Source organism: Hemiscyllium ocellatum, chromosome 5, assembly GCF_020745735.1.
Source record: "Hemiscyllium ocellatum isolate sHemOce1 chromosome 5, sHemOce1.pat.X.cur, whole genome shotgun sequence".
Taxonomy (NCBI): Eukaryota; Metazoa; Chordata; class Chondrichthyes; order Orectolobiformes; family Hemiscylliidae; genus Hemiscyllium; species Hemiscyllium ocellatum.
The window spans coordinates 134,066,646-134,138,734 of NC_083405.1; the positions used below are offsets into that span (position 1 = coordinate 134,066,646).

Here is a 72,089-nt window from a genome sequence, read left to right on the forward strand (position 1 = left end):
CAGATATATGGGAACACCACGTTCCACAAGCTACACCTCCCCCACCCCCCTCCTTACCAGGTACTATATCGCTGTTCCTTCAATGTCTCTGGATCAAAATCTTGGAATTCCCTCCCTCAGGGCATTGTCTGTCAACCCACAGCACATGGATTGCAGCGGCTCAAGAAGGCAGCTCACCTCCACCTTCTCAAGGGCAGGTAAGGGACAGAGAAGCCCCAGTCAACAACCCCTAAGGCATGGGATGGAATAACACACCCTCCCCTTGGTAATGCCAATCACCAGCTTGTTTTTCCCTTCTATTCATTCACAGGATATGGGCATCACTAGCCAGGTCTGCAAGTAAGTGACAACCACATTGCTGTGGGTCTGGAGTCACATATAGGCCAGACAGGGTCAGCACAGCAGACTTCCTTCACTGAAGCCATTAGTGAACCAGATGGGTTTTTCCAACAGCTGGCAATGGATCATAGTCATCACTTGACTTTCAATTCAGGATTTTTGTTGAATTTAAATTCCACCATCTGCTGTGGTGGGATTCGAACCAGAGATTTCAGAACATTGCATTGGTCTCCGGTTTAACAGTCTAGTGATTATACCAGTAAGCCATTGTCTCCCCAGGCCATATTCCCTCAGGGCATCACCTAACCATGTAATGTACTCTGGATTTTGACACCCAATTGTTCTAGCCTCGAGCACCTCTTACAACTGCTCACTGTCTGGCCCCCATGTTCCCCACACACCTCTGGCTCTCTTTCGCCTTAAGGCCACCATTTTAACTCTGCTTTTGATCACCTGACCCAATGTCAGTTGAGGTTAGTCAGCACCAGACTTCGCTTTCTGACACCGTTGTGTGTGTTTTGGTGTTTGAAGAGCTCAGTGTTGCTATCAAAGGCTGGTGAGAACTCCTGAAGACCAGGAGAAGTGACATGGGGGGGCCAAATGGGAACAAGAGATTGGGAGATGGAGAGAGGTGGTTCCCCTGGAGGGTTGTCACCAGAGACGGTGACCCCAGAGTCTGCAGCGGTATAACGGCCTGCCGCATTGTTAGTGTTGGACGAGAGTCCGTAATTTCTAATAAAGTGTTCACCTTAGCCTCCAGGCACCCTTTTGATGTGCACACAGTATAGAATGGGAAAGACACATTTCTAACAAAAGGGATAGCTATCTTCAAATTCAGAATGGGCCGTTTGGGAGGGAAGTATTTCAGAGCTGAAAATGTGTTGCTGGAAAAGCGCAGCAGGTCAGGCAGCATCCAAGGAACAGGAGATTCGACGTTTCGGGCATAAGAAGGGCTTATGCCCGAAACGTCGAATCTCCTGTTTCTTGGATGCTGCCTGACCTGCTGCGCTTTTCCAGCAACACATTTTCAGCTCTGATCTCCAGCATCTGCAGTCCTCACTTTCTTCTCCAGGGAAGTATTTCACACAATTTGAGGCTGGTGGGGGAGGAAGATGCTTTGGCAGAAGGCAGGGTGTAGAGAAATTGAAGCTTTCAAACTGACGTTGAAAGGCATTGGGGATCAGGGATTGTAAAAGGAGAGGTGAAGTCGAGAGTGTGGTGCGGGAAAAGCAGAGCAGGTCAGGCAGCATCCGAGGAGCAGGAGAGTCGATGTTTTGGGTAAAAGCCCTTCATCAGGAAGGTCTGGGTAAAGTTTGGTGGAAGCAAGTGGAAGGGCTGAACGCTGTGATTATCCAGTCCAGGTGCTTACAACGAATCTGACGATTGTGGAAAAGTAGCCCAGAACACATTATCACAAAAGCAGCATCGGGATGGCAGAATGATGCAGCTTTTTGGTTGCAATATGAATCATATATAATCTGATCTCCAGCATCTGCGGTCCTGACTTTTTCCCTAGTTGGTTACAATATGAAGGCTTGTTTCAACTTCAGCTCAACTGCAATCTTACCCGCTCTCTTCAAACTCAAAAAGGCCACCTCAGAGACGGAAAGACAAACAAGATGGCGGTCTGGGGAACACACCATTTGTTTAGCTTTGAGGTGCTGTACAAAACAGCCTAAACACTGACAATAGTACGAGACTGAATGCAGTGGAGTGTAAGCTACTGCACATAAGAGGGTAACGGGTAGGGCGATGGCCAGGAATGGGGTCAAAGCTACTGAGTGCACAACAGAAAGAAACCTCGGAATATTAAATCTCGGTGTCCATCATGTGAGAAGCGAACTTAGCATTGCCTTAGCACCTCAGTGAACACACGCTATGCAAGTCACAAGGTGGAACGTTAACACTGCCCGGTCAGTGCTGACACTGAGGGGCACAAATCGATGTGTGAAGCCAGTGACTGGGGCAGGGGACAGGGGACTGACCACTCACATCAGGAGAAGCTAAGAGGAAGGAGAGTGGACTGTTCAATTTCCACAGAAGCACATAAAACATGTGGAGCTCCACAGACACAGACTTCCAGCTATAAATGTACCCTCAACCCAGCTCTCCCACTTCCAAAGCGGCTCAGTCAACGCTGGACCCAACTAAAACCATATTACAAAGGTACATAAAACGTGAAATACTAACAACCAATTTAGATCGCTGTCAATCAATACACAACATTAAACCGCATTTAGAAACACTGGCTCAGGCATGCCAAAGATGGACGTTTAATTAAATCAGAATGTATCTATCATGAGGCACACAATGCAGCAACAGGTTGAATTGTGTGTTTATTTAAACATTTTTAAAATCAATTCTCAGAACTTCAACCCTGAGATAAGGTGAATGCTGTTCTCTGAGGTGGGGGGAGTTCAAAACTGGGGCATAGGTTTAAGGTGAGAGGAGAAAAATTAAAAAGGGACCTGAGGGACAACTCTTTCACACAGAGGGTGGTTTGTGTGTGGAATGAACTGCCAGAGGAAGTGGTAGATGCAGGTTCAGTTCCAACATTTAAAAGACATTTGGATAGATACATGAATAAGTTTAGAGGAATATGGATAAAACACAGGGAAAATGGGACTGGTTTCGCTTGGGAACATATTTGGAGTGGACTGGTTGGACCCAAGGGTCTGGTTCTGTCCTGCAGGACTCAGAGTCACAGCTGAGAGTAATGGCAGGCCATTCAGCCTTTACACCTGAATCTGCCTGCTATCCTCCCAGCTTTCTTACACACATTTCATCTTGACTGATGGTCAGAGGTGGGAGGTCGATGGGTGGAGGAGGCAGAAGGAACCCCATTCATTTATTACCACACCCCTACCCCTCCCCCCCTCATCAACTCCCCATCACCCAAACCTAAGGCACTGAGGTCAATAGCAGCACTGACCGGCCTAGGCTCAGCCAATCCAGCACCTGGGAGTATTCTGGTGCAGGAGCCTGAAGTAGGCCTCACTAATTAATTTCACTGTGTTTCTCCCTATCTCACCAATGGCTGACCCCTCCCCACACTCCTCTCCCTCACCTTGGGCAGCTGATTCCACCCCCCACCCCACCCCGAGGGCCAGGCTCCTGAGAAATAAAGCCCCTCAAATCAGCTTTGGCATTCAACTCGATAGTGGCTGCTCACGCTCCCCCTCCCACAAGCCCCAGCATCCAGCAAAGAAAGGACTTTACACTCAAAACAAAAGGTTGAATCTTGTGTGCTCACTTCCCACAAACAAGAGTCAAATATCTCACAGAATGCTTTAAATGTTATATTTTAAAAGGAATAAAAGCAAGACTTTATGTGCTTCGAACGAAAGAAGAGCAAGCCATTTCGAGGGCCCCCTGCCTCTGCACAGGAACACTCCAGCACCCTATGGAGCGAATACCGCAATCTCGGATTTAGGAAGGGAGGATTCCGAGACTCTGTTGGAAGCATTCACTGTTTCGACGTTGTGCAGCTTCCACATTCAAACATTACACAGGGAGACAAAACTGGAGCGGTTCAGGGACTGCAGTCACCGAAGACCTGTCCTAACTAATTGTTGGGATGTGGGAGGGGCTCCTGGCAGGACCAGTCTCTGTGGGCCATCCCTAATTGCCCCTCAAGCTGTAAACTACACAGCTGCTTCCTTGAGCCGGCTACAGTGCAGACGTTGCGTGGGGGCAGGATCGTGCCCTCTTCCCACTCCAGTAATCAATTAACCAAGCTCCTCCCAACCTCCCACCCAAACCTCAGATGGTAAGGAGGAGGTCATCTTTGCCAATCGAAAAGTCCGTTTGAGGAACAGATGGCTCCCCCAAATATTGAATCTGAAAACCTGCTCGTGGGTCTGAGGACCGAGATTCCAATCCTGCAATTGAAGAGGTGTGGAATTGAGAGCTACTCTCTGTAACGGCCACTGTTGTAAACCTGCCTCAATTATGTCCATTAGTGAAGGAAATCCACCATCCTTACCCAGTCTGGCCTCCAAGTGACTCGAGGCCCACAGCAATGTGGGTGACTCTTAACTGCCTTCTAAAATGACACAGTAAACCATGCAAGGGCAATTGGATATGGAGCACTGGATATGTGGGCCACGCACACACACACACAGAGGCACCCGCATCCCATGAGCGAATAAAGATATCCACAACCCCCCCCCCCCCTACATGGAGAGGGATGTCATAAAACTGGGAACAAGGCAGTCTGCTCAAAACAGTCACCAGCAGAAAGTAGACCTAAATAACCAGGTTGGCAGCAAAGACCTCTCAGAGGGAAAAAAGGTTTCTCTTTCCTGGATGGCCAGGGTGGAGCGAGGAACTTCAATGACTTCAAAAAGCTAGCTAGAATGGCAGTGGGCGGGGAGGGGGGGGGTGTTAAAGACAGAGAAAGGACTTGTTACTATCCACTCCCTGACTCAGGCAAGGCTCAGTGTGCAGGTTCAAACCTGTCCAGGATAGTTTACCCATCAGCCACAGGGAGACAGGTATGGTTCAACCAGTACAGAGGGCAGGGGATTGTTCTGGAACATGGCAGAAAGCTACAGTACAGTAATATCCGTGAGGAACTGTTGTCCAAAGGATCAGTTGTTCTGGCAGGTGATCAGGTACTGAGGATACGCTTGGGTGTCATTGAAGATGACAAATATTTTCGGTTTCTCAGAGTTGTCGACAAGCGAGTCATATCTGACTGGCATGTCACTGTTCTCTTTCAGAGGAGGGGTCTTCATCTCGGCCTTGCCGTTGGTGTAGGTTCCAGTCAGGACTTTAGCCACAAACACAAACTTATGTCCTTTGTCATTCGGTGGTGAGTACTGGTCCTGTGCTGAGACAACAGCATTAACCGCAAAGTAAACACCTTGCCCATAGACCGTCGCTGGAAGAGAAGCAAACCACACCAGTTAGTGTTTCCCTGATATCTCCCTCACCCTCCCAAATCTCCAAAGGCACCCACCGGAAATGGTCCAGTCCAATGCAACAACTAATCGCACTTACGATGCACCATGTGTGTGGCCAAATCCCATTGTCATGTGATGAGACTGAATGGGTGAGTGCTGGGAGTGATGTGAAGAATGCAGTAGGTGGTCACCAAGACTAGTGCCTGGCTTTGGCTGGCAGGAGGTGGGCATGGACAGAGGGAAATGGAACCAGGCACTGGGAGCCACACAATCCTAGACCCTTCAGAGGTAGCCAGGAGACGCAGACTGAAGCTGCAGGAACTTCTGAGGGGTGGAGGCAAGGATACAAAGGGGAGGAGCACTGAAGAATCAGGATTTGGTGTGAGATTATTTAAAATCAGAGAGTCAGAGATGTACAGCATGGAAACATACCCTTTGATCCAATTCGTACATGCCGACCAGATATCCTAAATTAATCTAGTCCCATTTGTCAGCATTTGGCCCATATCCGTCTCAACCCTTCCTATTCATATACCCATCCAGATGTCTTTTAAATGCTGTATTTGTACCAGCCTCCGCCACTTCCTCTGGCAGCTCATTCCATACACGTGATATGAAAAAGTTGCCCCTTCGGTCCCTTTTAAATCTTTCCCCTCTCACCTTAAACCTATACCATCTGGTTCTCGTCTCTACTAACTTGGATAAAAGACCTTGCCTATTCACCCTATCCATGCCCCTCATGATTTTATAAACCTCTATAAGGTCACCCCCTCAGCCTCCGAACGCTCCAGGGAAAACAGCCCCAGCCGGTTCAGCATGTCTCTATAGCTCAAATTCTCCAACCCTGGTAACATCCTTGTAAATCTTTTCTGAACCCTCTCACATTTCACAACATCCTTCCGATAGGAAAGAGACCAGAACTGCACGCAATATTCCAACAGTAGCCTAACCAATGTCCTATACAGCCGCAACATGACCTCCCAACTCCTGTACTCAATACTCTGACCAATAAAGGAAAGCATACCAAACACCTTCTTCACTATCCTGTCTACCTGCGACTCCACTTTCAAGGAGCTATGAACCTGCACTCCAAGGTCTCTTTGTTCAGCAACACTGCCTAGGACCTTACCATTAAGTGTATAAGTCCTGCTAAGATTTGTTTTCCCAAAATGCAGCGCCTCTCATTTATCTGAATTAAACTCCATCTGCCACTCCTCAGCCCATTGGCCCATCTGGTCCAGATCCTGTTGTACTCTGAGGTAATCTTCTTCACTATTCATTACACCTCCAATTTTGGTGTCATCTGCAAACTTACTAACTACACCTCCTCTGCTCACATTAAAATCATTTATACAAATGATGAAAAGCACTGATCCTTGTGGCACTCCACTGGTCACAGGCCTCCAATCTGAAAAACAACCTTCCACCACCACCCTCTGTTTTCTTCCTTTGAGCCAGTTCTGTATCCAAATGACTAGTTCTCCCTGTATTCCATGAGATCTAACATTGCTAACCAATTTATTGTGAGGAACCTTGTTGAATGCCTTACTGAAGTCCATATAGATCACATCCACCACTCTGCCCTCATCAATCCTCTTTGTTACTTCAAAAAACTCAACTAATTTCGTGAGACATGATTTCCCATTGACAAAGCCATGTTGACTATTCCTAATCAGTCCTTGCCTCTCCAAATATCTGTAGATCCTGTCCCTCAGGATTCCCTCCTACAACATGCCCACCACCAACGTCAGGCTCACTCATCTATAATTCCCTGGCTTTTCTTTACCGCCCTTCTTAAACAGTGGCACCACGTTAGCCAACCTCCAGTCTTCCGTCACCTCACCTGTGGCTGTTATTGGTGATTAGACTTCCACCCAGGGGGAGTTCCATCAGAATTCCCTTTGGATAGGTCCCTGGGAATCCCTAGTTGATAAAATGATTCTGTAAAGTAGACATTTCCCCTGGAAAGCTCCTCAAACAGGTTAATAGGATCTTTAAATTTGAAAATCGCCATTAAGCGGAAGTGGCGAAAAAACAGGAACTCGCCTTCCCAAAGACAGTGGATTTTGGTGGAATTGAAATATTCAAGATAAAAACTTAATAAATGTTCACAGGGTGACAGCATCAATCGACGTGGAGTTAAGGCAGATCATGGAATTGCTTCATGTCAGGAGGCCATTCAGCCCATTACAACTGTACCAGTTGTCCAAATGAGCAGCTCCCTGCCTTTACTCCCATTCCCTTTCGAGAGTGTGAAGGAAGTGTAGAGATGAAGAGTAAGGATAGAACCATCTGCCACAGTGTGAACTGGGACAGGCTGAGGGGATCTGCTCTCGCCCTTACGACATGTTAAAGAGATGTTGGAAATATGGGAAAGATCTCACACACACCCTGCCCAACACTTACTACCCTGACACCACAGAACAGGGTGGGGCCTGGAGTTACGTACAGACTAGTCCCAGAGAGTACAGCAGGCTCACCCTGGGGTGAGGGGAAGTCGGGGTGGGGACGGGCAGGGAGATGGTAGAATTTGCGGGGGGTTTGGCACTGGGCTGAATGTACCTGCCCCTTCTCCTGTCTCTCACACACTCACATGAAACAAAACAGGTGGAAGGGTCCAGCCAACAGGATCGCACACCCCCTGGGAGGGGAATGGAAGCTCATGGCAGAGACTGCCCCTTCTCTCTCGTGATAGTATCAGACCAGGTATTCAGCAGTTCCCCGAGTGATGATGAGGGCCAAGCTGGCTACATAGGCATGTTACTGAGCCCCTGGTTTATTCACTGACAGGAGCTAGCCAGCACCTCTCACACAGACAATGGTTATTACCCTCCCTACTTGCCCTGAAGAAGGGGGAGCTGAACTGCCCTCCATGTTGTACTCTCACACCCATCGTGTGATCTCCAGCATGGAGACTGTGAGCACAGAATAACCAAATAAGCTGGGTCACTTGGTGTTTACATCCTCAAACTTCACTGCCTCTGGGTCTCAGTTAGTTCCTGCCCTCAGGTCACCATGACCTCTGACCCCCCCATGTCCTAAGTTCACCGTAACCCCTGACACCCCCATCCTTAGGATGGTGTGACACCCTGACCATTCCTGATGAAGGGCTTTTGCCCAAAAGGTCAATTTTCCTGCTCCTCGGATGCTGCCTGACCTGCTGTGCTTCTCCAGACCACACTCTGACTCCAAAGCCTCAGGATAGTGTGACCCCTGACCTTTATCCTCAGGTCATCATGAACCCAGACGCCTCCATCCTCAGCATGGTGTGACCCCAACACCCTGCCCATTGGTATACCGTGACCCCTGACCCCAAACCCCCCTTGTCATCAGGACATCGTGACCCCAACCCCCCCATCCTCAGGTCACTATGCCCCCTGACCCCGTGTCCTCAGGTCACCATGACCCTGAAACCTGCCCCACTGGGACACCATGATCCCTGATCCCCTGGGTCCTTGGGACACTGTGACCCCGGACCCCCATGTCCTTGGGATACCATGACCCCTGACTGCCAGCCTTGGTCAGGGCACGGAGATATTGACTAACCCTTACCATTTTTCCCACAAAAGCTCCTGTTGAAGCCATGCATGGAGATCTCTCTGGTGCTCCCCTCAGAGGTCCCATGGAATAGGATCCTCTCGACGTCTGTCTGTGTGGCTGCCATACTGGTCTTCTTCAACGTGTACTGCTGGTACAACAGCGGGTTATTCACCTTCTCAACCTGCAGCAGGGAGACGGTTACAGGTTAACCTCCAGGAGAGATGTGGGCAGGGCGATGGGAGGAGGGAAACGGGTTGTGGAGAAGAGAGAGGGAGAGAGAGAGAGGGAGAGAGAGAGAGAGAGGGAGAGAGAGAGAGCGAGAGAGAGAGAGCGAGAGAGAGAGAGCGAGCGAGAGAGAGAGAGAAAGACACAGTAAGGGAGAGAAGGAGACAGATAGACAGAGAGAGACACAAATGGAGAGAGAGAGAGATATAGCAAGTGGGGATGAGAGAAAGAAAAGAAGGAAAGGCAGCAGAAAAGGAGGGAGAGAGACAGAGAGAAAGGGGGAGGGAAAGAGAAAGAGAGAGAGTTACAGTTAAAGAAAGGCAGGAAGGGGAGGGGAAGAGAGACAGTAAGAGTGATGCAGTTTAACCAAAATATTTTAATGGCTGTATACATTTGCAGAGTATCGATCAATCACCTGGATTTACACATTCCCCTTTCACATAATCCACAATGTGGGTGGGGGAGTGATGGCATTGTGGTATTATCACTGCACCGTTAATGTTCTGTGAACTCAGGTTCAAATCCAGCCACTGCAGGTGGAACTCAATAAATACCTGGAATTAAGAAGCTAACGATGACCATGAAACCATTGCCGAATGTCAGAGATAAGGGCGGCACAGTGGTTAGCACTGCTGCCTCACAGCGCCTGAGACCTGGGTTCAATTCCTGACTCAGGTGACTGACTGTGTGGAGTTTGCACGTTCTCCCCGTGTCTGCGTGGGTTTCCTCCCACAGTCCAAAGATGTGTGGGTCAGGTGAATTTGGCCGTGCTAAATCGCCCGTAGTATTAGGTAAGGGGTAAATGTAGGGGTATGGGTGGGTTGCGCTTCGGCGGGTTGGTGTGGAATTGTTGGGCCTGTTTCCACACTGTAAGTAATCTAATCTAAACAAAAACCCGAATGTCCTTTTGGGAAGGAAATCTGCCGTCCTTACCTCGTCTGGATTACATGTGACTCCAATTAGGAATGGTCAATAAACAGTGGCCCTCATCCCAGGAATGAAAAACAGAGGAACAGCTAATCTTTCCTGTCTATCAAATGTCAATCCTGTGACGGCGTGGCAGATTCACCTTTACAAGTGCAAAGACAATCTTAAAAACATGCAGCAAAACAACTCATTGCTCGGGGGCAGAAGTTAACAAGCAAATGATGTCAACAGCTTTTCCCCATTTGTGATGACAATCTGAAGCACCGGGGGTAATAAAAACCCCAAGGACCCATCAGCTGCTTGTTAATGTCTAGACCAATGACTCTCAACCTTCTCAGTGGCATGACAAACTTCGATGAGACAAACAATTCCCACAGTACTCTTCTATTCTTGTGTTTCTATATCATGGGATTATTATCGATAAGAGTCAAGAGTGTGGCACTGGAAAAGCACCTAATTCCTGATGAAGGGCTTATGCCCGAAACGTCAATTCTCCTCCTCCTCGAATGCTGCCTGACCTGCTGTGCTTTTCCAGCACCACACTCTCGACTCTGATCTCCAGCATCATTATTCCCATTATTATTGGTAAGAATGTTATATCTGTAGAAAGTATTCCCACGTTGATAAAGGGTGAGCCTAACTCGATGTTGTGGGTGCGATGGTTTTTTCAGGGGAGTTTGACACAGAATCCCTGCTCTCTGGTATAGAATCTCACAGACATCAAAGGCTGTGAATTTTCAGCTCAAAGGTGGGAGCCCACACCGGGAGAGGGATCGCTTCCCCCACCCAACCCCATTCACAACGCAATGACTTTTAAACAGTGAGTGAACAAGTCTGGCAAACCAGCAGGAGGTATGAACGGAAACTGCTGTGTCCTCACCTTTATGATGCGGATTTTATTATGCATATCTTTCAGGGTGTCGTAAAAATGTCGCACCATTTTACAATATTCCTCACTTGCTTCGTCCAAGTGGACCAGCTCGATTCGTCCAGAGGCTAAACATGACACGTCAGTATCTGTGGGAAAAGACAGCAGCTAGACATACAGCAGACTCACCCTGGGTTAGCATTTAAATTCTCGATCCCCCGCAACAGCCAAACTACCTGAGAGCACCCCCTCCCCACCCTCTCAGTTACCAACACACTCCACTTTCTATTCTCGTTGCAAATGTTAATGCTGGCAAAGCCAGACCACAGCAGTGGCTGGAGGAGGAGCAAGTGGAAGGCGGTGGTATTATCACTGGACTGTTAATCCAGAGAGGCGTAAGGGGGCAGGTGCTGGAAAAGCACAGCAGGTCAGGCAGCACCCGAGGAGCAGGAGAATCGACGTTTCGGGCATAAGCCCTTCAACACTCATTTATGCCTGACAGGTGGATTCTTCAGCTCCTCGGATGCTGCCTAGCCTGCTGTGCTTTTCCAGCGCCCACCCTCGACTGCTAATCCAGAGACCCAGGTAATGTTCTGGGGACCCCCAGGTTGGAAGCCTACCATGACAGATGGTGGATGAATTCAGCAAATATCTGGAATGATGACCATGAATCCATCGCCGATTGTCGGAAAAACCTCATCGGGATCACTCATGTCCTTCAAGGAAGGAAACTGCCTGGTCTGGCCTACACGTGACTCCAAACCCACAGCAATATGGTTGACTCTTAACTGCCCTCTGGACATTTGAGTTGGGCAATAAATGCTGGGACTAGCCAGCAATGCCCTCATGCCATGAATGAATAAAGAAAATAAAGGGGATGTTTACTATTAATATTCATTCCTCAACCAGTATCACTGAATTGGACTGAGCTATAAATTCTGCTTTCCATGGGGCGCTGTGACATTTACATATACAGTCATACACAAACCACTTGATTGACACAGTGATCTATAAGGAGCTGAGCAGAAGGCAGCAGGCAATATCCATCACATAGAAGAGAGAACCAGATAAGTATCTGAGGCTAAAACTGTTTGAGGAATATGGGAAAGAGTTGGATGCCTGGGCTCCCAATTGGCTTGGTTTAGCTTAACCGTGGGAGGTGTCGCTGTGATGATCTGCTTATGCAATGGTTTCCACATCGAAGGTCATGTGTCTCTGGTCAGAGTCCCACTAACCCCCCCCCCTCACCGCCCCAAGCTGGATGGATGTATCGGGTTAAAATTGAGAGTCACAACCTCCCCAGAGGCAGCAGCACAAGTTACACCCGGTCCCTGTAGCTGGACAGGAGAGGGTTAAACTCCCAAGCAGGGGGTTTTCAGCACCTTACTGACACTCGCAGAGAGGAGGCGCTATACCATCACAGGGGCCCAGCTTCCCCATGAGACAGTCCATGTTCTCAGGGGTTTGGAATGTACCCCCTGGGAGGGGTGGGTGAGTTCCAGAAAGAAAGGAATGCCCCCTCACCCCCAGTGCCTCAAACAATATTTACCCCATAATGTCACTCAATGTGTGTGTGTGTGTGTGTGGCGGGGGGGGAGGTGTTTAAAACTAGTGTGGTGGGTACTGGGACGTTGGGGGTGGGGGTGTGTGGGAACCAAAGGTGGTGGTCAGCAAGTGGAAGGATTGCAGAGAAGAGAGAAATTAAGGCAATTAAGTCTAACAGGAAGAACAGCTTCGGACCAGGTTAATGAACACAGCAGGACTGGTGGTCTAAAGTGTTTTTATTTCAATGCAAGGAGTATAGTAGGTTAGGCAGATGAGCATCGAGCGTGGATTAGTACAGGAAACTACAATGCTTGAGAAAAGGGCAGGACTAGCAGCTCAATGTTCCAGGGTTTACATGTTTCAGATGTGATAGAGAGGGATGTAAAAGGGGTGGAGGAGTTGCATTACTAGTAAAGGACATGGCAGAGTTGCATTACGAGTTACGGAAATGTCGCTGTTGCACTAAGATTACATCTTGGAAGGATCATCCAGTGAGGCAATATGGACTAAGAAAGATAAGTCACTATGATGGTGTTATACTATAAACCTCCCAATTATCAGTGGGAGATAGAGGAAGAGATATAAAAACAGATCGTGGAAAGGTGTAAAACCAACAGAGCTATTGTAGATGGTGATTTTACCTTCCCCCAATATCTTAAAGCTTAATGGAATTATCATCACTGTTCCCAAAATGCTCTAAGCCAGGGGCTTAGATGGGGCAGAATTTGTTAGGTGTATCCAGGAGGGTTTCTTGAAACAACCTGTAGATAATCCAACTAGGGGAGGGCAGAATTAGACCTCGTATTGGGAAAAAGAGCCTGGCCAAGTGATCAAAGTCTTAGTGATGAGCATTTTGGGAACAGTGATCATAATTCCATTAAGTTTTAAGATATTTATGGTTCAGGATAAGACTGGTCCTCAGATGAAAATGTTAAATTGGGGGAAGGCTAATCACAACAGCGTTAGGCAGGAACTTGAGAAATTAGACTGGGGTCAGCAGTTTGAGGGTAAACCCACATCTGACATGTGGGAGTCTTTTAAAGAAAAGTTGACCAGAGTTTGGGACGAGAATGAGAATGGAAGATAAGGATGCAAGAATCAGAAAACCCGATGACAAGAGATATTGACGGGTTAATCAAAAAGGAAAATGAAGCATATGTAAGGTTTAGGAAAGTGAAATCAGACAAGGCAGTTGAGGAACATAAAGGAAGCAGGAGAGAAATTAAACAAGGAATTAGGAGAGCTCAAAAGGAGCAGGAAACGTCCTTAGCGAGTAGGATTAAGTAGCATTTTATGTATGTATCAGGAGCAACTGGGGAATCAGCTAGGAAGGATTTAAAGAGAGAGTTAAGAAGAGCAAACAGAAGACACGAGCAGTCTTTAGCAAATAGAATAAAGGAGAACCCTAAAGCTTTCTATAGGTATGTGAGGAATAAAAGGATGACTAGGGTAGGAATAGGGCCAAAGACAGAAGTGGGAAGTTGAGTGTGGACTGTGTAGAGAACGGAGAGGTGCTAAACGAACATTTCTCATCGGTTTTCACTCAGGAAAAGGAGAATATTGTAGAGGAGAAGAATGAGGTACGAGATATTAGATTAGAAAGAATCAAGGCTAATTACAAACATGTGTTATCAATTCTAGAAGGTGCGAAGGTAGACAAGTCCCCTGGGCCGGATGGGATTTATCCGAGGATTCTCTGGGAAGCTAGGGAGGAGATGGCTGAGCGTTTGGCTTTGACATTTGAGTTGTCATTGTACCAGAGGACTGGAGGATTGCAAATGCTGTGCCCTTGTTCAAGGAGGGCAGCAGAGATGATCCAAGGAATTATAGACCAGGGAGCCTTACTTCTGTTGTAGGAAAGGTTTTGGAAAGGATTATAAGAGATAAGATTTATCATCATCTAGCAAGCAACAGTTTGATTTCAGATAGTCAACATGGTTTCATCAAGGGCAGGTTGTGTCTCACACGCCTCATTGAGTTTTTTGAGAAGGTGACCAAGCATGTAGTGAGGGTAGGGCAGTTGACGTGGTATACATGGACTTCAGTAAAGCCTTTGATAAGGTTCCACATGGTAGGCTGTTGGAGAAAATGCAGAGGCATGGAATTGAGGGTGATTTAACAGTTTGGATTAGAACCTGGCTTTCTGAAGGAAGGCAGCGAGTGGTGGTTGATGGAAAATATTCAGCTTGGAGTCCGGTTACTAGTGGTGTGCCACAAGGATCTGTTTTGGGACCACTGCTATTTGTCATTTTTATAAATGCCTTAGATGCAGGCAGAAGTGGATGGAGTAGTAAATTTGTAGACAACACCAAAGTCGGTGGAGTAGTGGACAGTGTGGAAGAATGTTACAAGTTGCAGGGGGACTTGGATAAACTGCAGAATTGGGCTGAGAGGTGGCAAATGGAGTTCAATGCAGCTAAATGTGAGGTGATGCACTTTGGGAAGAATAACAGGAAGGCAGATTACTGGGTCAATGGAAAGGTTCTTGGTAGTGTGGATGTGCAGAGGGATCTTGGAGACCACGTACATAGATCCCTGAAAGTTGCCACCCAGGTGGCTAGTGCTGTTAAGAAGGCATATGGTGTGTTAGGTTTCATTGGTAGAGGGATTGAGTTCCGGAACCACAATATCATGCTGCACCATACAAAACACTAGTGCGGCCACACTTGGAATATTGTGGACAGTTCTGGTCCCCATATTTCGGGAAGGATGTGGAAGCATTGGAAAAGGTGCAGAGGAGATTAACCAGGATGTTGCCTGGTCTGGAGGGAAGGTCTTTATGAGGAAAGGCTGAGAGACTTGGGTCTGTTCTCATTGGAAAGAAGGCGGTTAAGAGGGGATTTGATAGAGACATACAAGATGATCAGAGGATTAGATAGGGTAGACAGTGAGAGTCTTTTTCCTAGGATGTTGATGTCAGCGTGTACGAGGGGGCATAACTACAAATTGAGGGGTGATAGATTTAAGACAGATATCAGAGGCAGGTTCTTTACTCAGTGTGGTAAGGGTGTGGAATGCCCTATCTGCCAATGTAGCTAACTCAGCCACATTAGGGAGATTTAATTGATCCTAAGATAAGCTCATGGATGATGATGGGATTGTCTAGGTGAGTGAGCTGAGAATAGGTCAGTGCAACATCGAGGGCCGAAAGGCCTGTTCTGTGCTGTATTGTTCTATGTTCTATGAACAGATCCACTCAAGGACAAAGGAGGGAATTTATGCATGGAACCTGAGTAAGTGGAAGTGGGTAAGGTCCTTAATGAGTACTTTGGGTTGGTGTTCACTAAGGAGAAGGACTTGGTAATGGTAAGACTAGGGACGGGTATGTTGATGTTTTAGGGCATGTAGATATTAAAGAGGAGGCGGTGTTGGGCATCTTGGAAACATTAAAGGTAGGTAAGTCCCCAGGGCCTGATGGGATCTATCTCAGGATGCTGAAGGAGGTAAGGGAGGAGATTACTGGGGCATTAGCGAAGATTTTTGGATCCTCTTTCACCACAGGGGAGGCGCCAGAAGACTGGAGAATAGCCAATGTTGCTCCTTTGTTTAAGGAGGGCAACAGAGATAAACCAGGAAATTTTAGACCAGTGAGCCTTACATCAGTGATAAGGAATTTATTGGAAAAGTGACAGTATTTATTCACATTTGGAAAAGAACGGATTTATTCGGGATAGTCAGCATGACTTTGTTCAGGGGAGGTCTTGTCTCACAAATCTGATTGAGTTTTTTGAGGGAGATGATTGATAAGGATAGGGCAGGGGATGTTGTCTATACGGACTTCACTGAAGCATCTGACAAGGTCCTCGTGGTAGGTTGGTCCAGAAGATGAAGTCACATGGGATCCATGGTGAGTTGGTAGGTTGGCTTGGTCAGAGAAGACAGAGGGTAGTTGTGGAGGGGTGTTTTTCTGACCAGAGGTCTGTGATTAGTGATGGGTCAGTCAGTGCTGGGACCTCTGTGGTTTGTAGGATGAAAATGTAGTTGGGCTGATTTGTAAGTTTGCAGATGACATGAAAATTGGCAGACTTGTGCATAGTGAGGAAGCTTGCCAAAGGATAAATCAGGAGATGGATCAGTTGGAAAGTCAGGGAGAGAAATGTCAGACGGAATTTAATCTGAACAAGTGTGAGGTGATGAACCTTGGGAGGTGATATTCAAGAGGAGAGTATCCAGTAAAGGGCAGGACCCTGAGGAGCATTGGCACATATAGAGATGTTGAGGTGCAGGTCCGTACTTTGCTGGAAGTGGATAAGGTGGTAAAGAAGGTGCACAGCATGCTTGCCTTTATCGGTCAAGGCCTTCAGTATGAAGTTGGCAAGTCATGTTGCAGCTGCATAACACTTTAGTTAGGCCATATTTGGAGTATTGTGTGTAGTTCTGGTTCCCACACTATAGGAAAGACATGGAGGCTTTGGAAAGGGTGCACAAACGGTTTACCAGGACGTTGCCTGGATTGGAGGGCATGAGCTATAAGGACAAGTTGAACAAACTTGGATTGTTTTCACTAGAGCATCGGAGGCCGAGGGGTGACCTGATAGAAGTATATAAAATTATGAGCAGCATTGACAGGGTGGATAGTCAGAATCTTTTGTCCCCAGTGTAAATGGCAAATACTAAGGGGCATTGATTTAAGGTGAGAGGGGAGAAAGATTGAGGATATGAGAGAAAAGTTTTGTTGTTTTTTTTACACAGAAGCTGTTAGGTACCTGGAGCATGCTGCCAGGGGAGATGGTGAAGTTGACGTTTCGGATGTAACCTTTCTTCAGGATTCTTACAATAAATGCTGTTTTACTCACATTGTTCTCTCACTCTTCCTCAATCTGATATTCCAATAATTCCTGGTCATTGTCAGTAAAAGCTGGCCCAGGTGAGGCTCAAACTCACAACCTTGGCCTCTCACACACCTCTATACGGTCATCCAAGTACCACGCACTAACCAATTGCGCCACGGAGCCAGCCAGTCCTGGAGAAGGATTACACCCGAAATGTTGACTTCACTACCACCTGATGCTGCCTGTCTTGCTGTGTTCTCCCAGCCTCCTGCCCATCTATTTTGGATTCCAGCACCTGCCACATTTTGTCTCTAAGGGGAGATGGTAGAGGCAGGAAAGGTGGCAGTATTTCAGAGGCAGTTAGACAGACCCAGGAACAGACAGGGTGATGGAAATAGTTTAGAATAGCATCATGGTCAGCATGGGCATAGTGGGCTGAAGGGCCTCTTCCAGTGCTGGGCTGTTGAGATATAAGAGCAGCATGAGGCCATTCAGCCCATTGAGTCTGCTCTGCCTTTCAATCACGGCTGACATGTTTCTCAACCCCACTCTCCCGCCTTCTCCCTGTAATCCTTGATCCCCTTACTGATCAAGAACCTACCTATTTCTGTCTTAGATACACACTCAATGACTTGGCCTCCACAGCCCTCTGGGGCAATGAGTTCCACAGATTCCCCAACCTCTGCCTGAAAGGGCACCTGCTCATCTCAGTTCTAAAGGGTCATCCCTTCACTCTGAGGCCAGTCTCTCCAACTAGCGGAAACATCTTCTCCTTGTCCACTCTATCCAGGCATCTCCGTATTCTGTAAGTTTCAATTCGATTGCCCCCCTCAACCTTCCAAACTCCAGTGAATACAAACGTAGAGTCCTTCATCCCCTGGATCATTCCTGGGCACTTCCTCTGCACCCCCTCCAAGGCCAGCACATCCTTCCTTAGATACAGGGCTCAAAATGTGTCTCAATCACTGCCATGGTGGGGGGGGTCACAAGGTCATGTGAGGGGGTGGGCTTCCAGTAGTACACCGTGACCACTCTGAGATTGCTCAAGTTGAGCAGGGTCTTGATGAGACCCCACCTGGGGCACCATTTGGTGTTTCAAGTTCAAAGACAAAGAGTATATAAGTGCATTGGAAGCGGTTCAGTAGAGGAGGTGGATTGATTGAAATATGAGATTAGATTAGATTAGATTAGACTTACAGTGTGGAAACAGGCCCTTCGGCCCAACAAGTCCACACCGACCCGCCGAAGCGCAACCCACCCATACCCCTACATTTACCCCTTACCTAACACTACGGGCAATTTAGCATGGCCAATTCACCTGACCCGCACATCTTTGTGACTGTGGGAGGAAACCGGAGCACCCGGAGGAAACCCACGCAGACACGGGGAGAACGTGCAAACTCCACACAGTCAGTCGCCTGAGTCGGGTGGAGAGGATACCTCCCCTTTGTGGGAGAAGCTAGAGCGAGGGCCCCCACTTACAAAAACGGGGGCACTTGTTGAGGGCAGTGAACTGGAGAACTTTGCGCTTCACACAGGGCGCGGATTGTGTGTGGAATGAGCTGCCAGAGGAAATGGTGGAGGCTGGTACAGTTACAGCATTTAAAAGGCACCTGGATGCGGACATGAATTGGAAATGTTCAGAGGGATACGGGCCAAGAGCTGGCAAATGGGACTGGATTACCGCATATACGCAAGTAATAGTCAATCTCATGTAAAACAATGACTGCAGACGCTGGAAACCAGATTCTGGCGTAGAGTGGTGCTGGAAAAGCACAGCAAGTCAGGCAGCATCCGAGGAGCAGGAAAATCGATGTTTCAGGCAAAAGCCCTTCATCAGGAATTCCTGATGAAGTCAAAAAGTAGTCAAAAAATGTGACTATTGATTTGAGTATATACGGTAGTTTAGGATATCTAGTCAGTATGGACAAGTTGGACCAAAGGATCTGTTTCTGTGCTGTACATCTCTATGACTCTATGATCTTCTCCTGTCCCCAAGAGAGAGTGGTGGTGGCAGAGATTTACTGAGGACAGAGATAAACAGGATCATGACAAAGAAAGGAGTTAGTGGGTATTGGGTCAACAGCAAAGTGGGTATTTGGAGGGGGTTCCAAATAGAACAGCCCTGACCTTACTAAAATAGCTGCTCCTGATCATAACTTGTATATCTTTCCGATTCCTGCTTTAATAATTGTTAAATTATGGCGTTAGCTGTGAATTAGGACATAGAACATTACAGCGCAGTATAGGCACTTCGGCCCTCGATATTGCGCCGACCTGTGGAACCAATCTGAAGCCCATCTATCTGAAAATTCTTCTCCGGTGTCCTGAGGGTTGGAAAAGATGAGGAATAAATGCATTTAAATAGTGCCGACGCTGGAAATCTGAAATTTACGCTGGAGAAACTCAGCAGGTCTGGCAGCATTTGCTGAGAGAGAAACAGCATTAACTTTACGAGTCTGAAAAGACTCTTCTTCGGAACTAAGTATGTAAAAGCAATAAGTAAAGAGAAATGGGAAGACTTTGCTTCAAGATTAATATGCAGGCGCCACCTGGAGGGCGATGGGCAGGTTGTGGAGTGTCAGAAATCTGCTGACAACTGTCAGCCTGTGTACGTCAGAGTGCCAACTCGAATACCAGGGAACGGTCCAGCTACTGTCATCAGGATGGCTAACAGAATGGCGACCCTTATTTCAAAGGGGTTAGAGTACAACAGTAAGGAGGGAGAAAGTGAACACCCCAGATGCTGGAGAGTCAGAATCGAAAAATGTGGTGCAGGAAAAGCGCAGGTCAGGCAGCAACCCAGGGGTAGGACAGTTGACATTTCGGCCACAAGCCCTTCATCAGGAGTGTAAGGGGAGGGGGTGTGTGGCAAGGGGACTGAGTGATAAATAGTTGGGTGGGAGATAGGACTGGGGGAAGGTAGCTGGGAATGTGACAGGTGGGGGGCTGGTGGTGATAGGTCGGAACGGAGGGTGGAGTGGATAGGTGGGAAGGGAGCTGGACAGGTAGGACAGTTCAAGAGGGTGGTGCCGAGTTGGAGGGTTGGATCTGGGATGAGGTGGGGGGGGGGGGGGGGGGGAGATGAGGAAACTGGTGAAGTCAACGATGATGCTATGTGTTTAGAGGGTCCCAGGGTAGAAGATGAGGCGTTCTTCCTCCAGGCGTTGGGTGGTTAGGGTTTGGCGGTGGAGGAGGCCTAAGACTTGCATTGTCCTTGGTGGAGTGGGAGGGGGATTTGAAGTGGTTGGCCACAGGGCGGTTGGGTTGTTGGGTGCGGGTGTCCCAGAGACGTTCCCTGAAATGTTCCGTGAGTTGGCGTCCTGTCTCCCCAGTGTAAGGGAACAGATCCCAAAAGCAATGGAAACAGTAGATGAGATGTTTGGAGTTGCAGGAAAATCTCAGCCAGATGTGGAAGGATCCTTTGGGGCCTTGGACGGAGGTGAGGGGGGAGGTATAAAAACAGTGTTGGGAGTGGGCCTAACGATGGAGTCATGGAGGGAATGGTCTCTGTGGAACACAGATAGGGATGGGGAGGGAAATATATCCCTGGTGGTTTAAGAGTAAGGACATCTTACTGCAACTGTACAAAGTGTTGGTGAGGCCACACCTGCAACACTGTGAGCAGTTTTACATTAAAGATCATTGAATCCTAACAGTGTAGTGAAGGACCACTCGGCCCATCCAGTCCATACCACTCCTCTGAAGAGCATCCCACCCAGACCTGTCACCCTCCCCACCACTCTGCCCCTGTAACCTTGCATTTCCCATTCACCTCACCTGCACAGCTTTGGAACTGCAGGAGAAAACCCACACTGACCACAGGGAGTATATGCAAACTCCACACAGATAGTTACCAAGACTGGCATCGAACCAGGATCCCTGGTGCTGTGATGGCAGCAGCACTAACCACTGAGCCACCGATAGTGTTTCGATGGAGACAGTTCAGAGAGGGCTCACTCTGATCCCTGGTGTGGAGGGACTGTCTTATGAGCAAAGGCTGAACAGACTAGCTAAACACTAGCCACTGGAGAATGAGAGGAGATGTCATTGAAACATATCCGTTTCTTAAGGGGCTTGATGGGGTAAATGCTGAGAGAATGCTGCCCCTTAAGAGAGAGTCTAGGACCAGAGAGCGTGGTCTCAGAATGAAGGAGCATCAATTTAAGACTGAGATGAAGAGGAATGTCTTTTCTCAGGGGGTTGTGGGTCTTTGGAACTCCTTGTCCCCACAGCTCTCTGTGACAGAGTCCTTGTGTATATTAAAGGTTGAGATAGAGTTTCGATCAGTTGAGGAACCAAGGGTTACAGGGAAAAGGGTCAAGCAGGCTTGAGAAGCCGAGCTGCCTGACCCGATTTCTTATGTTTGTTACAGACTGATTTCTGGACGGTGGGATTCATACAAGGGGGGGAGATGGTTAAAACAAGGACTGCAGATGCTGGAGACCGGATTAGCACAGCAGTTCAGGCAACATCTGAGGAGCAGGAAAATCGCGCTTCGGGCAAAAGCCCTTCACCAGGGACAGGTTAGGATGATATTCACTGGAGTTGAGAAGAATGAGGGTGGCACGGTGGTTCAGTGGTTAGCACTGCTGCCTCACTGCACCACGAACCCAGGTTCAATTCCAGCCTTGGGTGAATGACTGTGTGGAGTTTGCATGTTTTCCCCGTATTCCAGTTTCCTCCCACAATCCAAAGATGTGTAGGTCAGGTGGATTGGCCGTGCTAAATTGCCCGTAGTGTTCAAGCGTGGTTAGGTTAGGTGCATTAGGGATCAATTGAGAATGATTGGGTGGGATACTCTTCCGAGGGTCAGTGTGGACTTGCTGGGCTGTAGGGCCTGTTTCCATGCTGTAGGGATTCTATGAAATAAAATTCACAGAAATTCTAGCAGGACTGGACAGGGTAAACACAGGAAGGATGTTCCAGATGATTGAGGTATCCAGAATCGGGTGGGAAGGGCGGTGCGGGGGTGGTTAGATGAGGAGAAATGACTTCACCCAGGAAGTGGTGACCCTGTGGCATTCTGTCCCACAGAAAATGGTCGAGGCCAAAATATTGAATGTTCTCACGAAGAAATTAGATACAGCTTTTAGGGTAAAGGAATCAGAGGTATGGGAGAGAAAGCAGGAACAGGAAACGTGGTTGGATGGTCAGCCATCTGGAAGGGCTGAATGGCCTACTGCTATTCCTATTTTCTATGTTTCCAATGCCATCAGTGAGAGGGTTGAGGGGAATATATGGGAGGGGATGAATATGCTACAGTCAGCAGCAATAAGGAGCCATTTCTTTATCCTTCAGGCAGTGTAAGGACTGAATGTTTTAAACATGGCGACCGGTGGGGCAGGGCTAATTTGTGTCCATGGCTTCCTGTATCCAAACAACTCTGGCGTGGAAAATAGTGCTTACCGTTTGGGAGGGAGAAAAGCTTCCTTTCAATTCGAATGGTTTCTGCCGCCCCCAAGTCATATTCCTCCATTCGCTCAAAGTCAATGGTGTAGGGTTTGCTGTTGAAGATCACATCAATCTTCTTCTCCTTCTGTTGAAATGCTCTCTCTATGAACGTACACGCTTTCAGGGAATAGGGCACGGTGGTACCATCTTGACAATGCCTCACCCACTGGACAGACCTGGCCACTGTCATTTCCTCCACCTTCGCCATTTCATCCTGGGCGATCCAGTGCATGAGGCGGGCAACGTCCTCCTTGGCATCAATGACGTAATCGGCAAACCCGTGAACCCTGACCTCAGCGCCCTGCGGGGCGATCGCCACGGCGTGTTTCCGCTGGAGGTACTCCAAGTAGTCAGCGTAATCTTTGCTCAGGTTCCGGAAGCACTGGTGCCTCATCACTTCCTCGCGGAGGTGGGAGCGGAAGCTGCTCTCCAACTCCTTCACCAATCGGTCAATGTCCCCGTCGCTATCGCCGCAGATCATCAGCTGCGCCGAATTGAGGCTCCGCGTGGCCTCCGCCATGGACATCCTGATTGCTTCCTCAAGGCTGGCCTCTGCGCTCCCCCCGTGGGAAATCCCAGCAGAAAGCTCCTGTTGGCCAGTGGCCATCTGCTTGGAAAGTTGAAGGGCTTTCTGAAGCTCCTCGTCCTCACTGGTCAGCTGGTACCTGCTATCCATGGAGTACTGGAGGGCAAGGCAGAGCTCGGCATCATTCATGTCCTGGTCAAGGACAGCTGCCCCCCCAGTGCCCACTGTCGCCTCCTCAGTCTTGCCTCCATCTTTATCCTGATGACTCTCTGCGTCAGCTCCAGCAGAAGGCTCATCCTCAGCTCTGTCAGTGCCATCGCCCTGATGCAGGTTGTTTGGTTGGTCGGTGTAGAGATCCTCCTCAATTGGAGTGCTCCCGTTCCCATCGGAAACCCTTTGGGAAGTTGTGACAATCCCTCTCTGGCTTGAGGCACCCGTGGTGTCTTTAATCGACGCGAGAAGATTCTGGATTTCATCTGGAAGAAAAGCCACTGTGAGAAGCTGACCAGGAGATCACATTTCTGCTGGTCCCACCCCACGTCACACTCCACCAAGACCTCTCCTCCTTTCACGGCATATGGACGTCACGGACAAAGCCAACATTTGTTGTCTATCCGCAGCTGCCCTTGAACGGAGGGGGTCCCTGGATCATGTCAGAGGGTAGTTAAGAGGCGACCACATTGCTATGGGCCTTGAGTCAAGTGTTAGCCAGACAGTGCCACAGACCTACACCCACTTCCATCCAGAAGGACAAGGGCAGCAGATACATGGGACATCACCCCCTGCAAGTTCCCCCTTCAGCCACTCACCACCCTGACTTGGAAATGTATCACCGTTCCTTGTCACTCATCTTAACGACAGTAAACGGACTGCAGTGGTTCGACAGGGCACCTCACCGCCTACTTCTCAAGGGGAAACTGGGGACAGGTAAGGAAACTGGCCAAACTGACAGTATGCTCGCGGCCCATCGGGTTGACATTGACATACCTCCCACTAAAAGTACACTGCCCCCAACTTCCTGCATACGTCCCAAGTCCTCGAATGTTGTGATGTTTGAAGCGCTCATCCAAACATCTTTGAAAGGTTGTAAGGTTTCTGGCCATTTACCATCCCAGCAGTGCATTGCAGATTCCCATCAGCCTCTGAGTGAAATATATTTCCCCAAATCCTCTCTGAACCTTCTGTCCCTTACCCTAAACCTATTCCCCCTTGTGATTAAACCCCTCAACCAAAGGGAACAGCTGCTCTCTACTCACCCTGCCCATATCCATCATCATCTTCTACACATCAATCACGTCCTCCCTCCCTCAACCTTCCCTGTTCTAAAGAAAACAATCCAAGCCGTCTAGTCTCTCCTTCTAGCTCAATTTGTTCCATCCCAGGCAACATTCTGGTGAACCTCCTCTGTACCCTCTCTAGTGGTAACACTATCGGAAGGATGTTGTGAAACTTGAAAGGGTTCAGAAAAGGTTTACAAGGATGTTGCCAGGGTTGGAGGATCTGAGCTACAGGGAGAGGCTGAACAGGCTGGGGCTGTTTTCCCTGGAGTGTCGGAGGCTGAGGGGTGACCTTATAGAGGTTTATAAAATCATGAGGGGCATAGATAGGATAAATAAACAAACTCTTTTCCCCAGAGTGGGGGAGTCCAGAACTAGACGGCATAGGTTTAGGGTGAGAGGGGCAAGATATAAAAGAGACCTAAAGGACAACTTTTTCACGCAGAGGGTGGTACGTGTATGGAATGAGCTGCCAGAGGATGTGGTGGAGGCTGGTACAATTACAACATTTAAGAGGCATCTGGATGGGTATATGAATAGGAAGGGTTTGGAGGGATATGGGCCGGGTGCTGGCAGGTGGGACTAGATTGGGTTGGGATATCTGGTCGGCGTGGATGGGTTGGACAGAAGGGTCTGTTTCCATGCTGTGCATCTCTATGATGCAATGACATCCTTCCAGTAGTGAGGTGACCAGAACTACACACAGTACTCCAGCTGTGGCCCGACCAAGGCCTTGTTCAATTCCAACATTACCTTCCTGATCTTAGACTTCATGCTACAAATGATGAAAGTAAGTGTCATTTCTTAACTGTCCTATTCACGTGCTCTGTCCTATTCAGGGATCTGTGAAATCCTTCCGTTCCTCTGAGCTAACCAATGCCCTGTCATTCATTAAAAATCCCATTATCTTGTTTCTTCCTCAAAAGTGCATCACTTCGCACGTATCAGGGTTAAATACTATTTGCCACTGCTCTGCCCATCCTACTAACCCAGCCAAATCTTCCTGTAACCTACAACCATCTTCTTCACTATTAACCACTCTACAAATCATGGTGTCTCTGCAAATTTGCTTAACATTCCCCAACATCTCCATCTATATTAGATGCCCTATATTCGTGTGGAAACAGGCCCTTCAGCCCAACAAGTCCACACCTACCCGCCGAAGAGGAACCCATTCATACCCATTCCCCAACTCTAAATCTGCCTAATGCACTTAACCTACACATACCTGAATTCTATGGGCAATTTAGCATGGCCAATTCACCTAACCTGCACATCTTTGGACTGTGGGAGGAAACTGGAGGAAACCCACGCAAACACAGGAAGAATGTGCAAATGCCACACAGACAGTCACCAGAGGCTGGAACTGAACCTGGGTCCCTGGTGCTGTGAGGCAGCAGTGCTGACCACTGAGCCACTATACCGTCCTTATTGTTGGTTATATGTCATTTAGATATATAATAAACAATGAGGGTCCCAGTACTAATCTTTGGGGTCCACCACTGGACACTTTCCAAAAGAAAGCCCATCTTTTCGCAAACCTCAAGCCCGTTAAAGTTACAGAGTGCAAAAGGAGGCAAGAAGCAACACAGCTCCTACAGGGCTTTCCAGTTTGTGTTCAAAGATGAACAAACGAGATCTTGCACTTACCGAGATTGGGAATATTCCCATTTGCGTCACTCAGATCTTGCGGCTGGAGCGTCCCATGGACAGAAACATCTCTCTCAAAGCTCGGCGCGACCTGACTGTGTTGGATTTCCAGGGGATGCTGAATGGAAAAGGGAAAGGCCATTGTTAGCAGCAGCAGAGGGAAGGCAGTGGAATGGAGTCAGTCTACTGCTCTACCTAGTCCTGAAGAAGGGTTAATACTCAAACATTAACTTCTCCACCCCCTGATGCTGCCTGGCTTGTTGCGTTCTTCCACCCTCCTGCTCCCGGGACCCTCCATCCCTCCATCCTCCTGCTTCCAGGCCCCTCCATCCCTCCGTCCTCCTGCTCCCGGGACCCTCACTCCTCCTGCTCCCGGGACCCTCACTCCTCCTGCTCCCGGGACCCTCACTCCCTCCATTCTCCTGCTCCCGGGCCCCTCCATCCCTCCATCCTCCTGCTCCCGGGCCCCTTCACCCTCCTTCTCCCGGTCCCCTCCACCCTCCTTCTCCCGGTCCCCTCCATCCTCCTGCTCCCGGGCCCCTTCACCCTCCTGCTCCCGGGCCCCTCCACCCTCCTGCTCCCGGTCCCCTCCACCCTCCTGCTCCCGGGCCCCTTCACCCTCCTGCTCCCGGTCCCCTCCATCCTCCTGCTCCCAGGCCCCTTCACCCTCCTTCTCCCAGTGTCCCCTTCATCCTCCTGCTCCTGGGTCCATTCATCCTCCGCATGGAGGCCGCAACATATCAATCCCAAATACTGGAGGACTTCCGGATGATCCAGGCCTCACCGGAGGTAGGAAAGGACAGCACCGTTCCCTTCCCTAAGTTTGCAAACTCAGAGGGAACGTCATTCTCAGGAGAGGATGGCAAAACAGGAATACCACTGTCTACTCCAAAAGACATCCTGTACATATTCCCCTGTGAGCAGGATTCTTCCAGCCAGCCTGCGTATTGATGCTCCCCCCCCACGATTATAGTAATAGAGAAAGCAACTAAGAAATGCACTATCTCCCATTGTTTTCCAGTTTCTTCTCCATATCAGGCTAGGAGACCTGAACATAACTCCCAGCAGGATCTTTCTCCTTTGCGGTTCATTAACTCCACCCACGCAGATTCTCCACCTCCCTACTGTATATCACTTCTTGCTATTGACTTAATTTCATTTCTTACTAACAAGGTCACCCTGCTCCCTCTGCCTGTCCTCTTGACAGGATACACATCCTGGGAAATTTAGTTCCGAACTCTGAGAACCCTTGCAGCTATGCCTCTGTGATCCCCACTCCTTCCATAATTTTCCAAGCAACTGAACCCATCTCCCCCCCACCAACTCCCCTTTAATTTCAGGCCCTCGCCACAGCCCTTGTTCTGTAATTTACTAGGACTCTGGTTCCAGCATGCTTCAGGGGGAGTGTGTCCCATCGGAACAGCCCCTTCCTTCCCCAATGCCAATGTCCCATGAATTCAAATCCATTTCTCCCACACCAAACATGTTTACCTCTTCCATCTCATTGATTCTGTGCCAATTAGCTCATGGCTCAGGTGACAATCCAGAAATTACTACCTTTTTGGTTCTGTTTTTTAATGTAGCCCCTACCTGCTCATTCTCTCAGCACAACCTCTTCCCTCTTCCTACCCACATCGTTGGTAGCTACGTGGACCATGACAACTGGACCCTTCCCTTCCCACTCCAAGTTCCTCTGCAGCCCAGATGACAGATCTTGGATCCCAGCATAGGCAGGCAACACAGTGTTACAATGCGGTGCTCAAACTCCTCTATTAATTAAAACCAAATACCCAGAAAAGCTCACATTGACTCTTAATCTGTTAACATGTAAGTGAGTGACAGAGAACTCCTAAAGAAAAATAGCAATTCATATTTCTAATGCTAATAGTGAACACTAAACAAACACTATTCACAAATCCAAGCTCCCTTTTTCTTAACTACTTACTATCTGACCCCAACTCTATAAAAATGCTGTTCCAATAATTACATTTATTCAAAATTACATTAACTTAATCTCAAGAGCACACAGTCTCTGTCTTCTCTGCTGTCTTCAATCTTCTGTCTGCTGATCTCCCTGGGTTGTCATCTTTTTACTGTGAGTATGGGCTGAGAGGTGGCAAATGGAGTTTAATGTGGAAAAGTGTGAGGTGATTCACTTTGGAAAGAGAATAGGAATGCAGAATACTGGGCTAATGGTAAGTTTCTCGGTAGTGTAGATGAGCAGAGCAATCTCAGTGTCCATGTAAATACATCCCTCAAAGTTGCCACCCAGGTTGAGAGAGTTGTTAAGGTGGTGTACGGTGTGTTAGCTTTTATTGGTAGAGGGATTGAGTTTCGGAGCCATGAGGTCGTGCTGCAGCTGTACAAAACTCTGGTGCGGCCACACTTGGAGTATTGTGTACAGTTCTAGTCACTGTGGTATAGCAAGGATGTGGAAGCTTTGGAAAGGATGCAGAGGAGATTGCCTGGTGTAGAGGGAAGGTCTTATGAGGAAAGGCTGAGGGTCTTGAGACTGTTTACGTTGAGAGAAGGTTGAGAGGTGACTTAATAGAGACATATAAGATAATCAGAGGGTTAGATAGCGTGGACAGGGAGAGCCTTTTTCCTTGGATGGCAATGGCTAGCACGAGGGGACATAGCTTTAAATTGAGGTGTGATAGATAGAGGACATATTAGAGGTAGTTTCTTTACTCAGTAGTAGGGGGCGAGGAATGCCCTGCCTGCAACAGTAGTAAACATGCCAACTTTTACAGCATTTAAATGGTCATTGGATAAACATATGGATGATAATGGAATAGTGTCGGTTAGATGGGCTTCAGACTGGTTTCACAGGTCAGCGCAACATCGAGAGCCGAAGAGCCTTACTACGCTGTGATCTTCTACGTTCTACAGGAAAAAGCACCTTTGAGAGAGAGAGTCTTCTAATGTCTTTGACAGCAAGGTGTTAGATGGGCAGTTAGCTTTCTGGCTCTATGGCAGTTGCTCACTGACCAAATTTGAAAATATCCCTTTACCTAACACGATGGGCAATTTAGCATGGCCAGTTCACCTAACCTGCACATCTTTAGACTGTGGGAGGAAATAGAACACCCGGAGGAAACCCACGCAGACATGGGGAGAATTTGCAAATTCCACACAGACAGTTGCCCGAGGTGGGATTTGAACCCGGGTCTCTGGCGCTGTGAGGCAGCAGTGCTAACCACTGTGCCACCGGGCAATGTTTTCTTAAAACTGGTCTTATAGTTTGTAATCTGTAAATATTTCTCCTATTTATCTTCAATCTGAAAGTAACCTATTGATAGATAGTTAAATCAGCAGCTCTCACCAACCAATGAACTGGCAGTTATCCTGTGATGTCATTCTTTTGCACTGGCCCCTGATCCTGATTTAAATAAAACCTCACAAAATATGTAGCAAAAAAAACAAACAAAAAACACTTCTTCCATTCTGCAGCAAATTCCTGCTTTACCTCCAAAGACCCCAAACCATCTTCCTACTCAAACTGTCTCACCCTCTAGATGGGATCTCTCCTTCCTGAATGTACAAAGCTTCAAGTGAAAGGCAGGAGGTTTAGAGATGATTTGAGGAAGCCTTTTTCACCCAGAGGCTGGTGGGTCTCTGGAATACACAGTCTCAGAGGGGAGCCGAGACCTCACAACCTTTACAAAGGACTTGGATGAGCAATTGAAATGTTGTAACATTCAAGACTACAGGCCAAGTGCTGGAAAGTGGGACTCCTGTAGGTCGATGTATACTTTTGGTGAAGACCTATTCTGTAATGTATAAGTTGATAATTTCCATTGACTCCATCCACCAATCCTATCCAAGCTTTAATGCTGCCTCGACCTCTAACCCCAGAAGTGAATCACTTGACCTCAGCATTCTGTGTGACTCCAGCTGTCCCAATCCATTGCTTCAATGGTTCTAGCCATTTCCTTGCCTCAGAAACTCCATGGTTTCCGATAAAACCCAGCATTCCAGGACATATTTCCATCTGTAACTGCAGCGACCTGGTGCATCCAGAGATGTACCACTCTCCTTAACTCCCCCTCCGATAATGTGTAGCAACGACCACCCCCACACCCTCGACCCAAGAACATACCTCAGCCTGCAGCACTGTCCAACGTACTTGCTCCAACCCGATCATGCACTTGTACTTTGTCTCCATGTGCTTCAGAACACTTGCTCCGCGCAGGTCCAGGAGGAACCTGGAAATGCCGGGCATCTGCAGGGCCACCGTCCGGGAGCAGATGTTGGAAACGATGCTGCGCAGGAGCTCATCCACCGTTGCGCAGGCACTGCCCACCCCAGTGATCTGTCAACAAACAAACATAGGGCACAGCAGTTCATTCAACTCTGTCAAGGCAAACCAAAAATGCACACTGCAAATTCAGAGAACTATATAAAAGAGATGTGACGCTGTAGTTAGTAAGGACTGCAGCAGCTGGGAGTCGGAGTCAAGAAACAGTAGAGCTGGAAAGGCACAGCAGGTCAGGCAGCATCAGAGGGGTAGGAGACCACAACAGGACACTATTCAGCCCCATCAGTCCACGCTAACAGCTACACTCCCTTCTCATTTACAGTCGTTACAGAATAACCAGAACTATACAAATTACTCAAACTATACTCTGACCAAGAATTGATACAAGTTTAGCAGAACTTCAATTCTCTCCTTCCACAGCAAAAACCTTAGTGCATTTGGTTCTGGCTTTTTGTTAGTCTGCATCACAATTTGTAACGCTTTGTATAAATATACTCTCAGATCAGGTAGGTTAGCACTGCTGCCTCACAGCACCAGGGACCCGGGTTCGATTCCCATCTCGGGTGACTGTCTCAGGAGTTTGCACATTCTCCCTTTGTCTGAGTGGGTTTCCTCCGAGCACTCCAGTTTCCTCCCACCCTCCAAGGATGTCCAAGTTAGGTGGATTGGCCATGTGAAATCTTATTTATTCATTCACTGAATGAGGGCATAACTGGCTAGGTCAACATTTATTGCTCATCCCTAGTTGCCCAGAGGCAATTGCTGAAGGCCTGGAGTCCAGACCAAGTAGGGATGGCAGATTCCTTCCCTAAAGGGCATTAGTGAACCAGATGGATTTTTTCCAACAAACCACAATAATTCATGGTCTTCATTAAACTCTAGAATCCAGATTTTTTATTGAATTCAAATTACACTACCTGCCATGGTGGGAATCAAACTAGAGTCCCCGAAACATTGTCTGGGTCTCTGGATTAACAATCCAGCGATAATACCATGGGGCCTTCGCACATGGTGTCCTGGGATATGCAGGTTAGATGGATTAGCCATGGGATATGCAGGGTTACTAGGATAGGGTAGGGGCTGGCTCTGGATGGGATGCTGTTTAGAGGCTGTGGACTTAATGGACTGAATGGCCTGCTGCCACACAATAGGGATTCTTTGTGTCTCTACATCCCGTGGTACAATGATTAACGCTCTTGCCTCTGAGCATGGAGGTTCTGAGCTCAGGTCCCACCCTGGCACACAGCGGGGTCTTCACAATGCAGCCAAACTTTGAAGGTGAGTATCTATCAGGCTGCAAATCCCTCTGGTACCTGCCAATGGCAGCGGCCTACAGGGTTCCTGCTCAGTCACGACCTGGACAGAAAGTTGGAGTCTCTCCCAGCACATTGATGTGAGGTGATAGCCTAGTGGTATTAACTCTGCACTGTTGGTCCAGAAACCCTGGTAATCGTCTGGAGACATGGTCCCTTAGCTTACTCCAGTATGTGATAGGCCAGAAACTGGAGGAGTACAAGTATCCCAGAGGGCTGACAGACTGGAGGAAATATAGAGATCGCTTGACAAGAGGCCATAAAGGATTTGAAAACAATTACCAAGAATCAGCCCCACAGAATTACAAAGCAGCAGAATGGACCTTGGTCACAAAAGAATGAAGAAAAACTCGCCAATTAAATACTGAAGACATCTTAGCTCAGTTCAAAAGATGTGCAGGTTAGGTGAACTGGCCATGCTAAATTGCCCGTAGTGTTAGATGTAGGGGAATGGGTCTGGGTGGGTTGCTCTTCGGAAGGTCAGTGTGGACTTGTTGGGCCGAAAGGCCTGTTTCCACACTATAAGCAATCTAATCTAAGTAATCTAAAAAAAAATAGATGTGGGATAGGTAGACGGGAGGGGTGGCAGTAATCTGTTTTGTGGTGGGGTGCGAATTGGCCAGGGCACTGGAAATAACCAGGAGAAAGTGAGGACTGCAGATGCTGGAGATTAGATTCAAGAGTGTGGTGCTGGAAAAGCACAACAGGTCAGGCAGCATCTCAGGAGCACGTGGAATCTGTGTTTCGGGTATAAGCCCTTCATCAGGGGTTCGGGCAGTGTAGCACTTCCCTTACTGCACAGTGACTGTCACTCAGCAAACCATGGAGTGGCACTTGAACCAAGAACCATGTGACTGGGAGGCAGCTCGCTATAGGCTCTCACATGGAGGAGTGGGCCGAAGGGCCTTTTCTGAGCTGTCTGACTGTGAGAGTGAACTCTGGGTTAGGCTTGGGATGAGGGGCTAATGCAAATGCTAGCAATCGTGAGATTGGACCCAAAACAGTGCGGCAAAGGAAGAGAGAGATAAAGATAAGACACCATTGTTAAATGACTCACCCTTAGCCCTGTGACATCGCCTTCGAGGGGGAGAATAGAAACCTGACCAGTCCCAGTGAGTAAGTACTGGTAATATTCCTGTAGAAATCGCAATTTCGTGGGCTCTATCCCGATCACGGAATCCTCGGGAACAGCATTCGCCAGGAAGTCTTCCACACGTTTCTGGTTTTCCGCGCGGCAGCTTTCGAGGGAGATGAAGCAGACTTGGTCGCCCACGTCAGCGACACGAGCCTCGCAGCATTTCAGTGACGCCAGAAGCCTTCCCCAGTCGGGGGAGGTGACAGCGTATAGGTGCCGGTCTGAGATCGAGACACTGAATTGGCAAAGCTGCTGCTCTATCACCAGGGCAACAGCCCGTGCTGCAGCGAGAGACGAGGCGCTGACCGTCATCACACTGCCCAAGACGGAATAATAAGTGGACAAACCCTTCTGGAGTAGCATGTGCCGTAAGTAATCCCGAATGTCAGCCCTGGACAGGAAGCGTGCCTGCTCCTCACTGATGGGGACATCCACTTGGGCGATGTTACTGAGGTATTCCAGGATCCGGCTCTTCAGCCTCCCAATCTGGACTGCGTCCGTCCCGCAAATACGGACACAGTTGTCGTCGTCGACGCTCAGGGACAGTTCCGGACAATCGGCCCTCAGCTCGCCAAGAAAGCTGCTGGATCGCAGGATATCCAGCTTCTCTCTGTCAGGTACATTGACCAGACTGGTCAGTTCCGCCATCTCCTCAGCTCTGGTTTCTACTGCCGTTCCCTGGTCACATTCCTGATCCTGACCCTGACCCGGATCCTGATCCTGATCCTGATCCTGATCCGGATCCTGATCCGGATCCTGATCCTGATCCTGATCCATGCCGGACGGCTGCAGGAAGTCGTAGTAAGGCCGAACGAGCAACTCGCGTTCCTGCAGCTTCTGACTCTTCTGAAGAACCCGGTCAACAGCTGGAACAGAGACAAGCGAAAGTGTTCAGTCATGGGCAACCCAAACTCACCGGCACTACAGCAAAGGGTCCCTTCACAGCTCGGGGTGAACCAGCCTGAGATTGTCCTCCTGATAAAAGCAGAACTGCTCTCCGATCCCAAACAGGGAAAGGCCAGTTAAACTCTACCAACCTCATGCTCCATACAAGCCCCCCCTCCCAACTTGCTCCATCGCATTACTATATCCTCCTATTCCTCCCTCCAGTTACGGTTTCACCAGCTTCTCTGTGAATGGTCCTGCAACATTTACCTTCAGCTGCTGCATGTGGTAGACAGCTCCACACTCTCACCACTCTCGGAGCAAAGAGGTCTTTCCCAGAATTCTACTTTGGCATCGTTAGTGACCGTTTTATCAATTTTTTTCATTCATTGCTGGGTCATGGCTGCCTTTAGTCGGTCCTGCATTTATTGCCTGTCCCTAGTGATGACCCCTTTAACCTGAAAACATTCAGTGTTTTGGCCTCAGCCACTTCCTGAGGCAGAGGATTCCCCCGGCTCCCCCACTCTCTGGGTGAAGACATTTCTCCCCATTTTAGTCCTCACTGGCCTACTCTGTGTCCTTACCATGACCCCTGATTCTGGGCTCCACTAGCATGAGGAACATCCTTTCTGAGTTTACCCTATCTAGTCATAGAATCCCCACAGTGTGGAAGCAGGCCATTTGGCCCATCGAGTCTGCACCTACCCCCACCCCCACCCAACCTCAAACCCTATCCCTGTAACCCTGTATTTCCCATGGCTAAGCCACCTAACCTACACATCCCTTGATACCATGGGCAATTTAGCATGGCCAATTCACCTAATCTGTACATCTTTGGACTGTGGGAGGAAACCAGAGCACCCAGAGGAGACCCAAGCAGATGCAGCGAAAATGAGCAAGCTCCACACAGACACTCGCCCGAGGGTGGTGCTGTCAGAAGGCATTGGTGACAAGTGAACCACCCTGCTCCCCCAAGTCTGTTAGAAGTTGCATAGGTTTCTATGGAATCACCCCTCAGTCTTCTCAACTCCAGCGAAGGCAGACCTAATTGATCCAATCTTTCTCTATTCGTCAGCCTTGCCATCCCAGGAATCCGAGTAAACCTTCACTGCACTCAATCCATCCTGCCTCAGATAAGAGACCAGAAGTGCACAGAGTACTCTTGGTGTGGTCTCCCCAAGACCCTGTGTGATTGCAGCAGACATCTCTGCTCCTGTCCTTGAACTGTCCAATCACTCCCTCCTCCCCCTCTCGGAGATTGGGTACATTTTGCTATCTCTTCCCTTGCTGATAAGGCCAAATCTCACTGTGCAGGGAGCCACAATTACAATGTTTCATCTTCCAACCAAATAGATTTTAAATGTTATTTACTCATGGGCGTCGCTGGCTGGGCTATTGCCCATCCCTAACTGGCCTGGAGGAGGCGCTGGTGAGCTGCCTTCGTGAAAAGTGACAGTGTGTGTGGAGTGAGATGAGGTTTGAGCTCTGGCTAATGTGTCCCTCCCAGGTAAGGACACACTGCACTTCCTGAACACAATGGGAGATCTTTCCCAATTGGAAAGTGACCTATCCCTAACATGGCGGTTTTCCCAGACTTGGGGCATTACTGGGTGAGGTTTTTCTGCTGCAAAACCTTTCACAGGTTAATTCACAACCTAACTGAGTTGCTTAAGAGGACTAAAGGATTCCAACAGCAGGGAGGTGGGGGAGGGTGAGGCAGAGGGTGAGACTGCTGGAGGAGAACATAGAAAGGGAGCAAGCCCTGAACAGGAGAGCTCAGCTGCTCCACGGCATTATCAGGAAAAACAAAAGTAAAAGCTGGGTTTTTTAAAAATATAGTACCAATCACCTCAGAAAGTGCTTCTTAGCCAATGACTTACTGTGCAGTGTGGAAACCGTGGTGATATAGCATCAGCCAATCCGCATTCAGGCAAGTTCCCACCATCAGTGATGCAATGTCTATTCTGGGGTAGTGACTAAGGCAACCTGAGCTATGGTCCTGCTCATCAGCTAAATGGAATCTTACATATCCACTCAAGCCAGTAAACAGGGCCTGGTTTAATGTCTCATCTGAAAGACAGCACCTCCAACAGCCCTTTAGCACTGCACTGCATATAGCTGTGACTGACCTAGATACAAAGCCAGCAGATATAGGCATCGCTTTCTTGCAATAAAGGTTTGTTACTGAAGGATAATCAGGTTGACATGGTGATCCGCCACAAGTTAATTGAAAGATCTGAAGGAGTAATTGGTTGCTTCCCAGTCCCACACAGCCACTGAATCAGGGAATTAATTTGTTGTTCTGGGCTACAATTTCCTTGAAGCACAATTAGATGATAACCCCCAACAGCTTTTCCCAGGATAAAAACCAATAGAACTGTGGATGCTGTAAATCAGAAACAAAAACAGAGGTTGCTGGAAAAGCTCAGCAGGTCTGGCAGCATCTGTGAAGAAAGATCAGAGTTAATGTTTCAGGTGTGATGACCCAAGGGTCCAGGCCTACTGAGTCTTCCCAGGATATCTTCCCGATCTTTCAGATTCGGTTCAAATGAATTTCCTGATTAGTCAATGTGGGATTTGAACTGATCAAATATGACGAGCTCTCTAAAACCCAGGCCAAATATCCCCTTGCTTGGAGACTGCCTGGTGAATAAATTAATCCGTGAGTAAATACCTTCCCATTCCTGGAATAGCACAATGGCCCTTCCTCCAGGCAGCATGGTAACATTCAGCACGGTCCCTCCGTTGCTACGGCGACGGCTCTCGAAGTAGAGACTCAGGATGTCCTCATCATCGGTGGGACCGAGGTTCTCCACCAGGATGCGGTCAGTGCGGGGAAGTTGTCTAATATCCAAGGTGGCACCCTGTAAGCTTCGGTTTCTGGCTTTCACCTTCAGGGCCTCAAGGTCTGGAAAATCAGAAAAAGAGCAAAATGGAACAAACTTTCCAAATCTGAGATGAGAGCCAGAGTCCAAACCTCCCTACGCCAGCTGTGACAGGCTCATTCATAACACAGAAACATACCAAATAAGCAGAGTGGGCCATATAGCACAGAAATAGACCCTTCGGTCCAACTCGTCCATGCTGACCAGATATCTCAAATTAATCTAATCCCACTTGCCAGGCCCATATCCCTCTAAACCCTTCCTATTCATATACCCATCCAAATGCCTTTTAAATGCTGTAATTGTACCAGCCTCCACCACATCCTCTGGCAGCACATTCTACACATGCACCATCCTGTGAAAAAGCTGCCCCTTAGGTCTCTTTTAAATCTTTCTCCTCACACCTTAAACCTATGCCCTCTAATTTTGGACTCCCCCACCCCAGGGAAAAGACGGTGTCAATTCACTCCCTCATGTTATAAGGTCACCCCTCAGCCTCCGACACTCCAGGGAAAACAGCCCCAGCCTGTTCAGCCTCTCCCTGGAGCTCAGATCCTCCATCCCTGGCAACATCCTTGTAAATCTTTTTTGAACCCCTTTCAATTTTCACAACATCCAACTCAGTCCCCTGCTCCCGCTTTCTCCCCCATATCCTTTTAGTCTAAGGACCACACCTAACACCTTCTTGAAAACATTCAATGTTTTGGTCTCAACCATATTTTGTAGCAGACAATGCCCCTGGCTCCCCACTGCCTGGGGAAGATATTTCTCCACATTTCAGTCCTCAGTGGCAGACCCTGAATCCTTAAACTGTGACCCTTGGTTCCAGACACCCCTAGCATCAGGAACATCCTTTCTGCAGTCACCCTGACCAGTCACGTTAGAATTTTATGGGTTTCAATCAGATCCCCCTCATTATCCTAAACTCCAGTGAACATAATCCTAACCAATTCAGTCTCTCTTCATTCATCAGCTCTTCCATCCCAGGAATCAGCCTGGCAAATCTTCATTGCACCCAATCCATAGACAGGACATCCTTCCTCAGATAAGGAGACCAGAAGTGCACATAGTACTCTAGGGAAGGCCTCCCCAAAGCCCTGCATGATAGCAGCAAGACATCCCTGCTCCTGTCCTCAAATCCTCTCCATTGTCCAATCTCTCCCACCCCCCCCCCAACACTTGGCTATCTCTTCCATTGCTGATAAGGCCAGGTCTCATTGTGCAGGGAGCCACAAATACAACGTTTCATCTTCCAACCAAATATATTTAAATTTTATCAACTCATGGGATGAGAATATCACTGGCTGGACCAGCATTTATCGCCCATCCCTAGTTGACCTGGAGGAGGTGCTGGTGAGCTGCTTTCTGGAACCTGAGTGGAACTCGAAACAGAGTCCTAGTCGTTCAGTGTGTAATGTAATTGGGTGAGGAAGAGAGAAGGGCTGATTCCTGATGAAGGGCTTTTGTCAATTTTCCTGCTCCTCGGATGCTGCCTGACCTGCTGTGCTTTTCCAGCACCACTCTAATCTGGACTCTGATCTCCAATATCTGCAGTACTCATTTTTGCCGAGAGAGGGAAGGGGCGATGAGAACATAAGAAATAGGGGCAGGAGTAGACCATGTGGCCCTTCGAGCCTGCTCTGCCATTCACGGCTGATCTTTTCGTGGACTCCGCTCCACTTACCCGCCCTCTCACCGTAAACCTTAATTCAATTATTGTTCAAAAGTCTAGCAGCTAGCTGTCTGATCTGATAATGGCTCAGTCTCTCTTGTTCCTGAAGTTTAAAGGAGTACACAAACTGCTGCGAGGGTTAACACAATAAAAGATAAACAAATAATTGATTAATTAATAAAAGCACAATTAAGTCACAGTGGGTCACAGTGAGAACTCCAGACTGCTGCAGTGACCTGGCTAAAGCACTCCTGTTGTACCTTCGTTCTAGGTCTGCCTCACAGCTAACGAGTGGGAACCACAAATACTGATTCAGGGAAGGGGGGGGGGGGGGGGGGGGGGGGGGGGGGGGGGGGGGAGGATAGTTTGGATATTGTTGAGGTGGTACAAGGCTCTGGTCAGACCCGCATTAGGAATGTTGTGAGCAATTTTGGGCCCCGTATCTAAGGAAGGACATGCTGGCTTTGGAAGGGGTGCAGGTGGGCGGCACGGTGGCACAGTGGTTAGCACTGCTGCCTCACAGCGCCTGAGACCCGGGTTCATTTCCTGACACAGGCAACAGACCGTGTGGAGTTTGCACGTTCTCCCCGTGTCTGCGTGGGTTTCCTCCAGGTGCTCCGGTTTCCTCCCACAGTCCAAAGATGTGCGGGTCAGGTGAATTGGCCATGCTAAATTGCCCGTAGTGTTAGGTAAGGGGTAAATGTAGGGGTATGGGTGGGTTGCGCTTCAGCGGGTCAGTGTGGACTTGTTGGGCCGAAGGGCCTGTTTCCACACTGTAAGTAATCTAATCTAATCTAAGAATGATCCCAGGGATGAAGGGCTTGACATATGAGGAGCAGCTGAGGATTCTGGGTCTGCACTTGATGGAGCTTAGAAGAGTACACGGGTACCTGATTAACACTTACAGAATACTGAGAGGCCTTGATAGAGGGGATGTGGAGAAGATGTTCCCACTAATAGGAGAGAGTAGGACCCGGCGGCACAGATCAGAATGAAGGGATGATCCTTTAGAACTGAGATGAGGAGGAATTCCTTTAGCCAGAGTGTGGTGAGTCTGTGGAACTCATTACTGCAGAGGGATGTGGAGGCCAAATCATTGAGAGTATATAAGACAGAGATAGGCTGTTAATGAGGCGGAGGTGGGTACTGTAGATGCTGGAGATTAAAGGCAAGATCAGACTGGTGTTGGAAAAGCACAGCAGGCCAGGCAGCATTCGAGGAGCAGGAAAATCAATGTTTTGGGCAAAAGCCCTTCATCAGGAATCCTGATGATGGGCTTTTGCCCGAAACGTTGACTTTCCTGTCTGGGCTCTTAATTAGTAAAGGTATCAAGGGTTTCAGGGAGGGGGTGGGGGGCAGGAGAATGGGGTTGAGGGCGGCACGGTGGCTCACACTGCTGCCTCACAGCGCCAGAGACCCAGATTCAATTCCCATCTCGGGCAACTGTCTGTGTGGAATTTGCACGTTCTCCCTGTGTCTACATGGGTTTCCTCCAGGTGCTCTGGTTTCCTCCCACAGTCCAAAAATGTGCAGATTAGGTGAATTGGCCGTGCTAAACTGCCCATAGTGCTGGGTGAAGGGGTAAATGGAGGGGAATGGGTCTGGGTGGGTTGCTCTTCGGAGGGTCGGTGTGGACTTGTTGGACCGAAGGGCGTGTTTCCACACTGTAAGTAATCTAATCAAACATATCAGCCATGATAGAATGGTAGGGCAGACTTGATGGACTGAATGGTCTAACTCTGCTCCGATATTTTATAGTCATATGGGTGTTCCAATTTTGTCATGACACAGGGAAGGCAGGCAGTGACGGCAGCTGAGGGAAGGAATCAGGCAGCGGTTCACCAGCCTTATCCTTCGTCATTGTCCATCAGGTTTGAGGTTCTTTCAGTTTAGACTGAATGAGAATGCTGTAGAATCGATGAGCGAAGGGAGCATGACCATGTGGTACAGGGAGCCATTGATCTGGGGTGGGGTGGGGGAGAAACCAACAAAGGTAGGGAGGGCTAGTGAGGGAGAACAGAGTGGGAGATGGTCAGCCATTGCTCTGTGCAGCCAGGAACATGAGTTCAGAACGCTATGTTGCCAACCCGGTGCCTGGGTTCAGGACACCTGATCAATGCTGGGCAGGAACTCGCTGTGGAAGATAGAGGGCTGGAGAAACCAGATTTCTATGTAGATACCTCTTCCAGAACTGTTGGAAGTTCTGAAGAAGGATCACTGGACTTGAAATATTAACTTTGCTTTCTGTCCACAAATGCTGCTAGACCTGCTGAGTTTCTCCAGTTTTGGATCCTGAGCATCTGCTGTTCTGTGTTTTTCTTTAAATGGTAGATACCCTGATAGAATGAGAATGAGGGAAGGGATTCTGCCTTTTGTTTTGTCGACAGTATGTGAATGAAGCAGCAAATTGAAGAGCAGAATCTCAAGGTAATTTATTTTACTCACTTGAAGCTTGTGGGAAAGGCGAGCTGGCTGACACTTATTGACCCCTGTCCCCAGTTGCCTCCTTCAGAAGGTGGTGGTGAGCTGCCATCTTGAACCACTGTAGTCTATGTGCTGTGGTTGACCCACATTGGGGTGGCATGGTGGCTCGGTGGTTAGCATTGCTATCTCACAGCGCCATCCTCCGGGCGACTGTCTGTGTGGAGATTGCACATTCTCCCCGTGTCTGCGTGGGTTTCCTCTGGGTGCTCCAGTTTCCTTCCACAATCCAAAGATGTGCAGGTTAAATGGACTGGCCATGCTAAATTGCCCATTGCGTTCAGGGATGTGCGGGCCAGGTGGGTTAGCCATGGGAAATGCCGGGTTACAGGGATAGAATGGGTCTGGGTGGGCTGCTCTATGCAGGGTTGATGTGGACTTGATGGGCCAAATGGCCTGTTTTCACACTGTAGGGATTCTATGAATGTCCTGAGGGAGGGAATTCTAAATTTTAAAACCAGCAACAGTGAAGGAACAACAATATATTCCCAAATAAGGATGGTGAGTGGCTTGGAAGGAAAACTGTGTATTAATGGAATATATATTTTGCTGTAAATTATAACTCTATCTGGTTAGCCACTGAGCCAAATACTGTACAAATGCAAGGTGTTTAAGGTATATTTCCTGAACAGTTGCAGATCTATCCCATCCGTTTTCTGATGCTTCAAATCATAAAGGTAACCGACTGTGAGTGGGACTCTGGGGAATCTGTAATCTGAAGAAATTATGTCCAGCAGGCTAAGATAAAAGGTAGGGAGGAGGGACTTGGGGGAGGGGCGTTGGAGATGCGATAGGTGGAAGGAGGTCAAGGAGAGGGTGATAGACTGGAGTGGGGTGGGGGTGGAGAGGTCAGGAAGAAGATTGCAGGTAAGGAAGGCGGTGCTGAGTTCGAGGGATTTGACTGAGACAAGGTGGGGGGAGGGGAAATGAGGAAACTGGAGAAATCTGAGTTCATTCCTTGTGGTTGGAGGGTTCCCAGGCGGAAGATGAGGCGCTCTTCCTCCAGCTGTTGTGTTGTTATGGTCTGGCAATGGAGGAGGCCAAGGACCTGCATGTCCTTGGTGGAGTGGGAGGGGGGAGTTGTAGTGTTGAGCCACGGGGTGGTTGAGTTGGTTGGTCCGGGTGTCACCCCATGGCTCAACACTTCAACTCCCCCTCCCAATCCACCAAGGACATGCAGGTCCATGGACTCCTCGCCAGACCATAGTAACACGATGGCTGGAGGAAGAGTGCCTCATCTTCCGCCTAGGAACCCTCCAACCACAAGGGATGAACTCAGATTTCTCCAGTTTCCTCATATCTCCTCCCCTCACCTTGTCTCAGTCAAATCCCTTGAACTCAGCAGCGCCTTCCTAACCTGCAATCTTCTTCCTGACCTCTCCGCCCCCACCCCACTCCGACCTATCACCCTCACCTTGACCTCCTTCCACCTATCGCATTTCCAACACCCCTCCCCCAAGTCCCTCCTTCCTACCTTTTATCTTAGCCTGCTGGACACACTTTCCTCATTCCTGATGAAGGGCTCATGCCGGAAACGTCGATTCTCCTGCTCCTTGGATGCTGCCTGACCTGCTGCGCTTTTCCAGCAACACATTTTCAGCTCTGATCTCCAGCATCTACGGTCCTCCCTTTCTCCTTGAATCTGTAATCTATTCTGTATTATCCAGATCATATCAGAAATCACTGAGGTACAGATTAGTGGTGGGCAGCTGTGAACTGAAATCTTCTTTTAGAAACAAAATTCACATTTTCACATCCATTTACTGCTCCCCTCTAGTTATTCTCAGTAGATAGTGATAGACTCTATCTGTTGTAGTCATTTGATAGAATGGACTGGATTGCTATGCAGCTTCAGAGATGGTTAATATCAATAGAATGGGATTGGCACCATGAAGTAGGCAGACTGGGGCAAAGAGAGCAGATTAACCTCCCTGAAGGATAGTCGGGAATATAACTGCAGCAATCTGACAGTTTCCAGATAGTTATTTTCAGATTTTACAGAAAAATAGATTGAAATTAAAGGGACATGCTTTCCAGATTACAAACCCAGATTCTGGATTATTACTCTCAGCACAATCGCTCAGCAGAGTTCAGACGTGGGTTTTGTTTTGGGAGGGGGGAATTGAATTCTCTGTCGCGTGTGCATAAGCTCGAGTTCTCACGGACACGCTTACCTTCCACAGAGAGGGCTTCCTGGAAGTTAACAAGGGCCAGTTTCCTGTCTGGATCCCAGTGGACAGTGAACTGCTCACTGCTGCGGTTAGTGATGCACTCTAGGTACAGGGTGAGCATGTCTTCCTCGATTTGCGGGTTCAGCCCGGTCAGCACAATCTTCTTCGGGTCCCTGGGTGGAGCCCTCTTCACCACCAGCTCGACGTTCTGCAGTTTGTGGCCACGCTTGGACAGGACACTCTCAGCGTCTACAATCAACATCGACCCAGCGAAGGGAAAAAAAAAAGAGGAAGATGTCAGGTCAGGAATTGTTCAGAAAACATACACCACAGACAGAGCTGGACCATGTGCACTCACCATGTTTAGCTCAGGGGGTCGGAGTGGGGCTCGCACAGAGAGGCTGGGGGTTCGGGGGGGGGAGCTCACACAGTGAGGCTGGGGGGTCGGGGTGGGGCTCGCACAGAGAGGCTGGGGGTTCAGAGGGGGAGCTCACACAGAGAGGCTGGGGGTTCGGGGGCGGGAGCTCACACAGTGAGGCTGGGGATTCAGGGGGGAGCTCACACAGAGAGGCTGGGGGTTCGGGGGGGGGAGCTCACACAGAGAGGCTGGGGGTTCGGGGGGGGAGCTCACACAGAGAGGCTGGGGGTTCGGGGGGGGGGAGCTCACATAGAGAGGCTGGGGGTTCAGGGTTCAGGGGGGCAGAGGGCAAATTGGAAACATTTTGGACATGCAAATCTTACTCCGGCATAGGTCCAAAGTTTGTTTATTTCAATAAAGATGAGAGAAATAATCACCCAAAGAGCCTGTCCATGTGAAATCACAGTTTGGGGCACAGCTGCAGGATATGTTAGGTCTATAAGCGGCTGTTTTTCAGCTCTGTCCCTTTTATTGGGAGAGCAATAAGTGCTCCCCATGTGGGTACAATCAGGCTCCCTCACCCTCCAGCTCTGACTTAACCCGCATTTCACATCCGCACATCTCTATCTGTCAGTGCCAGCCATCCCCAGGAACCTGAACTTTCAGAGGCAGTATAGGAAATAACTGAACTCTCTAATGGCAGAAGGGGCACAGTGGGCCAGACTGACTACTCCTGCTCCTGTTCCTTATTGAACATAGAACAGTACAACACTGTCCAGGCCCTTCAGCCCGCAATGTTGTGCCTATCTTTTATCTTACTCGAAGATCAGACTGACCTTCATACCCTTCATTGTCCTATCTTCCATGCGCCTATCCAGGAGTTGCTTAAATGTCCTCATTGTCTCTGACTCTACTACCACAACTGGCAGTACATTCCACACACCCACCATTCTCTGTGCAAAGAACGCACCTCTGACATCTCCCCCAAACCTTCCTCCAATCACCTTAAAATTATACCGTCTTCACTACAGCATTTCCACCCTGGGAAAATGTCTCCGGCTATCCACTCTATCTATGCCTCTCAACATCCTGTACACCTCTATCAAGTCACACCTTATCCTTCTTCATTCCAGTGAGAAAAGCCCTAGCTCCCTCAACCTTTCTTCATAACACATGCCCTCCAGTCCAGGCAGCATCCTGGTAAATCTCCTCTCTAAAGCTTCCACATCCTTCCTATAATGAGGCACTCAGAACTGAACACAATATTCCAAGTGTGGTCTAACCAGGGCTGTTTAGACTTATCTGTGCTCATGTTTTTCAAATTTTTCAGCAAATCCTCCTTAACATCAACACGTTCTACCGTATCAGTCTGTTTCACACTGCCCTCACAAACGACAAGGTCCCCCTTATCAGTGAATACTGAAGCAAAGTATTCATTAAGGACCTCCCCTATCTCCTCCAACTATCCCTGATCGGCCCTACCTCCACTCTGCCCATCATCTTGTTCCTCACATAAGTGTTCTAACTAAAACAAAAAGTACAGTGGTCTCAGCCAGGCTCCAACCATTCACGTCTCTCCTGATCACTGGAAACTAACCAGATCACACACACATCAATACTGTCATAAATGGTTGATTCTAAAGGGAATGCGATGGCCTTGTGGTATCACTGGACGATTAATCTAGAAACTCAGCTAATGTTCTGGGTCTGAATCCTGCCACAGCAGCTGGTGGAATTTGAATTCATTAAGATTCTACTGATGACCATGAATCTATTGTCAGGAAAAAAAACCCTAACTGGCTCACTAATGTGCTTCAGAGAATGAAACCTGGCATCCTCATCTACATGGAGGCTGAGGGAGGGGTGACCTTCTAGAGGTTTATAAAATCATGAGGGGCATGGATAGGGTAAATAGACAAGGTCTTTTCCCTGGGGTGGGGGAGTCCGGAACTAGAGGGTTTAGGATGAGAGGGGAAAGATATAAAAGGGACCTAAGCGGCAACTTTTTCACACAGAGGGTGGTACGTGTATGGAATGAGCTGCCAGAGGAAGTGGTGGAGGTTGGTACAATTGCAACATTTAAAAGGCACCTGGATGGGTATATGAATAGGAAGGGTTTAGAGGGATATGGGCCAAGTGCTGGGAAATGGGGCTACACTAGGCTGGGATATCTGGTCAGCATGGGCGAGTTGGACCAAAGGGTCTGTTTCGGTGCCATACATCTCTATGACTCTATGTGACTCCAGATCCACTGCAGTGTGTCTGAAATGGCCGAGCAGGCCACTCAGTTCAATGGCAGCCTGGGATGGGTAATCAATGCTGGCCAACCAGCAATGCTAACGTCCCATGATGGAATTAAAAATAAAACCTCAATCATCTGGGAATTAGAGTTGGGCACAGTGCTGCAGCTACCGTAAACCATGGGACCATCGCTACTTGGCAGCTAAAGAAGAGCAGAACACAATAGGGAGAGAATTGTAACCATGGACTCATTCTCGCTCTCTCGCCACTTTACCTGCGGGTTTCTCGAAGGTGATCACAGCATAGTTGCCCTGTCGTCTAATAGAGGTGATGGCCCCTCCTCCAGAGCAGCGCTTACTCTCAAAGTAAAGGGTCACAAAATCCAAGGGCATGTCATCCGTGATGCCATGCACCTCCAGTACCACGTCATCTGTGGGTTGTTCCATCTTGCTTTTCTGTGATCGTAGAGAACACACAAGGAGAGAAACCTCAGTTACAAAGAAACCAACCTTGGCCTGGGCCTGGGCCTGGGCCTGGGCCTGGGCCTGGGTCTGCCAACATCCGGATTGCTAGCAGGAAATAGAAACATCAGTTCGAAGCACAGAGTGTTAACAGAGTGAAGGTCACCAGTAAATCCAGCTCCCAGAAGATTGCTTGGATCAGCGAGGATTGAGAAAGACTTACACACATATGATTAAAAGGAACAAGTAGACCCAGAGCTTATTCTACCATTCAATCAGATCAGGGTACATCCAATCACTCCCCCTTCACTCGCTTTTAAAGAATCATGTTGCAGCACATGAGGAGACCACTTGGTCCATCTGATCCACACTGGCTCCTTATTACATTCCTGAAGAAGGGCATACACCCGAAACGTCGATTCTCCTGCTCCTTGGATGCTGCCTGACCTGCTGTGCCTTTCCAGCAACACATTTTTCAGCTCCTTTTTACAGCAATGCAGAATGAATCCCATTGGCCTGCACACATCCAACATGCTGCTCTCACTCACTTCAAATATTTACCGTGTTCCCTTAAACGGGGCAGTGGACTCTGCTTCAAACACTCACTGCTCCTAAAACACTCTTTCTCAAGACCTCAATGTGGAGTTTGCACATTCTCCCTGCGTGGGTGTCCTCCGGGTGCTCTAGTTTCTTCCCACAATCCAAAAGATGTGGAGGTCAGATGAATTGGCCATGCTAAATTGCCTGTTGTGTTAGTCAGAGGGAAATGTAGGGGAATGGGTCTGGGTGGGTTATTCTTCGGCGGGTCGGTGTGGACTCAGTGGGCCAAATGGCCTGTTTCCATACTGTAGGGAATCTAATCAAAACAAAAAACTGGCCTCTCCCTCCACTCCACTCCACTCCACTCAAGTGACAATTTCAATTTGTCGACCACTTCTGATTGGCTGTCTAGTCAAGAGAAGTCTCAGATTCTGCAGAAACTGGAAATCGGAAATACAAGCAGCCAGTCTGCACAGTGACAGAAAAAGGACACGAACTCCAATTGTCTCTTGATGAGTAGTTTCAGAATTGCCTTTTCTTATTTCAAAAATAAATTTGCTGCATTGTAAAGGGCTTGCTACAACAGCACAGGACAAAGGTGAGACCACACCTTTCGGACTCTGCACTGTTTTGCTGTCCTGACTTGAGGAAGGACAGTCTGCTTCAAGAACGCTGTTTCAAGAAAGCTGATTAGGCTGATTCCTGGGAAGAAGCTGTGGCCTTATGACCAAGGCACGGTCAGTTTGGAGCTTTAGCAGCTGAAATTTAGATGGATGGGAAATTATTTTGTTAAAACATTACATTGTTTCTCCTTGTGGGAGAGTCTAGGGGGAATGAGGTAATTACACATTTGAGATAAACATGAGGAGGAATGTCTTCTCTCAGAGGGTTGTGAATCTGTGGAATTCTTTACTGCAGAGGGATATCGAGGCTGGGTCATTAATTATATTTAAGGCTGAGATAGGCAGATTTTTACTCAGTAAGAGAATCAAGGGTTGCAGTGAAAAGGCTGGACTGTGAAGATGAAGTTTATCGGATCAGTCTTGAATTCATTGAATGGCAGAATAACACAATAAACACACAATTATGCGATGACTTATTGGTGGATAGAGAATGTTCTGCCCCATGGAACTCGGAGACACTTTAGAAATAAGGGGGTCACACATCTGAGCTGAAAATAAGGAGGAATTTCTTCTCTCAGAGTAGAAGTGGAATTCTCTACCCCAACCTCTATGAGGCACCTTCTTTGAATTTATTCAAACAGATTTTTGATTGACAAGTTTTCTGGGAAGCAGGCAGCCAAGTGGAGACAATTAAATTATTAGTGAATGCTGGAATAAGTTAGACAGATACTGTCCGTACTTATATCATCTTTACATTCCCACTAAATGGCACAGTGGTTAGCACTGCTGCCTCACAGCGCCAGAGACGCAGGTTCAATTCCCACCTCAGTGTGGAATTTGCACGTTCTCCCCGTGTCTGCGTGGGTTTCCTCCGGGTGCTCCGGTTTCCTCCCACAGTCCAAACACATGCAGGTTAGGTGAATTGGCCGTGCTAAATTGCCCATAGTGCTAGGTGAAGGAGTAAATGTAAGGGAATGGTTTTGGGTGGGTTGTGCTTCGGCGGGTCAGTGTGGGCTTGTTGGGCCGAAGGGCCTGTTTCCACACTAAGTAATCTAATCTAAAAAAAATTAAATGAAGTTTACAGTCTAGCTATTTTTGTTGGAAAGACTGTTGTTCTAATCTTTTCATTAAGATTTAGATTTTAGATTTTATTATCACATGTACTCACGTACAGCAGTACAGTGAGAAATATATACTGTATAATGAGAAGTGTATAACTACAAGTTGAGGGGTGATAGATTTATGACAGATGTGAGAGGCAGGTTCTTTACACAGAGAGTGGTAAGGGCGTGGAATGCCCTACCTGCTAATGTAGTTAACTCAGCCACATTAGGGAGATTTAAACTATCCTTGGATAAGCACATGGATGATTTTGGGATGGTGTAGGGGGATGAGTTGAGAATAGTTCACAAGTCGGCACAACATCGAGGGCTGAAGGGACAGTTCTGCGCTGTATTGTTCTATGTTCTGTCACCACACACGGCACCATCATAGGTCCCAAGGTACAAAGAAAAAAACATATATACAAGGTAGTAAGAATGAGAGTTAAAACGTTAAGCAGTACCTCAGAGAATAATAATAAAAAAAGAATAGATAAGATTAGATTAGATTAGATTACTTACAGTGTGGAAACAGGCTCTTCGGCCCAACAAGTCCACATTGACCCGCCAAAGCGCAACCCACCCATACCCCTACATTTACCCCTTACCTAACACTACGGGCAATTTAGCATGGCCAATTCACCTGACCCGCACATCTTTGGACTGTGAGAGGAAACCCACGCAGACACGGGGAGAACGTGCAAACTCCACACAGTCAGTCGCCTGAGGCGGGAATTGAACCCGGGTCTCTGGCGCGGTGAGGCAGCAGTGCTAACCACTGTGCCACCGTGCTTAAAGTCTTTTGCTGTTTAAACTAGGAACATAAAGGAATAAGTTAGAAGTTCAACAGTGTTCATAGAGTCATAGAGATGTACAGCACGGAAACAGACCCTTTGGTCCAACTTGTCCACGCTGATCTCATCCCATTTGCCTTCACTTGGCCCATATCCCTCTAAATCCTTCCTATTCATATACCCATCCAGATGTCTTTTAAATGCTGTAATTGTACCAGCCTGGCAGCTCATTCCACACATGCACCACCTTCTGCATGAGAAAGTTGCCCCTTAGGTCCCTTTTAAAATCTTTCCCCTCTCACCTTAATCCTATGCCCACCCCAGGGAAAAGATCTTGTCTATTTACCCAATCCATGCCTCCAATGATTTTATTAACCTCTATTGATGAGTCCTCCTCTTTTTATTTCTCCATTTCCTAACTTGTTCCCAAGATCTGTAATGTTGGACATGTTATTTCTTCATTTTTCTCAGTGTTTTTTCTGAAAGAACATGTACTGAAAAGCCTGTGTCTAGGTACCTTGTACCTAAGAGAGCGACTTATAAACCTGTCATTGTACTCATGTGAGTACAGGTGATAATAAAGCTCATTCTAATTCAAGTCTTGCTTTGTTTTGGAACTTTGGGAAAAAACAGTCAAAACAACAGCAGTTTAAAAGGGAGAAGAGCAGATAAAGGAAGCACATGGTGAGGACAGTGCAGAGAGAGAGAGAGAGAGAGAGAGAGAGAGAGAGAGAGAGAGAGAGAGAGAGAGAGAGAGAGAAAACCTGCACAGTTACTGCCTTTGCTGTTTTTGAATTCATGTGTCGCAGTGAATTTCACAACTAATCTTGGAGGAACCGGTTTGGACGAAGTTCACAACAAAGAATCAGATAAGTTAACTGTTGTTTTAAGTCTGTCCAAGAGAAAGGCTGTATTAGTAAGTACAGTGGGTTCTTTCTTGATTATGTGTTTTTGGAGATAAGTCTCTTGATTAAACTTAAAATATAAGCCACAGCTCTTAATTTAACCTGGGACAGTGTTTTGTAGAGGAATAAGACGGTGTTATTTTCTGGGTCTGGAGATTGTGAAGGAGCAAAAATGGCCTTTGCAGTGATATGTACTTCTTGTCAGATGTGGGAGTTTAAAGAGAGTTTAAGGGTTACTGCGGATTATATCTGCCATAAATGCAATTGGACGCGAATCTTATCAGATCGAGTGGATCGGTTGGAGAGACAGATAGAAGCGATGAGGAATTTGCAACAGCAACAGTATGTGATGGATGGCAGTTATAGGAAGGGGGGAAAGTCTCAGATACAATCACATAGATGGGTTAACTCCAGGAAGGGTGAGAGAGGTGGACACCTGGGGCAGGAGTCTTTTGTGGATGTACCCATTTCAAACAGGTATGCTGTTTTGGAAAATGTAGGGGTGATGGATTCTCAGGGGAACGTAGCACAAACAGCCAAGTTTCTGGTGTTGAGATTGGCTCTAATGCAATGAGGGGTACATCGGCTTCAAAGAGATCAATTGTATTAAGGGATTCTGTAGTCTGAGGTACAGACAGACGTTTCTGTGGCCAGCAGAGAAAAAGCAGAATAGTGTGTTGTTTCCCTGGTGCCAGGATCAAGGATGTCTCAGAGAGGGTGCAGAATGTTCTCACGGGGGAAGAGGGGCCAGCAAGAGGTCATTGTCCACATTGGAACCAACGATATAGGAAGGGAAAAGGTTGAGACTCTGAAGAGAGATTACAGAGAGTTAGGCAGAAATTTAAAAAGGAGGTCCTCAAGGGTAATGATATCTGGATTACTCCCAGTGCTACGAGATAGTGAGGGCAGGAATAGGAGGATAGAGCAGATGAATGCATGGCTGAGGAGCTGGTGTATGGGAGAAGGATTCACATTTTTGGATCATTGGAATCTCTTTTGGGGTGGAAGTGACCTGTATAAGAAGGATGGATTGCATCTAAATTGGAAGGGGACTAATATACTGGCAGGGAAATTTGCTAGAACTGCTCGGGAGGATTTAAACTAGTAAGGTGGGGGGGTGGGACCCAGGGAGATAGTGAGGAAAGGGATCAGTCTGAGACTGGTACAGCTGAGAACAGAAGCGAGTCAAACAGTCAGGGCAGGCAGGGACAAGGTAAGACTAATAAATTGAACTGCATTTATTTCAATGCAAGAGGCCTAACAGGGAAGGCAGATGAACTCAGGGAATGGATAGGAACATGGGACTGGGATTTCATAGCAATTACAGAAACATGGCTCACAGATGGGCAGGACTGACAGCTTAATGTTCCAGGATACAAATGCTACAGAAAGGATAGAAAGGGAGGCAAGAGAGGGGGAGTGGCATTTTTGATAAGGGATAGCATTACAGCTGGGTTGAGGGAGGATATTCCTGGAAATACATCCAAGGAGAAATAAAAAAGGGATGATCCCCTTATTGGGATTGTATTATAGACCCTCTAATAGTCAGAGGGAAATTGAGAAATAAACTTGTAAGGAGGTCTCAGTTATCTGTAAGAATAATAGGGTAGTTATGGTAGGGGACTTTAACTTTCCAAACATTGACTGGGACTGCCATAGTGTTAAAGGTTTAGATGGAGAGGAATTTGTTTAGTGCGTACAAGACAATTTTTTAGGTCAGTATGTGGATGTACCTACTACAGAAGGTGCAAAACTTGACCTACTCTTGGGAAATAAGGCAGGGCAGGTGACTGAAGTGTCAGTGGGGGAGCACTTTGGGGCCAATGACCATAATTCTATTTGTTTTAAAATAGTGATGGAAAAGGGTAGGCCAGATCTAAAAGTTGAAGCTCTAAATTGGAGAAAGGCCAATTTTGGCGGTATTAAACAAGAACTTTCGAAAGCTGATTGGAGGCAGATGTTCACAGGTAAAGGAACGGCTGGAAAATGGGAAGCCTTCAGAAATGAGATAACAAGAATCCAGACAAAGTATATTCCTGTCAGGGTGAATGGGAAGGTTGGGAGGTATAAGGAATGCTGGATGACTAAAGAAATTGAGGGTTTGGTTAAGAAAAAGAAGGAAGCATATGTCAGGTATAGACAAGATAGGTCGAGTGAATCCTTAGAAGAGTATAAAGGAAGTAGGAGTATACTTAAGAAGGAAATCAGGAGGGCAAAAAAGAGACATGAGATAGCTTTGGCTAATAGAATTAAAGAGAATCCAAAGGGTTTTTACAAATATATTAAGGACAAAAGGGTAACTAGGGAGAGAATAGAGCCCCTCAAAGATCAGCAAGGCAGCCTTGTGTGGAGCCACAGAAAATGGGGGAGATACTAAATGAATATTTTGCATCAATATTTACTGTGGAAAAGGATAGGGAAGATACAGACTGTAGGAAAATAGATGGTGATACCTTGCAAAATGTCCAGATTACAGAGGAGGAAGTGCTGGATGTCTTGAAACGGTTAAAGGTGGATAAATCCCCAGGACCTGATCGGGTGTACCTTAGAATTCTGTGGGAAGCTAGAGAAGTGACTGCTGGGCCTCTTGCTGAGATATTTGTATCATCAATAGTCACAGGTGAGGTGCTGGAAGACTGAAGGTTGGTAAACGTGGTGCCACTGTTTAAGAAGGGTGGTAAGGACAAGGCAGGGAACTATAGTCTAACGGCAACAAAATCTCTTGAGAAGTTGGAATATTCTGGGGTTATGGCCAGCAGGGTGTCAATTTGCTGTGTATTCTCCCATGCAAAAATTATCAACTTGTTTTTTACGAAAAGAAACACAGCACTGAATCAAAATCTGGCACTGGGTGTAAGCACAAGGTGACTGACAGGCCTGACAAGACAGTGCTATTCCTGAGAAACTGCTGCTGCAGAGAAAAGCAATTTGCAGCTGAAAGTGTGCACTTGTTTGACATGCAAATAATCTAGAGAGAGAGAGAGAGAGAGAGAGGAATAATCAGTTAGCAAATGGCTGCTCACAGCAAGTTTCCCAAATCTGTAGGCCCAAGGCCTCAGCTTAGATACCAGTGCACATTCTCTAACAAGATTATTGGTCAGGTATTTGAAAAAAAATTAATGCTACTGGTCTTAAGGGGGGGGTGTGGGGTGTGGTGGTGGAGTCAGAGACACACACACAAACATATAGAGAGAGAGAGTGACAGAAATTGCATGTTGTCTCAGAAATATTATAAAGCACAAAATATTCAATTAAATCTATATTCAAATAATAATTATGAAATAATAGTTGAACAATTAAATACAGATAAAATTATTTTAAGAATAAATAATATTTTTAAAACAGAGCTGGGAGCACTTGTAAACATGAACACAATTAAAACACTTGTCCCAGTTTATAATTTTCATCCACCAAACGACTGTCTGGAACAGACAGTGGATAAATAACAAGTTAAAATGACCGGGCATGTTCCATTTCACCTGCTCTTGATCACACCCAAACATCAAGTTCCAGATCAGCTCTGGCAGAAGGGAAGAGTTAAACATCACCTCCCCCCCCACTTCTCTTGAAGATAGTTAATGGGGTTCAATCTTTGCCACAACTTGCACTCACATAATCTTTTAACCATGTTGAAATAAAATCAGACAGAACCTCATGGGTGTAGAATCAAAACCGATTTGACACCTTTCAGTGGGACCCGAACCCAGGAGGCTCTGAGTCAAGTCCCACCTGCTCCAAAAGTGTGGAGTCACATTTGCCAACAAGTTAATTCAAAAATATCCTTAGCCACACTGTGCAGAGGATAATTAGGGCAGGCGACTGAAGGAGTGAGGTTCAGGGGCCGACCCTGTCCCCAATTCCACATCTTAAAGAAGTAGAGAGGTTCAGGGAGGGTATCCCAGAGGGGTAGCCATTCCTGATGAAGGGCTTTTTGCCCGAAACATGGATTCTCCTGCTCTTCAGATGCTGCCTGACCTGCTGGGATCTTCAGCACGACACTCTTCAACATCACTTTCTCCTAGACATTCCTGGGGCCTAGACTCTAAAAGGGATGTAAAGATCAGAGTTGGAGGGGCACAGAGATTTCGGGTAAGGAGGCAGGAGGTGGCTACAGGACTTTTCCCTCACCATTATCCCCAACCCCGGAGGTGGGAGGGGCAGGTGCCAGGTGAACCCAATCCACCAGTCCTCGGGCAGGGACAACTATCTGCCAGGTGTGACCCCAGTTCCACTGCCCCCCCAGGGGGGACCCCTCTCCCACAATGCCCCTCCTGGGGGGTTCTGTGGGACTGATACCAACCAGACTGTAGCAGCAGAAGCAGAGTTGGGGGGGGTGTCTCTCAGAGAAACACATCGAAATCTCCACTGGGGGGGCAAGAGGAATCCATGGATCTGGGAGACGCGAGGTTGCGAGCAGCAAGTACAATGGTTGGTCCAGGAGCTGAAATGCAGACGTTTTCCTTTAATTCCCGGCTATACCGTGGGAGGGCTGTGTCCCTGTAAAACTGGGAGAGGGAGAGAGAGACCCAGGCTCCGGGAGAATGTCCTCTTCCTTGTTCCTCAAACTGGGGACGGCCAGAAACGAAACCAAAAGTGAAATCTGCAGCGCAAGAGAGAAAAAAAACTCCCCGAGGCCCTGGTGCAGAATTACAAAGGCAGCATTTCGCTAACATTTATAACCTGGCCGCTTTTCCCAGCTCAGCCCCGGCTGCAGGAGACACTGCGGGTTAATCCCCCTGAACTGAGGCCGATCCCCTCCCGGACTCCCCTCTCTCTCTGAGTCTGTGTGTGAGGGGTCACTCCTGTGCGTGTCTGTAGCAGTTCCGCGCCCTGTTGTAAAGTTGAGGAATACTCACTCATCCAGCCGCTCCCCCCTCACCCCGGCCAGGGGTTTTCCACTGGGACAGAGAGAGCAAACCACCAGGAACAGTTCCCAGGCTCAAGTCCCCGCCCTTTAACACACATACACACACACACAGACAGCAAATACACACACAGAGATAATACACAGGCAGCAAATACATAACACACATACATATACACACACAGGCAGCAAATACACACACACAGAGATAACACACACAGGCAGCAAATACATAAACACACACGCAGCAAATACATAACACACATACGTACACACACAGACTGGTAGGAAATACATAAACACACAGAGATCCTGGCAGCAAATACAGAAACACACATACACACACAGAGAGACCAGCAGCAAGTACACACACACACACAGACTGCCAAAAACACACCAAAGCCACCTCCAAACAGATCCCACCACTAGGGATATATTTCCCTCCCCATCCCTTTCTGCCTTCCGCAAAGACCATTCCCTCCGTGACTACCTGGTCAGGTCCACGCCCCCCTACAACCCACCCTCCCATCTTGGCACTTGCCCCTGCCACCGCAGGAACTGTAAAACCTGTGCCCACATCTCTATCCAAGGCCCTAAAGGAGCCTTCCACATCCATCAAAGTTTTACCTGCACATCCACTAATATCATTTATTGTATCCATTGCTCACGATGCTGTCTCCTCTACATTGGGGAGACTGGGCGCCTCCTAGCAGAACGCTTTAGGGAACATCTCCAGGACACCTGCACCAATCAATCACACCGCCCCGTGGCCCAACATTTCAACTCCCCCTCCCACTCTGCCGAGGACATGGAGGTCCTGGGCCTCCTTCACCGCCGCTCCATCACCACCAGACGCCTGGAGGAAGAACGCCTCATCTTCCACCTTGGAGCACTTCAACCCCAGGGCATCAATGTGGACTTCAACAGTTTCCTCATTTCCCCTTCCCCCACCTCACCCTAGTTCCAAACTTCCAGCTCAGCACTGTCCCCATGACTTGTCCGGACTTGTCCTACCTGATTGTCTCCTTTTCCACCTATCCACTCCACCCTCTCCTCCCTGACCTATCACCTTCAATCCCTCCCCCACTCAACCATTGTACTCTATGCTACTTTCTCCCCACCCCCACCCTCCTCTAGCTTATCTCTCCACGCTTCAGGCTCTCTGCCTTTATTCCTGATGAAGGGCTTTTGCCCAAAACGTTGATTTCGCTGCTCCTCGGATGCTGCCTGAACTGCTGTGCTCTTCCAGCACCACTAATCCAGACTCTGGTTTCCAGCATCTGCAGTCATTGTTTTTACCTACCAAAAACACACACTGACCTACCTCACCTTGCTAAGAATATGTCCTAACAAAAGATGTCCATGTACTACATAATTATTCTTAATCAGCCACACAACTTATAACACACCTCCTCATTCCTGATGAAGGGCTTTTGCCCGAATAGTCGACTCTCCTTCTCCTCAGATGCTGCCTGACCTGCTATGCTTTTCTAGCACTACACTCTCGGCTCATTTCCAAATGAGGCCAAACCCTGACAATATCCAGGCTTGGATTAACAGGTCATAGAGTTATACAACACAGAAACAAACCTTTCAGCCCTGGCAAGTAACATCCAGAGAGTCATAGAGATGTACAGCATGGAAACAGACCATTCAGTCCAACTCGTCCATGCCGACCAGATATCCCAACCCAATCTAGTCCAACCTGCCAGCACCCGGTCCATATCCCTCCAAACCATTCCTATTCATATACCCATCCAAATGCTTTTTAAATGTTGTAATTGTACCAGCCTCCACCACTTACTCTGGCAGCCCATTCCAGACACGTACCACCCTCTGCATGAAAATGATACCCCTCATGTCTCTTTTATATCTTTCCCCTCTCACCCTAAACCTATGTCCTCTAGTTCTGGACTCCCCGACCCCAGGGAAAAGACTTTGCCTATTTACCCTATCCATGCCCCTCATAATTTTATAAACCTCTATAAGGTCACGTCTCAGCCTCTGACACTCCAGGGAAAATCAGCCTCTCCCTATAGCTCAAATCCTCCAACTATGGCAATACCTTTGTAAATCTTTTCTGAACACTTTCAAGTTTCACAACATCTTTCTGATAGGAAGGAGACCAGAATTGCATGCAATATTCCAACCGTGGCCTAACCAATGTCCTGTACAGCCACTACATGACCTCTCAACTCCTGTACTCAATACTCTGACCAATAAAGGAAAGCATACCAAACACCGTCTTCACTATCCTATCTACCTGTGACTCCACTTTCAAGGAGCTATGTACCTGCACTCCCAGGTCTCTTTGTTCAGTAACACTCCCCAGAACCTCACCATTACGTGTTTAAGTCACTCAACCACTGAACAATTATCATCTTCCATGAGAGCAAATCGAACCATCGCCTGGACAAGTTAGACTCAAGACTGAAAATGTGTTGCTGGTCAAAGCACAGCAGGCCAGGCAGCATCTCAGGAATAGAGAATTCGACGTTTTGAGCATAAGCCCTTCATCAGGAATCTTTCTAAGTTAGACTCAAGGGTCCGTTTCCATGCTGTACATGTCTATGATATTCAGTGGTGTTACCATGACTGAATTTCCCACTACTATTATGACGCAGACAGCAGAACCAAACCAGCCTTTCCACCTCTGTATTCACAACACAGTAAAATTGAAACCTTCAAAGACTCTCAAAACTGACTATAATGGTTTCTAACTAGACTTTTGATTAATCAGTCCCAGACTTTACAAATAATCAATTTACTGCATAACAGTGGGTGATACAGTGGCTTAGTGGTTAGAACTGCTGCCTCACAGCACCAGGGACCCAGGTTTGATTCTAGCTTCGGGCAACTGGGTGGAGTTTGCACATTCTCCCCGTGTCTGCGTGGGTTTCCACCGGGTGCTCCAGTGTCCTCACACAATGCAAAGATGTGCAGTTCGGGTGAATTGGCCATGCTAAATTGCCCATAGTGTTAGGTGCGTTAGTCAGAGAGAAATGGGTCTGGATGGGTTACTCTTCGGAGTGTTGGTGTGGACTGGTTGGGCGGAAGGACTTGTTTCCACACTGTAGGGAATCTGATCTAACCTAAAAAGTTCTGCTTGCATTGCTATAGTAAGGATATTATTAAACTGGAGAGGGTGCAGAAAAGGTTTACCAGGACTAGAGTGTTTGAGTTATAAGGAGAGGCTGGGTTTTTCTAAAAGTGGAGCATAGGAGGTTGAGAGGTGACCTTATAGAGGTTTATAAAATCATGAGAGGCTTAGATAATATAAATAGCTAAGGTCTCTTCCCACTGGGTAAGGAAGTTCCAAATGGACGGGGGTATCATTTAAGGTGAGAGAAGAAAGATTTAAGAGGGACTTGAAGGGCAACGTTTTCACACAGAGGGTGGTTCGAATTGGAATGACCTGCCAGGGGGAATGGTAGAAACAGGTACAGTTACACTTAAGATATTTGGACAGGTACATGAATAGGAAAGGGTCAGTGGGATATGGGCCAAAAACAAACAAGTGGGACTCGTTTTGTTTGGGCAACTTGGTGAGCATGGACATGTTGGACCAAAGGCTCAGCTTCTGTGCTGTTTGACTCTTTGACTCTGTGACTTGGCAATTTATTAAGACCATAAGATATATGAGTGGACGTAAGGCCATCGAGTCCACTCCGCCATTCAATCATGGCTGATGGGCATTTCAACTCCACTTACCTGCATTCTCCCCATAGCCCTTAATTCCTCGAGACATCAAGAATTTATCAATCTCTGCCTTGAAGACATTTAGCGTCCTGGCCTCCACTGCACTCCGCGGCAATGAATTCCACAGGCCCACTACTCTCTGCCTAACAACATAGTAATTTTAACAGAGCAAAAATTAAACGACAAAGAAATCTAATTCCTGGAGGGATTAAATGAATCCACAGTATCAAAGCGTCTGATCAGGACCCAACCTGCAAGTAACGTCCAGGCCTGGCTTTATGAATAATCCAAAGCCCATGTGGTCTGTTTTCCTTTAACACAAGCTGCTCCTCACAGGCCAAGAGTGACCTTTAATTCACCCTTCCCAGTTCACAGCGTCAATTCAAAATTAATAAAGGAACACAATAATGAAAAGTCAGTGTGGGCTCTAAAACTATCAACATCCTGTGGCTTATCATTAACCAGAAACCGTACTGGCTAGCTGTATAAATACAGTGTCAACAAGAGCAGGAATACTGCGGTGAGTAACTCATCTCCTGACTCCCCAAGACCTGTCCATCATCTACAAGGCACAAGACAGGAATGTAATGGGATACTCCCCACTTGCCTGGATGGGGGCAGCTCCAACAACACTCTAGAAGCTTGACACCATCCACAACAAAGCAGCCCACTTGATTGGCACCGCATCCACCTTCAACAGTCACTCCCTGAACGACTGACTTTCAGTGGTAGCAGTAAGTACCATATGCAAGATTCCACATGACAATCCCAGCTGATGCTAATGCTGGACAAGAAAGCTCCCAGAATGAAACCTCATTGAGGTGAAAGTGAGGACTGCAGATGCTGGAAATTACAATCAAGATTCGAATTGTGCTGGAAAAGCACAGCAGGTCAGGCAGCACCTGAGGAGCAGGAAAATCGACGTTTCGGGCAAAAGTCCTTCATCAGGAATGAGGTTGGGAGCCTCCAGAGTGGAGAGATAAATGGGAGTCCCACAGCCCCAGCCTATTCAACCTCTCCCTATAGCTCAAACCCTCCAACCCTGGCAACATCCTTGTAAATCTTTTCTGAACCCTTTCAAGTTTCACAACACCTTTCTGATAGGAAGGAGACTAGAATTGCACACAATATTCCAACCGTGACCTAACCGATGTCCAGTACAGCCGCAACATGACCTCCCAACTCCTGTACTCAATACTCTGACCAATAAAAGAAAGCATACCAAACACCTTCTTCACTATCCTATCTATTTGCGACTCCACTTTAAGGAGCTATGAACCTGACAGTGACAGAAGTAAGATTCTGTAACAAAATAGTTTTATAAACCCTGGCACCAGATGAATATCAAAACAGCCTCAGGATCCTGTTTGCAAAATGTAACTTCAGTGTGTTCAGCTAAAACAAGAATGCAATCAGCTCTGCAAGCCTTGAAACTGGAAGTTGTTGTCTACGTTTAGAAGTAACTTTATTCCAATCCTGACTTGCACATCAGTATCAGGTAGTCAGCCTGCATGCTTTCTAGTCCATGAAAGGTACAGTGTTGTAGTCAGTAACCTTAGTATTCTAAGGTCAAGTTTACACTAAAATACAATTTAAAGATTTACGTAGACTGTGCAGTCATGTTAGGCTAACTATTTTTATTTTGATTTTTACTGACCTTTTTGGTGCTTCACTCATAACTCTGCTTTTCCCATCAGAACCATTATTATTATTGCATAATTTTCTAATACACTGGTTGCATGAGAACACAACTATTGTGTTATGGGAGAACTACCTGGAAGAAGAGCATTTATTTAGAACATTAGCTTTCAGAGCACTGCTCCTTCATCCAGTAGCTGTAGAGCAGGACCATAAGACAATTTATAACAAAAAATTATAATGCTTCCAAATAAACCTGTTGGACTATAACCTGATGTTGCATGTTTTTAACTTTGTCTACCCCAATCCAACACCAGCTCCTCCCAACGTGTAAGGAGAGTAAAATTGCGCATTACTCCACTGATTGTTTGTCCACACCTGGAGGGTTATTCAGCAAATCCTCATGGACAGCAGGTATCCCAGTATGTAGTGTAACTGTGGGAGAAGAGAAACCATTTTGACAGCGGAAGCCATTTTCCCTGCTTAGAGGAGACATGCTAGCCACTCACAGGAATTGGCTGTGACAGCCATTTCCCTGACCACAGGAAACACATTAGTTAAGTAACCCGCTAACTGGGTTCTCTCACTGACAATGTTGTTGTACCTCTGCACCCATTGATAAGTCCTCCGAGGGGTCTCTCTCTCTCTCCCTCCATGGGAGCTCCAGCTAAAACAATACCCCTGCAGACGTCACCGAACTATTCAACATTGGTAGTCTCTGACTACTTGCTACTATGAACAGGATGATAGCTGATCAGTTCAGCTAATCAATGTTGTTAGACCAGTAACATTGTTAGCCTTTTCTAATATTGTTAAACTATTGTCGTTAGACCTGTATTGTTCTGTAATAAAAATCAACCATTTATAACCCTTTATAAACTGTACCTGAAGGAAGAGGTTAAGACTCATCAGTGCCGAGTGGTCATTGACCTCTTCCCACGATATTGTGAAAGAAACAAATGTGTCAAATTCACAAGGTCTGCGTAAAGTTCTCCAACAGTAACACACTCATCAGCTGAGAGGCTGGGCAGTGAAGGCCTGCAAACCCATAGTAATGGGAGGGGGAGTTGAAACTGTCCATGAGATATACTGTAGAGGAATCCTCAATGCAGAAGCGCTGAAAACTGTATCACACTTCAGGCAGGCAGTGTGGGAAGCCTGTTATATTGAAGGACAGATCAATTGTAATAAGCTGCGAATCTAGTGTTCATCCAGCAGTGGGCTTATTGTTAGAGAGGAAGGAACATGTCATTGAACCAGAACGTAACTGGGGGAATCCCAGGAACCCTGAGGGAAGGTGAGTTAAAAGATATGGACATGTCCCAATCCACATTTGGAGTTTGGACTGGATGGCCTGTTGTCAATGGAGAAACATTGGTGTTATGGATGGAGGAGAAAAAAGACTCAGGAAGCAGTCTCAATCCTCAGGATTCACATGGATAATCCTTTTTGCTCGCCAGGATTCTCTATCCTTTGGTTTCTTTGGGTTCTTTTCTCCTTTTCACCAGAATCACTGGTGATAGATCCTCTAATTGCAAATTCTCTTAGGTACTGCTTTCACAGCAACTGGTAAGAGAAATTAAGCTGGTTTTCTTCAGGAGTTACATATTTTACTGGAAAGCAAGACACAGCATCTGCATTTTGCCAAAATCTAAAGGCTTCTGCCACTACAAAGAACAAAGAACTAAGAAAGCTACAGCACAGGAACAATAAGCCGTCCTCCAAACCTGCACCAATTCAGATCCTCTATCTAAACCTGCCTAAGGATCTGTATCCCTCTGCTCCCTGCTCATTCATGTATCTGTCTAGATACATCTTAAATGACGCTATCGTGCCCACCTCTACCACCTCTGCTGGCAACGCGTTCCAATCACCCAACCCCCACTGCGTAAAGAACTTTCCACATACTTCTCCCCTAAGCTTTTCCCTCCTCACTTAGAACTTGTGACCCCTAGTAATTGAGTCCCCTACTTTGAGAGGAAGTTCCTTATTATCCACCCTGTCTACCCCTCTCATGATTTTGTAGGCCTCAATCAGGTCCTCCCTCAACCTCCACCTTTCCAATGAAATTAATCCTAATCTACTCAACCTCTCTTCATAGCTCGCCCCCTCCATATCAGGCAACAGCCTGGCCAACCTTCTCCGCACCCTCTCCAAAGCATCCACATCCTTTTGGTAATGTGGCGACCAGAACTCTACACAGTATTCCAAATGTTGCTGAACCAACGTCCTATACAACTGTAACATGACCTGCCAACTCTTGTACTCAGTATCCTGTCCAAAGAAGGAAAGCATGTCATATGCCTTCTTGACCAATCCACTGACCTGTGTTGTCACCTTCAGAGAACAATGGACCTGAACACCCAGATCTCTTTATTGTATAGTTTGCTCTTGAATTGCATCTTCCAAAATACGTCACCTCACATTTGTCCGGATTGATCTCCATCTGCTATTTCTGTGCCCAACTCTCCAATCTCTCTATATTCTCTGACAGTCCCCTTCACTATCTGCTACTCCACCAATCTTCATGTCATCTACAAACTAGCTAATGAGGCAACCTACATCTCCCTCCAAATCATTTATGTCTATCACAACAACAGTGGGACAATACAGGTCACGGGTCTCCATTTTGAGAAGCTCCCTTCCACAACTACTCTCTGTCTCCTGTTGCCCAACCAGTTCTCTATCCATCTAGCTAGAACACCCTGGATCCCATGCAAATTCACCTTCTTCATCAGCCTACCATGGGGAACCTTGTCAAATGCCTTCCTAAAGTCCATGTATATGATGTCTACAGCATTTCCCTCATCAATCAACTTTGTCACCTCTTCAAAGAATTCTATTAGGTTTGTAAGACATGATCTTCCCTGCACAAAACCATGCTACCTATCACTGATAAGCCCATTTTCTTCCAAATAGGTATATATCTTATCCCTTCATATGTTCTTCAATAGCTTCCCTACCACTGACATCAGGCTCGCAGGTCTGTAATTACCTGGATTATCCCTGCTACCCTTCTTAAACATTATTGTGTACATCCGCAAACTGTTCCGCAGCCTGGGAATCAATCAGATAGTTGTTGTGATCCACATCTAGTCACAATCACACAAACCAATCTGTAACCTGTTACTGGTCAAAACTTGCTTTGTACAAACACTCCCGTGCTAGCCCGTCTACCACCCGCCTCCACCCCACTGCTTGAACAAAGTAGCAGTGTAAACATGACTTCCAATGAATTTCAGTAACTTCCTTTTCAAAAGTGCCTCAGTCCTTGGTTTTAAAACAATCCTTTTTCCCCATTTCAGTCTGCAATCAAAACTGTGGAAAATAAAAAGAGATGGCCTTTGTAGTTATCCTGGGAGGAGCTTGTGTGCATGAGGTGATTGTTAAGGAATTAGTGGAGGATGTGAAACTGCCATTACAGGCAGAGGTACTAGAACATAGCAGATCCCACTATACTGAATCATCAAAGGACATGTGCCAATTGGTCTGGGGTGGCAGCAATAGAATCCAGGCAGGTGAATATGGAAAATCTTCACAGGCTACTAGACTGGGTGTGATTGAGGTTCACAATGAAGAGGTATTAGAAATCATGCAGAATGCGAAAATAGATAAGACCCCTGGGCCAGATGGGATTTATCCTAGGATCCTCTGGGAAGCCATGGAGGAGATTGCCGAGCCTTAGGCATTGATTAGATTAGATTAGATTAGATTACTTACAGTGTGGAAACAGGCCCTTCGGCCCAACAAGTCCACACCGACCCGCCGAAGCGCAACCCACCCATATCCCTACATTTACCCCTTACCTAACACTACGGGCAATTTAGCGTGGCCAATCCACCTGACCCGCACATCTTTGGACTGTGGGAGAAAACCAGAGCACCGGAGGAAACCCACGCAGACACGGGGAGAACGTGCAAACTCCACACAGTCAGTCGCCTGAGTTGGGAATTGAACCCGCATTGATCTTTAAATCCTTATTGTCTACAGGAATATTGCCAGAAGACTGGAGGATAGCAAATGTCGTTCCCCTGTTCAAGAAGGGGAGTAGAGACAACACTGGTAATTATAGACCAGTGAGCCTTACTTCAGTTGTTGGTAAAGTGTTGGAAAAGTTTATGAGAGATAGGATTTATCATCTAGAAAAGAATAATTTGATTAGGGATAGTCAGCACAGTTTTGTGAAGGGTAGGTCGTGCCTCACAAACCTTATTGAGTTCTTTGAGAAGGTGACCAAACAGGTAGATGAGAGTAAACCGGTTGATGTGGTGTATATGGATTTCAGCAAGGTGTTCGATAAGGTTCCCCACAGTAGGCTATTGTACAAAATGCGGAGGAATGGGATTGTGGGAGATATAGTAGTTTGGATCAGTAATTGGCTTGCTGAAAGACAGAGGGTGGTGGTTGATGGAAAATGTTCATCCTGGGGTCCAGTTACTAGTGGTGTATCGCAAGGGTCGGTGTTGGGTCCACTGCTGTTCGTCATTTTTATAAATGACCTGGATGAGGACATAGAAGGTTGGGTTAGTAAATTTGCAGACGACAATAAGGTCGGTGGAGTTGTGGATAGTGACAAAGGATGCTGTAGGTGATAGAGAGACAGAGATAGAGCTGGGCTGGGAGGTGGCAAATGGAGTTTAATGCCGACAAGTGTGAGGTGATTCGCTTTGGTTGGAGTAACCGGAATGCAAAGTACTGGGCTAATGGTAAGATTTTTGGTATTGTAGATGAGCAGAGAGATCCTTGAAAGTTGCCACCCAGGTTGACAGGGTTGTTAAGGAGGCATACAGTGTTTTAGCTTTTATTAATAGAGGGATCAAGTTCCGGAACCAGGAGGTTATGCTACAGCTGTACACAATTCTGGTTCAGCCGCACTTGGAGTATTGTGTACAGTTCTGGTCACCACATTATAAGAAGATTGTGGAAGCTTTGGAAAAGGTGCAGAGGAGATTTACTGGGATGTTGCCTGGTATGGAGGGAAGGTCTTACGAGGAAAGGCTTGGGGAACTTGAGGCTGTTTTCATTAGGGAGAAGAAGGTTGAGAGGTGACTTAATAGAGACATATAAGATAATCAGAGGGTTAGATAGGGTGGACAGGGAGAGCCTTTTTCCAAGTATGGTGATGGTGAGCACGAGGGGGCATAGCTTTAAATTGAGGGGTGATTGATATAGGACAGATGTCAAAGATAGTTTCTTTACTCAGTGAGGAGTAAGGGTATGGAATACTTTGCCTGAAACGGTAGTAGATTCACCAACTTTAAGTACATTTAAGTCGTCATTGGACGTACATGGAATAGTGTAGGTTAGATGGGCTTCAGATTGGTATGACAGGTCGGTGCAACATCGAGGGCTGAAGGGCCTGTACTGCGCTGTAATGTTCTATGTTCTATAAGTGAGAAGCGAGAGAGAGATCAGAGGGAAAAGGAGGCAGTCAAAGGCACAGCTGGAGTTTAGTGAAGGGTGGGAAAAGTGGCAGTGTTAAATATATACAATAGAACCTCCCAAAAATACACCACAAAATTACCCACCATGGGAGAAGGGCTGCATTTGGAAGGGTGGTCAAGTGTTGGCGCCGGACCCCGGTTCTAACCTTGGGGAACCTGCTGCGTGCAATAGCTGTCTCTGGGGAGGAAGTGGGGCCCCCTGCCCTGTCCTGCCCACCATCACCTGATAGCCCAGGGCTGGGACAGCAAGTGACACAGCTGGCTCTCCCCACCCTTGCCAGGCCCCCTGCCTTCCCCCAGTCAATCATATTCCATGAAAAACTAGAGGGAGGAGCCTCAGGCCCCATGACAACCAGGGCAGGGGGGGAGGGGGCAGCGTTTACCACGGTCACTGTTTCCTCAGGGAAGAGATGCCACCCCCAGGAGGGAGAGGACTTCCTTGTGGCACGCTGATGGTGCTATCCCTCCCCAAGGGGTATGCCCATGGTGGCTCCTGCCTTTCCCGCACTGCGGCCTTACCTACCCAGGGCCCTGGGCGTCACAGCAGGTTCCCCTGATGCCACTATTCCACCAGCCCCCCGGGAACAATTATGTGCCCCCAGTAGGCCGCGATGTGAGCTGTGATCATTTTAACACCGCTGGGTCATTGAGCGGTGGAGGTAAGCAAGGTGTTATCCTCACTCCTCCTCCCTCTCCCACTGTTTTTCTGGGCTCCTTGTCCCTGGGGGAGAACCTTTTCCCACGGAGTTGGGCGAGAAGTGGGGCCCCGAGCCCCCGCTCCCCGATGACCTGACCTCGGGGCATTCCAGGAAGGAGTGTGCTGAGGGGGTTACTGTTGGTGACCCTGGAGGTGGGGTCGTTGGGGGTTTGAGGCCATTTGGCGGTGCCGGGCCAGCTCCCACTCTCTCGAGGGTGACTTCCCGGAGGATGGTTCAGGCTAAATGGTGGGCACTGGGGACGACATGGAGTCTGTCTCCAGTGAGACTTTTGAGTCCCAGGTGCTCCCCATCAGGGAACTCTGGGACTTTATGAAGGAATCCTGCAGTCGGTGAGATAGAGCCCAACTGGCGCTCGACCGCTGGAGCTCCTTCGAGCTGGTTCCTGGTTGGGCCCAGGCTGCTTGCCAAGCACCTGGGCTGGACGTAAATGAGCGAAAGTGTGTCAGGAACTTCCTTGGCGCTGTCCTGGTGAGGGCAAAGGGTTTTTTGTGCCCCTCCCAGTAACTGTTTTAATTGTATCGGTGGTGGTTGTACAATACTAACAGGGGATTTTCACAGAGAGGTGGATACCGCAAGGTGTGGAGTGTTTTATGTCTTCCTCCGACTCCATTTTGATTTAAGTCCCTGCCCACACCCCTTCCCCTTCACCCTTTGATCACTCAGCATTGCTTGTCATTGGTTACCCTGGTGTTTCTTTTCTTCCTGGTGGTGGAGAATGAATAAAGGTTTATACAGCTGTTGTCTTTCACTGTGTCTCACAAAAAAAGAAAAAAAATATAACCAGGAGAAACAATAAACACGACTGCTGTTAGGTGGTAGTCTGGGGGAATTAAAAAAAAAGATTAGAATCTCCTCAGTTCAAGGGAAGAGAAAATAATCAAAGAGATAAAAGAAAAATATAAACAGTGCAGGCAACTGACTCTGAGCTGCCTGGCTACAGACAATGTACTGTGCATGAGTAAATAAAGGGTGATGGGATACCAGCCTCTGTACAATTATTTCACCACAAATTCGCCTATCCATGTCAAAAAATAAGTAACAATAAATATCATCATCCTCAGCAAAAATTGCACATCTATGATTTTTAACCTATTTTTAACAAGCTCTGCTCTTGTTGAGAAGGATGACAGGGGATCTGATTGAGACGTATAAGATTATGAAAGGATTGAACACTCTGGAGGCAGGAAGCATGTTTCCTCTGATGGGTGAGTCCCGAACCAGTGGACTCATTTTAGAACAGAGTTGAGGAGAAACTTCTTCACCCAGAGTGTGGTGGATATATGGAATGCTCTACACCTCCATCCGCCATGACCAGGGCCTCCAAGCCCTCCGTTTCTTCCTCTCCCGACATCCCCAAAAGTACCCTTCCACCGACACTCTCATTCGTTTGGCTGAACTGGTCCTCACCCTTAACAATTTCTTCTTCAAATCCTCCCACTTCCTCCAAACCAAAGAGGTAGCCATGGGCACCTGTATGGGCCCCAGCTATGCCTGTCTTTGTCGGCTATGTAGAACAGTTGATCTTCCGTAATTACACCGGCACCACTCCCCACCTCTTCCTCCGCTACATTGATGACTGCATTGGCGCCACCTCGTGCTCCCGCGAGGAGGTTAAGCAATTCATCAACTTCACCAACACATTCCACCCTGATCTTAAATTCACCTGGACCATCTCTGATACCTCCCTCCCCTTCCTGGACCTCTCCATTTCCATTAATGACTGACTTGACACTGACATTTTTTACAAACCCACCAATTCCCACAGCTACCTGAATTACACCTCTTCCCACCCTACCTCCTGCAAAAGTGCCATCCCATATTCCCAATTCCTCCGCCTCCTCCGTATCTGCTCCCAGGAGGACCAGTTCCACCATAGAACACACCAGATGGCCTCCTTCTTTAGAGACCACAATTTCCCTTCCCACGTGGTTAAAGATGCCCTCCAACACATCACGTCCACATCCCGCACCTCTGCCCTCGAACACCACCCCTCCAACAGTAACAAGGACAGAATCCCCCTGGTGCTCCCCTTCCGCCTTACCAACCTTTGCATAAACTGCATCATCTGCCAACGTTTCCGCCACCTCCAAAAAGACCCCACCACCAGGGATATATTTCACTCCACACCCCTTTCCGCCTTCCGCAAAGACCGTTCCCTCCGTGACTACCTGGTCAGGTCCACATCCCCCCAACAACCCACCCTCCCATCCTGGCACGTTCCTCTGCCACTGCAGTAATTGCAAAATCTGCGCCACACCTCCTCCCTCACCTCCATCCAAAGCCCCAAAGTAGTCTTCCACATCCATCAAAGTTTCACCTGCACATCCACCAATGTCATTTATTGTATCCGTTGCTCCAGATGCAGTCTCCTCTACATTGGGGAGACTGGACGCCTCCTCGTAGAGCACTTTAAGGAACATCTCTGGGACACCTGCACCGATCAACCCCACCACCCCGTGGCCCAACATTTCAACTCCCCCTCCCACTCTGCCAAGGACATGCAGATCCTGGGCCTCCTTCACTGCTGCTCCCTCACCACCCGACGCCTGGAGGAAGAACGCCTCAGAATGCTTCAACCCCATGGCATCAATGTGGATTTCACCAGTTTCCTCTTTTCCCCTCCCCCCACCTTAGCCCAGTTCCAACCTTCCAGCTCAGCACCGTCCCCATGACCTGTCCTACCTGCCTATCTTCCTTTCCACCTATCCACTCCACCCTCCTCTCTGACCTATCACCTGAATCCCCACCCCCATTCACCTATTGTACTCTATGCTACTTTCTCCCCACCCCCCTCTCATTTATCTCTCCACCCTGCAGGCACTCTGCCTCTATTCCTGATGAAGGGCTTTTGCCCGAAATGGTGATTTTCCTGATCTTTGGATGCTGTCTGACCTGCTGTGCTTTTCCAGCACCACTCTAATCCAGACTCTGGTTTCCAGCATCTGCAGCCCCGTTGTTAGCATATGGAATGATCTGCTCCAGATGGCAGTGGAGGCTAAGTCTCTGGATACTTTCAAGATAGATATAGATAGAGCTCTTAAATATAGTGAACTCAAGGGTTATGGGGATAAGGCAGGGACAGGATACTGATTGTGGATGATCAGCCATGATCATAATGAATGGTGGTGCAGGCTCGAAGAGCCAAATGGCCTACTCCTGTACCTATTGTCTATTGTAGATTTCATCATATGTAGGAGATCTCAGGAACAGTTTCTAGACTGATTACTAAACTTAGTGATCTTGAACTAAGCCCCACTCTCTGCAACTGGATCCTCAGTTTCCTGACCCACAGGCCACAATCATTGAAGACTGGAGACAATATTTCATCCTCACTAACACTCAACACTGGAGGCCCCCAGGGGTGCGTACTCAGCCCCCTACTGTACCCATGACTGTATCGCCAAATACCAGACTAATGCTATTTATAAGTTCGCTGATGACACCACCACAGTCAGTTGGTGCTCAGATGGCGACGGAACAGACTACAGACGGGAGGTGGAAGACCTGGAAAAATGGTGTACTGAGAACAACCTAGCTCTCAATGCCGGCAAAATGACGACTTTCGGCGGGATGTTACTCATGCCCCCCTACACATTAACAGCACAGAGGTGGAACGAGTGGACAGTGTCAAGCTCCTGGGAGTGGTCATCCACAACAAGCTTTCTTGGACTCTTCATGTGGATGCACTGGTTACAAAGGCCCAACAATGTCTCTTCTTCCTCAGGCAGCTGAGGAAATTTGGCATGACGGCGAATACTCTTGCCAACTTTTATAGGTGTGCCATCAAGGGCATTCTGTCTGGATGTATCACGGCCTGGTGTGCCAACTGTGCCATTCAAGATCGGAGACGGTTACAGAGAGTGGTGAACACAGCCCGGATAATCACAAAGGCCAACCTCTCATCTATAGAATCCATCGCCCAGGCCCGCTGTCAAGGAAAGGTCGCTAACATTTTTAAAGATCCAACCCATCCTGACAATGTTTTTCTCCAACCTCTACCATCAGGGAGAAGGTACAGAAGCCTGAACACACGCACCAGCCAGTTTCGCAACAGTTTCTACCCTACTGTTGTTAGAATACTGAATGGACTCTCAAACTCTTAACACTTGCCTGTACCTGTGTTTTGGTTTTGCCGCTGTTTACCTATTATTTACTATCTATGCTCCTTAATGATGTGATCTGCCTGCTTTTCACTGTGTCTGGACAATAAATTCAATTCAATTCATTTAGTACCCTGGTGGGTACGGAGAGATGAGACTAGAGACATGTGTTTCTTGTGATTATGTTCGAAGTTGAAGTTCAAATGACGTACTGAGTGTATGTGAGCATTAATGTATTAAAAATACAGGAGTCTGTATTCAGCAGAGTGCTACCCTAGCTAGCCCAGGTCAGACTGTCATTTACATTTGCTTGAATGGTTATCCTGTACTTGAGATGGGTAATCATTGGAAACTACCACAACATTTTAAAAGCCATGTGCTTCCAGATGGAGAACAAATGTGAGCCAGTGTAGACAGGGATGATGTTATCTAAGGGCAGCATGTAAAAGCGAAATAGATAGCAGTAGGTTGAGGGGGGATGAGGGGAGCTGGTTGCAGCAGGGTGGCTATGGATAAAACGCTGGGTGCAGTGGTCAGTGAAGAAAGTTATCTCAGAGTTAAACGAGACCTTAATCAGACAGGCTGAGGAGTGACAGACGGACTTTAGATAAATGTAAGGTGTTGCATTTTGGAAACCAAATTGGGACAGGACTGGTACATTTAATGGTAAGGTCCTAGGGAGTGTTGCTGAACAAACAGACCTTGGAGTACAGATTCACAGTTCTTTGAAAATAGAGTTGCAGTTAGACAGGATAATGAAGAAGGTGTTTGGTATGCTTTCCTTTATTGTTCAGAGTATTGAGTACAGGAGTTGGGAGGTCATGTTGCAGCTGTACAGGACATTGGTTAGGCCACTTTTGGAATACTGCATTCAGTTCTGGTCTCCCTACTATGGGAAGGATGCTGGGAAACTTGAAAGGCTTCAGGAAATATTTACAAGGATGAGGCTAGAATTGAAGTGCTTTAGCTACAGGGAAGGGCTGAATAGGCTGGGGCTATTTTCGGAAGCTGAGGAGTGACCTCATAGAAGTTTATAAAACCATGAAGGGCATGGATAGGGTAAATAGACAAGATCTTTTCCCTGGGTAGGGGAATCCAAAACTAGAGGGCATAGGTTTAGGGTGAGGGAGGGGGGGAAATTTAGAAGAGACCGAAGGGGCAATGTTTTCATGCAGAGGGTGGTACGGGTATGGAATGAAGTGGGGGAAGCTGGTACAATTACAGCATTTAAAAGGCATCTGGATGGGTAGATGAATTGGAAGGGTTTAGAGGGATATGGGCCAAATGCTGGCAAATGGGACTAGATTGGGTTAGGATATCTGGTTGGCATGGACGAGTTGTCTGTTTCCGTGCTGTACATCTTTATGACTAACTTATTTTAAAAAGCCTGGAGCTTATTAATTTGATCTAAAATATTTGCCCTTTGTACATTTCATGGAAATCTGCAAAGACTTCCAATTTTCTGTTTATCTGAATCATAAACAGAAACAATAGGCAGTGAAGAGTCCAGAGAATAACCTTGTAGATTATCACTGGTAACAAGAACCCATTCAGAATCTTTCTTGGGAATAACAATTCTTTATCTCAGAGATTTCAATCAGCTTTATGTCATGACACCTCCCCTCCATACTGCTTGCTGACTGGTATAAGTTGACAAGTTACCATGTTTTCTCATGGCCTGGAAGTTAGTTGTTTCTTTTCCTGTTTGAGGGTTTTTGGAATGTGTTCCAAGCTAATGGCTATCTCCAAGAGGGAGTTAGACTGATTCTT

At 47.6% G+C, this 72,089-nt stretch overlaps 1 protein-coding gene across 4 annotated transcripts; it reads right to left on the minus strand.

Moving 5' to 3' along the window:
• Positions 1-3,622: 3,622 nt before the first annotated feature.
• On the minus strand, positions 3,623-54,829 carry parp10 (poly(ADP-ribose) polymerase family member 10). 4 transcript variants are annotated; one of them, XM_060825223.1, is made up of 11 exons: positions 54,712-54,829; positions 45,707-45,887; positions 42,837-43,082; positions 36,299-36,532; positions 32,662-33,605; positions 30,133-30,345; positions 26,031-26,148; positions 22,533-23,579; positions 10,819-10,955; positions 8,799-8,967; positions 3,623-5,224 (listed from the first exon to the last, which is right to left on the minus strand). In XM_060825223.1, the coding sequence occupies exons 2-11, from the start codon at positions 45,876-45,878 to the stop codon at positions 4,932-4,934; spliced, it is 3,573 nt and encodes a 1,190-aa protein (XP_060681206.1). In that variant the 5' UTR covers positions 45,879-45,887; positions 54,712-54,829; the 3' UTR covers positions 3,623-4,931. The 4 variants fall into 4 exon arrangements, with proteins under 4 accessions (XP_060681206.1, XP_060681208.1, XP_060681207.1 ...); XM_060825225.1 differs by lacking the exon at positions 54,712-54,829 and adding an exon at positions 54,527-54,630; XM_060825224.1 differs by lacking the exon at positions 54,712-54,829 and adding an exon at positions 54,335-54,484.
• Between the last annotated feature and the right edge of the window lie 17,260 nt (positions 54,830-72,089).

What these genes read in the sequence shown, in the direction of transcription:
- parp10 (XM_060825222.1), bottom strand. Translation starts at nt 54,209, where the DNA reads ATGTGTTTCTCTGAGAGACACCCCCCCCAACTCTGCTTCTGCTGCTAC. An exon ending in TGGGAATATTCCCAATCTCG is followed by an intron (nt 23,580 to 26,030) that starts GTAAGTGCAAGA and finishes CTTTTCTTCCAG; the next exon opens with ATGAAATCCAGAATCTTCTC. An exon ending in GCTTTTCTCCCTCCCAAACG is followed by an intron (nt 10,956 to 22,532) that starts GTAAGCACTATT and finishes CTTTTCCCACAG; the next exon opens with ATACTGACGTGTCATGTTTA.